The sequence below is a fragment of the Castanea sativa genome, chromosome 7 (assembly GCF_040712315.1).
Source record: "Castanea sativa cultivar Marrone di Chiusa Pesio chromosome 7, ASM4071231v1".
Taxonomy (NCBI): Eukaryota; Viridiplantae; Streptophyta; class Magnoliopsida; order Fagales; family Fagaceae; genus Castanea; species Castanea sativa.
The window spans coordinates 7,854,433-7,926,521 of NC_134019.1; the positions used below are offsets into that span (position 1 = coordinate 7,854,433).

The 72,089-nt window shown below is 31.8% G+C and overlaps 2 protein-coding genes across 2 annotated transcripts; one reads left to right on the plus strand and one right to left on the minus strand.

Annotated features, from left to right (window-relative positions):
- Positions 1–14,885: 14,885 nt before the first annotated feature.
- LOC142643471 (cycloartenol synthase-like) lies at positions 14,886–50,603 on the plus strand. The gene is made up of 19 exons (XM_075818117.1): positions 14,886–14,967; positions 15,412–15,627; positions 17,997–18,185; positions 22,678–22,767; positions 24,049–24,243; positions 24,893–24,977; positions 25,724–25,890; positions 30,104–30,292; positions 35,880–35,993; positions 36,161–36,283; positions 36,369–36,491; positions 45,347–45,445; positions 46,508–46,564; positions 46,649–46,695; positions 47,185–47,328; positions 48,914–49,091; positions 49,428–49,502; positions 49,892–49,975; positions 50,302–50,603. The coding sequence occupies exons 2-19, from the start codon at positions 15,430–15,432 to the stop codon at positions 50,422–50,424; spliced, it is 2,280 nt and encodes a 759-aa protein (XP_075674232.1). The 5' UTR covers positions 14,886–14,967; positions 15,412–15,429; the 3' UTR covers positions 50,425–50,603.
- Positions 50,604–64,276: 13,673 nt separating this feature from the next.
- Positions 64,277–64,903, minus strand: LOC142642456 (uncharacterized). Its single transcript, XM_075816812.1, has one exon. It carries the CDS (start codon positions 64,854–64,856, stop codon positions 64,365–64,367), a length of 492 nt encoding a protein of 163 aa, XP_075672927.1. The 5' UTR covers positions 64,857–64,903; the 3' UTR covers positions 64,277–64,364.
- Between the last annotated feature and the right edge of the window lie 7,186 nt (positions 64,904–72,089).

A 72,089-nucleotide genomic window follows, 5' to 3' on the forward strand; every position in this document is an offset into this window, starting at 1 on the left:
CAAGATGTATGGTCAATCATATGATCTTTTATGAATTGAATTGTGACAGGTTTTTATTTCAAGTGAATGTATTCTCAATTAGAAACTCTTATAGAAAAAATTGTGACATGTTTTATTTCAGGTGAATGTATTCTCCATTAGAAACTGTTATAGAAAAAATTGTGACAGGTTTTATCCGGGTGAATGTATTCTCGATTAGAAACTGTTATAGAAAAAATTGTGACAAGTTTTATTCAGTTGAATGTATTCTTAATTAGAAACTCTTATAGAAAAAATTGTAACAGGTTTTATTTCAGATAAATGTATTCTCCATTAGAAACTTTTATAGAAAAAATTGTGACAGGTTTTATTTTAGATGTATTTTAGTTTGTATGGTAGAGGAGCATTAGTTGACTTGAATTATTTGAAAATTCATGACTGTCTATAGAGCCTAAGATGTTATTTTTACTCTTTAAGTTTATAAGCCTTGCAGTAAAGATAAATGTATAACCCGCCCACAAAATAGCATTAGCTCTACTTGCACAGGACGTCGGTCATCACTCTATTTGAGCAAACAAAAATCAGCTTCCCTTTTTCCCGTATTAGAACTTGAAAAATTGAAATCTAAAATCTTGCATTTGTAACTCTATTTTAAAAACTAAAATAAACTTTATACATAAAATATTTCTCAAAGTATTCCATTCATTTCCAAATCCTAATTTGAAAATTATTCCAACAGTTCTCTATAACTTTTTAACAGCCCAGCCAAGGTAACAAAATTACCTCCAACATACATACATTAATCACACACATGACAAAAGATTAGAGTAGCTTTTTATTACTATTACTACATAATCAGATGTGAAATTGTCTCAAAGCTTAAGACAAGGCCACGACTGTTTTAGAAACCAATCCGAGACCTTGTTCCAAACCAGGCAGTAATCTTAGCCAAAATGATTATAAATTTCAAAAGAGAGAACTATTTAATAGCTGTAGCCACCAAGATCTCTAGTCCTTTGCCAAACATTTGCCAGCTGCCTTTGGTCTTCCACATCCTAAGAAATTGAAATGAGAACTTTTAGGAATAAGTCAAGCAGAATAACAAATAGAACTGGAAAAAAAATCATAAATAAACTCTAATAGGGACAATAGAATACATGCCACTTGTCAAGCATCATATGCTTAGGAAAATTGAAAAACTATAAGGAAAAACACTAGAAGAATAATAAGAATAATTATAATAGTACAAGGAAAAAAAAAACTTAATAAACTCTAATAGGACAAAGACATAGTAGTACAAGATTGACCAAACCAAATTTACAACGACCAGTTTTGTGGAAAGAAGAGGCTCAGGTACTCAACAATTAATTAAGACTTAAAAGAGTTCACTTTGCAGGTACCAAGTACCAACCACAACTCACATTTGTGAAGAAGAATTCTACTTCATTTTAGAGAGACTATGCCTTAAAGGCAAGCACGTCCAAGATAAATTAACACGCAGTATTCTCATATTTTGTGCCTAGCAATTGCTATGGTTAATTGGTTATAGTGGGCATGTTGAAATAGTTAAAAAATTTATAAATCCAATGGATATCTGCATCCCGGCATGAAACTACTTCGGATCTTAATAGTCACCTAAATATCAATAAGATATAGATATTGTTAAATATTACAAATCTAAATGTGTATACAGGGTCATATCATTTAAAATTTTCCATAGCGTGACATTCTATACATTAGATTCAACTAACAAAATTTGAAGTAGTAATTTTGAAACTGTGTAAACATACTATCAAATGTAGGTATATATGACACATATAAACCAAGATTAAATAGTGATTTTAATATAAGGTGTAAGATTTGATCCCCGCTTACGTACACCAAAAATTAATTAGCATTTTAGTCTACTGATAATAAACAATTATGACATATAATTTGGGTTAAAAACTATCTAAAAAAGAAAGATAAGATAGGTTGATATCCGAACCTAAGTTGGCCAGCAACAAGGGAAGCTTTTTGGAATGACACATACAAGGGAACAGTACATGTCATGTTTAGCCTACCGACGAAGATCCATGGAAAGAGGGTTCAATCATCAATGGTCTTCTTTGGGCGCCGGGTATTAAAGAGAGAACTATTTAATAGCTGTAGACACCAAGATCTCTAGTCCTTTGCCAAACATTTGCCAACTGCTTTTGGTCTTCCACATCCTAAGAAATTGAAATGAGAACTTTTAGCCAATTCATTAAATAATAATTTACGTGAAGTTCTTTTAAAGACACCATTATTTTAGCAAATATTGAGTTCATCATCTTTATCGGAATCTTTTATGGATCAAACATACAAATTTTTTAAAAAAATCTACCTCATGCAAAGAGCACAAAGAGCGCAAGAGACATACACAACAAACAGGACAGCATAAACAAACAGGACACCATATATATAATTAGCAAGAAACAGGATAGCATACACCTTATGCCATGGACTTGAGCATTAAGCTGCCATAGAAGAGCCACAGGACAGCATAAACAACCTAGTAGATACAATGCTTAAACAACTTCATTCTTTACATTACTTCCAATCCAGCATGCAGTAATTGATTTCCAATCTAATTTTAGGCCTATAGAATGGTACCCATTGTTTACATCTAATTCAGTTGACAAATTGTTCAAAGACTAAACAAATAAATAGACTGCAATTCTTATTCAATGCCTAAAGAAATGGTTATCTTAGACAATACTGAATATACAACCATATAAAGTAACACTAAAGCAAACGCATAACAAAACCACAAAATTAAAAATTAGAACCTATGTTACACCTATTCATTACAATGAATTGGAACAACAAATGAGTATTCCCAACACTAAAACAACAACGACAGCAGTATTATTATATTAGAATTAGGCAAAAATTTATAAACACATCCAAATTTCAGTGATGTTTTATCATTGAGCTTTGTAAAAAAATCACTAATTTTTACAATTTCAAAAGCAAACAAAAGTAACCCATACACTTAGGAATAACAAACAAAAATAACAAAAGCTAAGCAAAAAAATCTAATCAAAACCCATCAATATACAACCATCCAGAAAAAACCCATAAACCCAGAAAACAGAAAAACCCATCAAAAATTCGAAATCCAAATTGGGGAAAAGGGAAAACAGAAAAACAAACCTTTGTGTGGCTCCGGCATGTTCACAAGCTCTAGGAAAGAATCCGGTGACTTGTGTGGCGGTATGCTTCGGTGTGTGGTGTGGTGGAGATTTGGGCAAGAGGAAGTAGAAGATGGAAGAGGGAGGAAGCAGAGGAAACCAGAAATTTTTGCGTGAAGGAAGCAGAGGTGAAGGCGTGAGCTTTTGTCTGAGGGCGGCTCCGGCGATCAGGCTGTGGCGGTGGTGGAAGGAAGCAGAGGCGTGAGTGAGCTTTCTTCTGTTTTCTGTTTTGTCTGAGGTGAATGGCGTGGGTTTGGGTGACTGGAGAGGGTTTTGTTGCTCTTAATTAAATTGTCCACGTGTCCTAATGTTAGTGGGTGGCGTAAAACACTGGTTTTACGCCACCTCCGGACCTAATGTTTACTCTTTCGAAAGAGTTTACCTTAGTATTTTCCTTCTAACAACACCATTCCAATGCAAACAGTACACTTCCTTGGCAAATGGTAGACTTAAATGTGATGCAACTAAGTTTAGCAAATCGTGGTGCAAGATACTATCATGCATTTTTGGACAGTTGATCAACACCAAGTGCCTCCATTTTCTTGCCTCTAGAGTCTAGACTCTAGTGACTGATACCATAAGGCTATGTGAGGGATATCCATTGTTGTAAAGTCTGTAATCATCGGTGAGAGGCATATTTCAAACTATCAATCGTTGCATTATGATGCTTACTGTCAAAAACGTTTTTATTGGCTCAATCTTTTTGTCGAAGGAACGCCTTAAATACATGAATGTTCCTCTCCTTTGGTATAATAGTTATACTTTTGCTGGGTTGACTTAACTCTAATACCTTTTTAATTGGAGGTCTTATTTTATTTTAAATACGCAATAGCAAGTGGTAGTGGCCTTTAATTTCCACATTTTATTTAGGTAGTGGATAATGTGACAATTTCTTATTAAAACAAAATGAGCTTTTAGTTAAAAGAGTACTGGAGGTAGGCCGAACCTTACTTTTGCATTGCCTAAAATTTCATTTTAAATTTGGAATAAATGTATAAGATTTGCTGTATAAACATGATCACGTTGGCATTCTAGTATGTGAGAAGATTTGCTGTAACATTGTATGTAGCAAATACTGCATACAGAGTAAGGTGGCAGCCAAATAGAAGTGGTGTGTGTCTAAGAGTCATATACATTGCACGTGACTAGCTCTCTCAATTAAAAAAAAAAAAACAATATTCAAGTTTAAATATTACTATTTTTATATATTATTTTTCTAGGTAAAGAGGGCTCTTCAATCTACAAGTAGTGTAGTGGGTCCTAATTATCTCAATTGGTTAGATCTCTTGTTGTGGATGCCATATATTAAAGCTCTACCTCTTAAAAAGAAAAGAAAAAACCCTCACAAGTAGTGTAAATTTGTAAAAGTAAACAATTATGTGGCTGAGCTTGTTAGTCCTTAACTTTGGTATCCTTTATTGGTAGTTTTATTTTGTGCAAATTTGAAATTTCAAATACATTAAAGGTCCATTTGGGAAGAGAGGTATGTTTGGTTGGGGTGAAAAGGAGGGAAAAATTATTAGGTACTCTTGAAGTACCATAAATGTGTAATCTCTCTTCTCATATGAATGATGGATCTTACCATGAATTTAATTAGTGGGACCCATAATTCATGTGAGAGGAGGAAGTATACATTTATAGTATTTCAGGAGTACACAATAATTTCCCAAAAAGAGGAAAGAAAATAGTGGGCCTGAGATTGGAGAGAAAATACGAACAAAAATGGGAGTTGCAGTTTTGGACAAAATTGCCTTAGCACGTTCAAAATTATTTTATTTATGTGCTCATCCTTCCCTTTTTTGTCCTTTCTTTTTCATATCTTATCATTCCCTTTTTTGTGTGTGTTTTTTTAAATAAAAATTTTATTTATGTGCTTATTCTTTGCTTTTGGTCTTTTCTGATATTTTCTTTATTTTCTTTCTTTTTTCCTAGTGTTCGAACATCCTTTCTTTTCTCAACAGTTTTTATATTTATTTTTATTTTTTTTTTGATTTTTTGAGAATTTTTTTCGGTTCTTGAACTTCTTGTGCTTTATATTTTTGGTTGAATGAAGTGCTCATTCAGACACAATTTTCTAATAAAATTATAACGTGTTATTTTTTGTTTTATCTAGTAGGGACATAATAGTAAACTTATACAAACTCTGTTCCATCCATTAATTTGTCCATCTCCCTAGCCAAACACCACGAGAAAAAACTAAAATCTTTTCTATTATCCCACTTTAATTTCCATTTTCTATTATCTCACTTTTCTAATATTTCAACCAAATCAGACTCTAAGCCCTCGTTTGGGAGGAGGAAATTGAAAGAAATGAAAAGAATAATTTTAAAATATTATTTCCCTCCCTTGTTTGAGAGTTTTAATGGAAGGAATGTAAATTTCATTCTCTTATTTGAGAATTTAAGTGGGAAGGGATAAAATGGGTAGGAAGGAACACTCATTCCTCTCTATTTCTTTAAAACTTTAAATTTTCATTCCCCCAAAAATTGAGAGGAATTGGAGGGAATGAAATTAGATTTCATGATTCTTTTTTTACTAAAACTCTCAAGATATCCCTATATATTCAACACTTTATTTTAAATAGAGGGTTTAATAGTAATATTTTCATAAAATGATTCAATTTATTTTCCTCTATGTTACTTCCAAATAAGGTTACTTCTATTCCATTTATTTCTATTCCTTTATATGAAAACATCAAAACAAGGTTACTTAATTCCATTCCATTCATTTCCCTAACTTAAATACATTCCATTTTTATTATTCCTTTCCATTCCATACTATTCCCTTATGAACTCCCAAATGAAGCCTTAAGGTAAAACTATGATAAATGTCGATACCTTGTAGTGGTCGACCACTTATTGTGGCAACGCTCGCGCCTTTCTGAATGGGCTTGGAGCTCGGGTGCTGTGAAAGAGGAGTGGACCCTTGGTGTGTGACTGAATTGAGTCAATTTTAACCTATTATTACCAAAGGTAAGTGAAGTTGCCACCAATCATTGAGTTTTTTCTAAGGTGTGATTGGTCATTTGACTCTATTTGATTTTATTACTAGTCCTAGACTAAAAAAAATGGTTGTTTTTCCTAATCTAATATAGATGGTAAAAAAATCTTGATTTTTGAATTCGGAAGTATAGTTATGTGTGGGGAAGGTGTTAGGCACCCCGAAATGCCTGTCCAGAGACATTTCTTTATTTTGGTAAAATCTTAATTTTCGGACATTGGTAGTAAAAAACAAGCTATTGGCGTTAGTTTTCGAGGCTTTAAAGAATTGAGCTTTGAGGTTTGATTTTGGAAGGGGGTGCGGCCTTTATCGATGCTTTGCTAGCACGTTTGGAATTGTTGCCAAATTTCCATGACTAAAAACTGGTAGCATTTCGCCTTTATTTTCGTGGCGAAAATTTAGCAGCATTTTGCCTCAGGTGTGTCATAGCACACAAAACACTATCCTCACCAAGCTTTTGCGGTGAGAATACGGCAAAAAGATGCCCTATTTGCACAGCAAAAATCCAATAGAGTTTCGCGTTTGGTGTGCTATGGCGTACCAGCAGGGTTTCGTGCCTGTGTATATGGCGTGCTTTTGCGTGTTCATACTAAGGTGAGCCGAAGCTCACCAAAGCATCAAACACGTTGATGCGTGTCGTATACATGGGGAAACCAATGTTGCTAGCTGACATGGATCGAGACAATCACACCGCGATGATCATGTGTGGGGAAGTATAGTTATGTGTGGGGAAGGTGTTAGGCACCTCGAAATGCCTGTCCAGAGACATTCCTTTATTTTGGTAAAATCTTAATTTTCGGACATTGGTAGTAAAAAACAAGCTATTGGCATTAGCTTTCGAGGCTTTAAAGAATTGAGCTTTGAGGTTTGATTTTGGAAGGGGGTGTGGCCTTTATCAATGCTTTGCTAGCACGTTTGGAATTGTTGCCAAATTTTCACGACTAAAAACTGGTAGCATTTTGCCTTTATTTTCGTGGTGGAAATTTGGCATCATTTTGCCTCAGGTGCGTCATAGCACACAAAACACTATCCTCACCAAGCTTTTGCGGTGAGAATACTGCAAAAAGATGCCTTATTTTCACAGCAAAAATTCAATAGAGTTTCGTGTTTGGTGTGCTATGACGTACCAGCAGGGTTTCGTGCCTGTGTATATGGCGCGCTTTTGCGTGTTCATACTAAGGCGAGTCGAAGCTCACCAAAGCATCAAATACGTTGATACGTGTCGTATACATGGGGAAACCAATGTTGCTAGCTGACATGGATCGAGACAATCACACCGCGATGATCATGCACACAATGTAGCATGAATATGTAACTACAACAGTTGTCTTGAGTGCATACTCATACTTCAAGGTCAAGAGCACCCATGATCACGAGAGGGTTGCTCTCCTAAACCCGTGAGTCTATAATACAAAGTGCATGATCATCTTTAACAAACAAACATGCATATATAGCATGCACAATGCAAGCACATAAAACAGGAAAGTAAACCAGACATCGCCAATGTTCCAGGATTATGGCCTAGTAAGGTATAGGAAAAGTAAATCAGACATTTCTATACCCAAGGAATGTGGCCTAAGCAAGATACTGGAAAGATAAAACAGACATTGCTTACATCCAAAAGGTATGGCCCAATAAGGTACAGAAAATGTAAATTAGACATTGTCATACCCTAAGAAAACAACCTAAGCTAGATACAAGTAAAGAAAGTCCTAATCTAGATACATGGTTCTAAATAAATAAGGCTAAGAGAGAGAAAGAGATAACCAAACGGGGAGGCTAAACCTCCTAGTCTACTAAACATTGCCCTTTTGGGCTTGCATCTTCTTGCTTGCATTTTACTCTTTTTAGCTTGCATTTTGGAAGTTGCGCCCTCACTCAAAGCGTGTAGATGCAACAAAAAAGAAAATACAGAGCCAGCAGACAGGCAAAAGAGATAACAAAGAAACAAATGAAGCACACAAAGGGGAAAATAAGGAAAAAAAAGCACACAAAGGGGCAAACAAACATGTTATCAAATAAACAAGTAAGAAAAGGTGTCCTAGAAGGACAAATGTAGGTTTAGATTGGTATTTGTAGTTCTATTAGATTGGAGTACGGACGACACATGTGTCATCAAGTAAAGTTCCTAAAAAGGACTTGGGATCTCGTGTACAAAGATGGGTGCGAACCCGCACAAGATTGTAGGTAGGAACTAAGCTTGATAACACAAACATGCACACAAAGACACATGCATGAACATATAAACAAAGGTGCAAATATGCAAACAAAACAAAGAAAGCCAAACAAGATGGCACAAAGCAAGTATAGTGATCATAAAGGAAGCAAAGCAAGTTATCACACAAATGTGAAGGGTAAACATGTTAAAAAGGCATATACAAAGGCTAACATGAACAACTAAGCAAGGGAGAGAAGGGTAAGTGGCAAGCAAACCAACATCACTAGGATGTACTCTCACACAAGGTTGTTTCCAAACAAGCCACAAAAGGGGAATGGATAAAATCAAACAAACAAGAAGGACCCAAAGACCAACAAGCGTAAACCCACAGAAGGAGAACAAACAATAACATGGCAAAGGCCTAGATTTAAGTAAACAAGAATGGATCTAAGCATAAAACACCCAAACATGGCATCATATGAACAAATTTGATAAAAGGAACACAAAAAAGCATGTAAAAAGGGGCAAGCAAAGCATAAACATACAAATAGAAACACATCCAAACCCTTTATTGAACTTGGGTGCATGGATGTAGGCCTAGACCACTAGCTCTAGATCTACACTCTACCTAGAAACCAAAACACAAGAAAGAAGCATAAACAAGATGGAAAAAGTTATAAAAGCACAAGGCATAGCATCCAAACAAGTAGATCTAAACACATAAACGTGGAGAATAGCACATAAACATGACAAAGAACACAAACATAAAAGTAAGGCATATCAACAATATCAAAGCAATAAAACATGTGAGAAGTAAGTAGACATACTAGGAAAATTACAAAACATGTTAGAAAGCAAATAGACATGCTAAGAAAGTTATAAAACATGTGAAAAATCAATAAAAAGCAATAAACAAGTTAGAAATAAAATGGGTGTAGATTGTAGCTTAAAAGCAACATCTACACGTCTAAACCTCAATTATGATGAATGGAAAGTATTAACCTTTAGGAAAAAAAAATAGAAGACCCTTTGTATGAGGGTTTTTCTTCATTTAGGAGTTTTAAGCTATTACCTAAATGACTTAAGGGTTGAGCTACCCCAGTGAGGACCAAAATAAATCCACTAAAAAAAAAAGGATAAAAACATATTTCAACCAAATAAAAAAAATCATTTTATCTTTTATTGGGTTTCTAAAGACAAATTGTTGACTTTGCGACCAAGGATGGATGCATAGTTAGACCAAAGGGGGAAACGGTCCCCCTAATTTTTTTTTGGCGAAAATACACTTTTTGTCCCTACATTTTAGGTCAATTCTCATTTTGGTCCCAGAATTGATTTTGCTACTAATGTAGTCCTTAAAAAAAGAAAATCAATTCTATTTTAGTTCCTGCCGTCAACCTACTAACGGAAACCTACTACGTGGCAGACAGAGTGCATAGGTGACATGTTAGATGCTGACGTGGTTAATAAAATAATATTAAAAATACCATGTCAGCATCCATATCAGCATTTTAATAAATAAAAAAAAGCCACCTCAAAAAATTAAATAATAAAATAAACTTTTTTAAAAAACCTTAAATCAATTTTTTTTTTCTTTTCATTATTAAAATTAAAATTAAAAAAAAACCTACTTTGTATAAATTTTTTGTCTTTCTTTTTCTTCTTCCTTTTCAATTCCAGATGCTTTCTCTCTTTCTCTTTCTCACGGTGCATGTTTGTGCTTGTATCTTTCTTTTTCTTCTTCCTTTTTTCAAGCTCTCGATCCCCCACTCTCTCTTAATCTCTGACTTTTTTCTCTCTCTTAATCCGACTCTCTCTCCCTCTTTGTTGTTTGATCAGTGATGGTGGTGTGGGTTTGATCGGCAATGGTGGAGTGGGCTTGATCTGGTTTTTATGGGTTTTCGTGGGGTTAGGATTTTTTAGCTTGATCGGCGATGGTTGTGTGAGTTTGATCGGGTTGTTCTGGGTTCTGTGGGGCTGGGTATTTTTGGCTTGATCGGCTATGTGGTGTGGGTTTGATCGGGTTTTTCTGGGTTTTTGGGGCTGGGTTTGATCGACAATGGTAGTGTGAGTTTGATCGGCAATAGTAGTGTGGGTTTGATTAGTTATTTATGGGTTTCCATGGGGCTGGGCTTTTCCAGCAACGGTGGTGGTGTTTGTTGCTTTGGGAAATGGGTTTGATCGGCAGGGTGGTGTTGTTGATGGCTGATTGGGGTCAAGGATGGTGAGTTTGGTTTCATATTTACAGGTTGTGGGTCTTGGATTTATGAACCTTGTATGGATGAATGTGAAAGAGTATTTGGTTATGGGTTTATGGGTCTATTTCTTGGATTTATGGGTTTGATTTATAGAGGTTTCAATGTTAAATGTGTTAGAATTTTCTATGCTGAGATTGATTATGAATGTTGGCTGGTTGGGTTTGTCTTGATTTGGTGAAGAACATAAAGTTCATCTTTTTTTTTTTTGTTGATAAATTGAAGTTCATCTTCTGGGGAAGAAGAAGAAGAACAATGTTCTTCCGAAGAGATAATGAAAAGCAAAAAAAAAAAAAAAACAAGAAAAAGTTTTAAAAAATAATTTATTTCATTATTTGTTTTTTTATTTTATGAGGTGGCTTTTTTTATTCATTAAAATGCTGACATGGATGCTAATGTGGTATTTTTAATATTATTTTATTAGCCACGTCAATATTTAACATGCCACCTATGTCATTCGTCTGCCACATAGGATTTTTCTGTTAGCGGGTTGACGGCAAGGATCAAAATAAAATTGATTTTCTTTTTTTAGGGACTACATTAGTAGAAAAATCAATTTAGGGACCAAAATGAGAATCGGCCCAAAATGTAGGGACTAAAAGTGTATTTTCGCTTTTTTTTTTTAAAAAAATACTAGTATTATATAGGTACTAATTTTAGCAATTTTGTTCTATAAAATTACACTTTGCCCCCCTTAACAATATCATTAATTCTTTTACGAGTAATGCTATAGCCACAAAATTTTTACAAATTACTGAGGTAGTAAATTCTTATTGGTTCACATCTAGAGTCATCACTTACATCACTTTTTAACTTACCAATAATCACTCACCACATTAGCAATTTGTGATAGGTCAAGAAAGTATTGATCCATTTGGTAAAATTAATCAATTAATTAATTAAGTGAATTAATTAGATTCAATTACATGCAATAAGTGTGGTAGCACAAACAAATCACCAAGTTAAATGCCGCGGAAAGTAAATTTGACATGGGTGATTTGTTTACGAATGGGGAAAACCATCAAGGCAAAACCCTACTGGGTGAAAATCAAGAAACTCCTTAGTTACAAAACTCTTGGTGCACAAACGCAGTAGCTTCTCCAAAGAAAAGATGAAGTAGGGCAAATTGTCTCCGGTCACAATATGCATGAATAATCACTTTGCGTCACTTGAGATGGCCCTTAAAATAATCCTTATATATGTCTAGGGTTGTGAGAAAAGAAACTTACACAAATACATTTGGATATGTATGAAATCAGATTTGGAAATCTAAATTTCGTAATTCTTGATAGATATTGTTTCTATCGAGCATTAGAATTAAACCTCGATAGATATGAATCTGTCGAATTTTAATGAACAACACTTCTTCACTAGTTTCTTGAACAGATTTGTATGGCTTCAATACTAAACTTGAACTTTTGGTCATTGAAGTACTAAAGTCATCCTAGATCTACCCAATTACAAGTAAAGTGCGTTTTGTCAAAAGATTATCCAATTTACATAACATATGTTCTAACAAATTCCACATATGTCCTAACAATTTGTAAAAAAAGTTTGTAGCTCTAGCATTTTTCTCCTTTTAAAGGCCATAAAAAAAAACTTGATCTAAAATCTAAACATACTATACAAGCCCAAAAAAATTAGCTGAACAACAGAATTACCAATAGTAAAGCTAAAAACAATTAAGCTTAATCAACAATTTTACCAAAAACAAACAGCCCGATCTTTTAAAAAATTTTAAATGAAATAATTTGGTCCTTACTTAGAAGCAAGACACACATCAAGAACACACAAAAATAAATAAATAAAACCCATTAGCAGTTAAGCAGCAAGGCCAAAAGTTAGAGCTCTATATGAAGTCAGCAGCAAAGTCGCCCTCCATATTCCAAGTCCTAACTCCGTCCCTGTCTGCGGGTAATAAAGTTATATCATAACTACCAACGTGGCTATTACAAAACCACCACAATGTTCAGAGGGTCTCAAGTTGGAGTGATTCGGGGTGCAGCATATATATATATATATAATCACTACTAATAGTCTCTTATCACCATCAACATCCACTCTCAATTTTTGCCACTGCTACCTCCATAAAATTACACAGATATTAACACTGCTATCATATTTGTTTTGGGAGTTACAACTAAAAAAGTGTTCATGTTTTTCGACTCATGAACTTGAAAATTATTCAGGAACCCAAAATAAATGGAGTGGGGAGTTGTATGGATGAACATAACAACTGAACCCATAAACCCAAAACCTGTCGGTTTGGAATTGCTGATGTACTGGCATAAATTACTTTCACGTGGGCTGGACTGCTTAAACCACATTAGGCCACTGAGGATTGGACCTATTGGGCCGCTTGAAATCATGCATCACATTGCATGATTTTTTTTTTGAGTGAGAGATTGTCTACTTCCTTCGTAAAGAGAATCGAGATTCAAATCATACATTTTCATTGTTGTAATTATTTAATTATGAAATAAAAAAGTTTCAGGTACAAATTGAGTTGAAATTTTGAGTAAAATATAAAGGTTTCTATTACAAAATTTTTTTTTGGTAACCAAAAAATGGGTAGAGGGGGGCAATTAGTGTGGCTTTCCTACCTGAGCATGACTATAGTAGCACCCTACCCGCTCTCGGGCGAGATTCCATATTTTCGGTCTGTGAGAAACTTACTTATTATTTTTTGGACCGTTTGGAATGGAGATGAGATATAAAGAGCACAAACACATAGATAGTTGTTGAGGTTCGAACCTAAGTCCTAAGACTTGTTGGCCCAATATTTTACCAACCCACCCGAATGTTGGTAAAAACTTTCTTCCATGTCTTTTGTTCAATTGTCTTATGCACTACTAAGAGTAAGGCACAATGATCATATCTTAACTGCACACATATGAACAAATAAGGCCCATAAATTTTTTTCCCAAGAACACGAGCCTAGGAATTTCACATCATTTATACCAAAGAATCTCATATCCTTCATGATATCTAAACTTATTACTTATACATTAAATTTCTATTTCCCCCCTTAGTTAGGCACATACATGCAAACGTGTCCCCGTAAGTTTGTAACCAATAAGGCGGCATGTTTTGTACACATTGGGTGTATATTTAAGTTTATACTACTTGTGTGAATTTGACCAATACATAAAAACATTTTATGTTGAAAGTTTTTGTTTTTAATTATTGATTTTTAATACAATATAACGCGAGCTACGAGCAAATAGAACACCTTTCAGAAGTATCAATCCTGTCACATGAATCGTAAATGCATGAATGTGATGTATTAAAAAATCTGCGGTGCGTTTTGATACTTTAATAGTTAGAGTTAGGTGTGACTTGTGAGGGGATAGTTAAGGCTGGAACTTATACCAATGAATCATCCTTTGACTATTACTATTTTGCTTCCCTTTTAACAATAAAATAATATAATTAGTAAATAAACTAAGATAAAGCCTAAGGGATGATATAGAAAAGGAACTTGGTAATATAGGGAAAGAATAAAGATAGAACTTTTCCTTTATTGGGGTAGTTTGATCATAAAGCTTCCAACAACAACAATAAAAATAAAAAAATCAAAGAGTGCAACATGCTTAAATGGACATGTCCAATAATGTTAAATGAGCATGCTTAGCAAAGTAATGTAAAAAAAATTAGCAGAGCTATGTATTTCTCATAGTCAACTAATTAAAAAAAACTATTATATTTCTCATAATTAGAAAAAGATATAACTGATAACATTGATACTATTATATCACATAATGATTTCAAAATATAAAAAACTTGTGAAAAGAAATTTTAAAATTTTATGTATTGCGTATGTTTTTATTTTGTGATGTTAATACATTCAAGTTTTATTATTATTAATTTTTTTTTAATGACCACCCTTAAAAGAATTGCTAGAGCTGCCATTGATATTAATAACAATTATTATATGTTTGGAACTTGATTATAACTCAGCTTATTGCTTTTTTCCCTCCTACTATTTGCTGATCCCACGTAAGTCTTTTACTTATTTTATTTAGCGTTTACTTTTTATTCATAGTACTTTCAATAAAAAAACTTTCAACAAAAAGTAATATAAATTGTTTTCAAATGGATACTTCATTTAAACCATATTAAAATAATAATTATTAGGATAAACCTTATGTCATAACCATGATATTTTGCTATTAATCTAAACTTGAATTCCATTTGGAAAGGACATTCTGGTAATTCTGTCACACAAGGATGTCTATATAAGGACCCCAATGTGCAATTGATAATATCACTAGATTAAACAGAAAGTTTGCCAAATAGCTTCCAAGTACAGTAAAGGAAGGAAAATCCTCCTTTCTTCACAGCCTTTTAGTTGAGGAAGGTAAAATGCTTTGCAATCCTTTTCATTTGCATATATAGAGCCTAACTAGCTATTCCACTACTGAATTTTCAGTTGCTCGATGCATGAACGTGGGTGACAAATTATTATAGTTAATGGTCATTAGTCTCTTTAATCATTTTACTACTTTCAATGAAATAAAAAATCATTTTGCTTCTTTTTCATTGTAAAAGACCCCAGCTTATTAGTCTCTAACATTTAAAGACTATTTATAACTTGGGGATAAATATTCTAACCTATTCATGATCTATAAATAGACACAGACACATACCTAAGTTCCACACACTTTGCACCAAACCAAGCCCTATAATCATAGTTCATTAATTAGCATAGATATATTCTTTGTATCAAAGCGTAATAACATATGTTGTGGTTGAAGATAATTTGGACTAGTTTTGATCGTTCTATCATGAATTTTCTTTTCAGTTTTCGGAGTCTGAAACAATGTGGAAGTTGAAGCTTAGTGAGGGCAATGATGTGAGGCTTGAAAGCGCAAATAATCATATTGGAAGGCAATACTGGGAGTTTGACCCGAATCTCGGAACACCACAAGAGCAAGCTCAAGTGGAGAAAGCTCGTGATCAGTTTAAGAAGAATCGGTTTCAAGATAAACAAAGTTCTGATCTCCTAATGAGACTTCAGGTGAAACTAAGCTCTCCTTTAATCCATTGAGATTTAATTTTTTTTTTTTTTTCTTTTCTGAGAAGAAAGTAGTTTAGCTTTAGAAGTCCTTTCTCTATTTCTTTGACTAATTATACATCGTTTTTATACAATATTGTACAGCTTGTCACTCCTGTCAGGGGCGGCGCCAAGTACAAATGAGAGTGGTCATAGGACCACTCTAAATCTTTTTTTTTTCATATACCTTAAAAAGTTTGGAGTTTTAAATTAATATGGGTCTTTTCAATCTAGAAAAAAACTTGACCACTCTAAAAAAAATATTGAACACCCTTAATAACAATTGAGGCCATTAAAAATAAAATTCAACCTCTTCAAAATTTTGATTCATTGAATGTTGAACAAAAAATTGTAAGATGTGCAATGTTTACAATATTTTTATAACAAATCTTAACTAACAAGGGAAAAAAAAAAATTTAATAGTAATTTCAAATTAGAGTCAGTAAAATCTTATTACCTAGGTTTTGTTGTAAAAGTGTTATAAAAATGTTGTGGACGTAACACTTTTCAAAAGTTGCCCAAACAAAAAAAATTAGCCTAAAATCTCAAATCAAATGTTTAATTGTGATTTTTTAAATTATGTTTTCAAATGACATATATTAAAACCACTATTTTTTATATATAAAAAATGCACACTTTTTAAATAGCTAGTCTTGTTAGTGCTTGCCTTAGTCTTTAACCGAAAATTTGTTAGATTTATGTGATATATATTTTCAAAAAGATAATGCATTTTGTTTATATTAGTACTTATTTAAACAATATATTAGTAATTGAATGAGAAGTCAATAACTTAATAATTACTTGGTTATGGTCATTGAAAAAGATATAGCTGGTAGCATTGATACTATTATATTACACAATGATTTCAAAATATAAAAACTTGTGAAAGGAAATTTTAAAATTTTATGTATTTGCATATGTTTTTATTTTGTGATGTTAATATATTCAAGTTTTATTATTATTAATTTTTTTTAATGACCACCCTGAAAAGAATTTTTGGAGCCGCCATTACCTCCTATAATATTAACAAAATACAACGAAGTTAATTTTCCTGTTATCAGATCAATGTGGTTAAAACTTAAAATGCTCTTGATTTTGATTTTGATTTTGATTTTTCTTCTTCTTTTAAATATTTTCTTGGAGGTAAGTATCCTTGTAGTATTTCAATTTTTTCTTCTTATTCATGTGAATGCTAGAAAACATCAACTTTTACATTTCTTTTGGTAAATATATAAGTCAGTGTGTACATATGTGTGTGTATATATATATATATATATATATATATATATATATATATATATATATATATATATATATATATATATATATATATTTTTGGAGAAGAACATGGGTGTATATTTGTTTTTAAAGAAAAAGGAATGCAGTGGTTAATATTAAATAGTTTAAATCATTGAAGATGAAAAATTTTGTTTCCTTTTCTTTGTGTTTCCCTTGATATGGGTAGAAAAGGGAATGTAAAACTGGATGAAAATATAGAAATTAGGCATGGTCATCTTTTGATGTTAGGTCAAGACACCATTTATATATTTCACTAATATGTGATTATTTTTTCCCAGTCAGAAGTCAGAACCAACATGGTATGAATAATGAAGTACTCTGAAAGTTGATTTCCCAATTATCAAATTTATGCTTCGGCGATAAAAAAAAAAAAAGGTCAAATTTATGCAAAAGCTCTTCGGGTTGGAGGAGTACAGTAGAGTCTAGACTGTGAGGGAGTTATTTAATAATTAATAATTAGACCGACAGTACTGGTGAGTGCTACACATAAGCATCAGATTTGAGAAATTTGTGAGGATATATGTATCCATTTAAAAAGAAAATGATTGTGAGGATATATGTATCCATTTAAAAAGAAAATGAATCTTGAATTTGATATAGAATATTATGCGCATGTGTGAGTGTTCTATACAACCTGCCTTTTATTCTATATAAATTTGAAGTGGATGCTCAAAACTCAAGAGCATTGATTTGATGAAGAGAGAGACTTTTTACAAAACATGTCTTACATGAACATACGTTTTCATTTACGCTTATTATATTCAGGGATGTAGCCAGGAGTTTAGCTTAGGTGACCAAAGTATAATTGATTTTATAATATTAGTATTAATAAAATATTGACAAGAAAAATGATAAAGTTACGACTAATTATACTAAAAGCTTACAAACTAATGTGACAATTGTCCTTATATCAACATCATAATAAATAAATAAAATTACAAAACTACTATCAATTTTACTTTATAATATTTTCAAATTGATATGGCAATGAATGTGTTCCGTCCTTGATTATATTTCTCTCTATTAATTTATAGTTTGCAAGGGAGAATCCATGTGAGATGGAGCTACCTCAGGTGAAAGTGAAAACCGATGAGAAAGAAATAACTGAGGAGGCAGTGGCAACCACATTGAGAAGGGCCTTGAGGTTCTACTCAACTCTGCAGACTGAAGATGGGTTCTGGCCAGGTGACTATGGTGGCCCCTTATTTCTCTTACCTGGCTTGGTAAGCTCCTATTTTGCTTGCCCTCTTTCTTTAAAGTAAAACTAAGATCAGCTATCTTGTAATGTATGCCTTTCTCATTAGTCTAATACTCAGCAAAACACATATTGGTGAACTTCAGAAACTTGAAGGATATACTTCAAAATAGGTTTTTGTTTTTATTTTCTTTATTAATTTTATTTTATGAACCAGTAATGGTAATCTAGTTATAGTAGACTTCTCCCTTAAATCCTTATTTTTCCATACATATTGAAGTCAAAGCCCTTCCATTTTTAAAATGAAAGAGGTGTCTTTTTAACAAAAAAAGAAAAAAAAAAGGTCGGTTTTAAAGTAATCGATTAACTTTTTATTGAAATTTTTTTTTGGAGAGGTCAATTTTACAGTTTTTTTTTTTTTTTTCATCTGATGGTTCAAAAAGTGTCATGACATTTAAAAATTTTATTAAATGTCGTGACATTGTTGGTTATATTTGTATTTGTAGTATTTGATTGGAATTATAGATTGAATTTTAAATATATATATAGAGAATCCTATTCCACGATCTTAACTTCTTATATATTTTTTATTCCTAATTTTTAGATCACTATAATAATTTTATTGTAAAGTAAAAAAATCTCAAATTATTATTAATTTTTTTTGAGAATCAAAATCGTAAATTATTAGTGAAACTAGACTTTTTATTTTTATTTTTTATGGAAAGACTATAGTTTTTATTAAATCAGATTCATATCTTTCTATAAATAACAACAACAACAACAACAATATTATTATTATTAAAAGAAAGCTAGGATACTTTTTTACCCAAATATGGGAATTAATTACATCTCTCTTTTGTCAAACCATTAGCAATTAATATGACTAGATAAAGAACTAACATAATTGAAATAGATATCTTTTAGTGAAACAAGACTTGCTCAGTTCCAAAATGTACATATGCTGGAAAAATTCATTAGATAGTGAACTATTAGTTATAAGACATCTTTGGTGAGATATATTCTTCAGAGGGTTAATTTCAAATTCCCTAGGGTTGTATTCGGAAACTTGAATTTGAACTTGGATTTTAAATTAATACGTTTGAAATGTTTTAATTGTTCCCTATAATAACTTGGTGTGTGTGGGATGTGGAGAATATACATGCCTAAGGAAATAGTCAGATACTTGAAAAGTTATATATAAATACCTTTGTTTGCCCAAAAAAAAAAAAAATCCATTAAATTTTTATATTATTTCAAATTAAAGGTTTAAAATCCTTGATGGATTTTGTCAAATTCAAATCCTTGATCTTTTAAAACTATTTAAACAAGATATTTGGATTTTAATCACTTAAGTCCAAATTCCCACGTCCAAATCTTGCTATTCAAAGGCACTATAAAGGAAAATTATGTAACATCAATTTGTTTGGAAACGGGACTTAGAATCTTTTTTGCTCAACAGATAATAAGGGTTGTCGTGGTAATCCTTTTCAATTTATAATTGAATATGTAATAAGTTAATAACCCCTTAAATCACAAATCCTAAACCATGAAGTTATTCCCACACCACATTGAAAGGAAGAAACAGACCACAAGGCGATTTTGTTTTGTTTTGTTTTTGTTTTTTGTTTTATATTTTTGTTTTTTGTTTTTTTGAGAATCAGGCTATAAGGCGATTAGATGGTTACTTTGCCTACATAAAAATGATATGATCAGTATTTTCCTTTGAAGGGAACGACCAAAAAGAGTTTTACGTACTGCAATTGCCGAATGAATAATGATACAATATTCATATTAATTCACCGTAACAAAAGTACTGATTTCAATTATCTAAATAAAATTTTCATTGAATTAGCATTCTATTGCCAAAGCACCCAATTGGCTCTCTTATAGTCGTTTATGCATAGAGGGGAAAAAAAATCAAAGACAGGCCAAGAAGACGCTTGAACTAACTCTTTATGCTTCTTCTCACCCAAAAAAAAAAAAAAAAAAAACTCTTTATGCTTTGTGTTATTTTTTGGATATAGCTAAATACATTTTAATTTTATTATTTGACCCCACACTTCAATATCTCATACTATATATAATTGCATAACAGCTTACATTTCATGACATCTCACAACTTTTTCTTCTATTTCAAATTAACCTTCCTCTCACATGAATGATAAATTGCATTATAAATTTAATTAGTCGAATTCACTATTATATAAAAGAAGAGAATGTTTTTTCTCAGAATTCTGACTAATTATTTTTCTTTCTCTTAATTTTGAGGGGCAACGCATATAGAAAAAAAAAAAAAAAAAAAAACTGTGTATCTTCCCCAAATTTCAGATGAGGCAATTTTTGTCCCACTCAACTATACCTAAGATTTCCCCTGCCTGATGCATCTTGAAATATTAAGAGAAGATAAAACATCATATATGCATAAATAAAACTTGTAAACAAGTTAGAAATTACTTATAAGCATTGCTTCACAGCTTATTTTAAAAAAAGGGTAAAAATTACTTATGATTATTAGATGTTCTTCTCTTGTACGGAAAAGAGAAAGATCTATATCTTTTAAATCTTTTATAAAAATATATAGATGGAGATGATGCTTTGACAAAGATTGAACGTAGAGATTATAAACTTAATTTTTTTTCATTTGATTGTAAACTTTTCATTAATTACAAACAAGTCAGCTTCTCGTGAGTAAAACTTGTAAATACTAAGCAATCAAGCACTGGTCCCAACTCCCAAGCCCATCTTAAAAAACAGGGTATAAATCACTCACGTTACGTGTATGTATTGATGTTCTTCTCTCATGAACAGAAAGGAGAAAAATATTTCGTTTTATATTTATTATTATAAAGAAATATATTTTGATGGATATATGCTCTGATAAAGATTGATTGTCGAGAGCAAATATTTTTCATTATATATAAAAATCAACCTCTCATTTCAAAGGAAATCATGCAAAAATTTTACGAGATGTTGATCTAACACATAATGCATATAGTCATATCATATTTGCAATCATTTTATTAGATCAACAACATCTGCTACATGCATGCATTTCCTCAAAAAAAAAAGAAAAAAAAAAAGGTGTTACGTGCAATAATACACTAATCAAATAAACTAATAATACGATATTTTTAGCTCCTTTTATGAAAAGAATTATTGTACAAACTCTAAATTGTCATTATAAATTAAGAACCAGACCGGGCTTTCATTTTTTTTTTGTTGAGAAACAAGCTTTCGTTTTAGAGGAACATCAATTGTACCTTTTCATTATGGTCCCCTCACTACTAGTCGGCCTCCCCCGCCAACTTACAGTTGTTTTTTCAAATAAATAATCCTCAGTATAGGTCAATTTAATGTCATAATCATATTTAGTCATTGTAAACAACAATTATTTGTACTATAATATAAATTATTACCATAAAAAAGAATTAAATATGTACAATAATAAATTTCTGAAGAAAACAACTTCTGTTAGGGTTGCCTGAACATTATCAGTCCATGTTGATCAATCTTGCCTCAAAATTAAATACATATATATATATATATATATATATATATATATACACACACACACATATATATATATATATATACATACATATATATATATATGTATTATTGTTTTATATATGTGTGTGTAAATCTTATCAAAATAAAAAAAAAAAGAAAAGAAAAGGAAGAGAAAGAATAAAATGGTACCTATATTATTATTATTATTATTATTATTATTATTATTATTATTATTATTATTATGTGAATTATTATGTGAATTATTAGTATTTTCTATTTCATAAAGCCTAAGATTTGGATTCAACCCACCCTAGGTGGGGAGTATGTAGTATTAACTATTATTATTATGTGAATGGTACCTATACTATCATAACTTATTAGTATTTTCTATTTCATAAAGCTTAAGATTTGAGATTCTGGAAAAGAAAAGCCTAAGATTTGGATTCAACCCACCCTAGGTGGGGAGTATGTAGTATTAACTATTAAAGGTTCTTCTATCTTTTGTAAATTAAAAAAATAAAAACATAAAAAGGAAACCTAGTAATTTTTTAATTATTTTTTTGCTTGAGCATAAACGTATTAAAAAGGTTGACTGTTTTTAATTATAATATTTTCAAACATTCTTAACAATTTGCCATAGTTAATAATTTGATAAAGTGGTTAGTTATAAGTAGTGGACAATCACTTTTATATATACTTACCATTTTTTCATCATTAATCATATATATATATATATTTATATATATATAGTCGATTATGTTAGAATAACGAAAACAATTTGTGACATAAAAGTATGTACATGAACTAACTCTATTTTCAACACAAATGAGAGTCAAACTTTGGTGGGTAAATCCCAACATGCACGATATATGAATCTTGGAATCCAATGCTTAATGACAAAGATTTCAAATCTATGTTATTTGTAAGAGGCTGGCTGTGGATATATAAATTAGATTATTAAAAAGTTGGTGTCTTACACACAATAATAAACACAATCATATTTGTCATAGGTAATTGGCTTATCTATAACGGGGGCCCTTAATGCAATCTTGCCTCTTGAGCATCGACATGAGATACATCGCTATCTCTACAACCATCAGGTATATTGTCTCTTTTCAAATATAGTCTTTATTTTGGTTGATGTTGATTTTTTAAAATTTTATTGACCAATGGAATCTTGAATAGGCACAATAAACACAAATATAAGGAAGAAAACAGAAAAAAAGAAAAAAGAAAAAAAGAAGAGAGAATGAGCAGTCACTATAGTAATATATAGGACAAGAAGTAGTTCACAACAAAAAATGATCAAATAAAAATATTAATTAATTTGTTCTTTTATTGGGCAATTGACATTTGACAATGACATACAGCCTATAAAAACTAACAACCCCACTTCTTTTGGGGTATGGAAAGAAAATTCCAAAGGCACCAGATCGTAGTGAATATACTCGATCTTTCCCAGGCCAATTAGTTTATATAGATTTATAAGCAAGATTTGAATAGATTGGTTAATTTTATACTAGTTTTATAAACAAGGTTTCCATATCGGAGAAAGAAGAAAAACACATAATTATTGGAATTAAACAATAAGTGGCTGACATAATAGCCCAATTTTAAGATAGCCATTTTTTAAATAAATTTTTTGAGAAAAAGACTGTAAATTTTATTAAGTAATTCAGCTATATCTGCTAAGATTACAGTATTGAAATGTAAAAAGAAACATTATTTAGTCACTTTGACCTTAAGTTCCTAAGCCTAGGTTTAAACTCATTTATATATTCTGGTCGGATTCATTACTTTATTGTCTCGTTCATCGGGCTGAAAGCTTATAGGTTAGAGTGTAATTACTTCATAAAAATTACTTTATTAGGTTACAGTAATCTTAGTAAGTACATAGTAAATGAACTCTAAAATTTAAATCAAATGGTGTCTCATACCTTCATAAAAATATATGGTGAACATGTGATTATGCATTTAAGACACTCATCACCCTGTACATGTGTTAACCATTTAATAAAAAAAGAAAAAAAAAAAAAAAGAGGTAGTAAATTCAAATTTGATAATTTTGATCTCAGAATTAAGGTGCTGATCTATTTGCCTTCTATAAGAAGTTAGAAATTGAATCTTGCCTTTACAAAAGCTAGTGTTCATCGTGCAAACTATAAGTTTAATGGGTTTTCAATTTATGTTTTTTCCCTATGAAAAACAAGCATGAGATGTTAGGAGTGTTCTCTCACTCGGTTAGTTACACAAGTAAACCTTGCATGACCTTTTGCTAAGCTCACCCTTATTCTTCTCTTTTTTTATGTGATTTTTTTTGGGGGGGGGGGGGGGGGGGGGGGAGGAGATTGAGAATAACTTTATAGCTAAATGGCTTTCAGAATATTGATGGAGGTTGGGGATTACATATAGAAGGGACTAGCACAATGTTCTGTACAGCTCTCTGCTATGTCACCCTAAGATTGCTAGGTGAAGCAATGGATGGTGGGGATGGTTCCATGGAAAAAGCAAGAAAATGGGTTCTTGATCATGGTGGCGTCACCTACATTCCATCATGGGGCAAGATGTGGCTTTCAGTTAAGTATATACTTCTTTATTATGTCCAAAAATCAAATATAAAGAATAAATAAAGGATTGTACCTTTTTATGTTTAATTATATCAGATAAGCAAGTGGTCCTAAGTTTGGCCGAATACTTAATGATAAACCTTATAATCAATGTAGTTATCGAGTACATGAAATATATATAGATAAAAATTAAATTATTATTATCGTACGTTGATATCATCTTGATTATAATTATCTTTTCTGTTTATTTTTAATATTAGATTGTTTTTTATTCCAAAATTTTGTATGGGTCAAAAGGTGGTCCTTTGTTTCCAAAAGAAATAAGATTATTTTTTATTCCAAAATTTAGTATTAGGTTAAAAGGTGGCCCTTTCTTTGAAAAAAGAAAAAAGAAAAAAAGAAGAAGGTGGTCTTCGATGTATGTAGTTTTTTTTTTTTAAGAAACAATGTATGCAGGTCTTGTTAGAAAATATTTTGATAATTTCCATCACAATTATGATTACACAAGTGATGTTAGAAAATATTTTGATAATTTCCATCACAATTATGATTACACAAGTGATGACGTCACTTAACTTTTCATTATTATGGCTGGAATTATATTATAGAAAAATAATATCAATTATATAATTATAGTCATTATTGAAAAAATTTGTAGGTACTTGGGGTATACGAGTGGAGTGGCAACAATCCATTACCCCCAGAAATATGGCTTCTTCCTTACTTTCTTCCTGTACATCCAGGTTCTTCATTTTTCTCCTTTTTTTTTTCCTTTTTTTTTTAAATGGTTTTTTTTTTTTATTCTTCGTATTTTTATATTTATTTTTGGACAAATTTTAGTTATAAAATTGGTTGTAACTTTAAGCTACAAAATTGGTTGTGACCTTAAGCTATAAATCTTATTCAATATTTTTTTTTATTGAAAGTGAATTTTGATAAATCTACCATTGGATTACATTTTCTTCTTATATCCTTCATACTTGCGAAATTTCTAGTAAATTAAAAATCAATAATTATGTCATTAATAAATTTTTTGAATTGAAATTTTTGTAATTTAAAATTATGTATAAAATATAAGCTTATAGATCATATAGTAAATATTATTTAATTCACACAAAATTTGACATGTATATTAAGAGCATAAAAAACATGCAATTCAACAATTAAATTTTCAAAATATGTATTAATATTTATTTATTTAGTAAGATTGTAGCCTTAGACTAATTAATTTTATAGCTAAATTTTATCTTTTTTTATTTTTAATTTTTTTATGGGCCTCCTACTTTCTTTCTAAATTATTATTATTTTTTATGGGTCTTTGACTCTTTGTAAATTATATAATTGCACATGCTATGAACCATGCACCCTTAAAAATATTTTCAAAATAGGGACAACAATTTTCTTGCCTCATCCAAAAACAGAAAAAAAAAGAAAAAGAAAAAGAAAAGAAAAGACAAGAAAAAGATAACCTGGAGTGCAATGCATGCAGGACGAATGTGGTGTCATTGTCGGATGGTGTATCTGCCAATGTCGTATTTGTATGGGAGGAGATATGTGGGTCCCATCAACGACATTATTCTCTCTCTCAGAAGAGAGCTCTATACTCAACCCTACCATCAAATTAGTTGGGATCAAGCTAGAAATTTGTGTGCTAAGGTATGATTTTTTTTTTTAAGAATGAAAATATATAGAGCTAGAATATGGTATTTATCAGAAATCTTAAGAGTAGTTCAAATTATTCCACAAATTTTTTGCTATAACTCTGATGTAACAAGTTGTGAGTGGTTGTTTATCACTTATACATATACTTACCATTTTTTCTCACCATTCACAGTTTACCACATCACAATTGTGACAAAAGTTGTATAATACTTTGTGATACTAAATTTTTTCGAAATCTAAATAGCGTGCATTTGATTGATAGCAATTTGATTATTGATGATGCCATTTTTTGTTCTTTTGGGGGGTGGGGGATTCTAACCAAATGCAAGACCCATCTAGCGTGCGTTCGATTACTGGATTAATAACAGAATGACTATTGAGGATAGCAATATGATTATTGATGATGCCATTTTTTGTTCTTTTGGGTGATGGGGCTATTCTAACCAAAATGCAAGACCCATCTAGTAGCGTGCGTTCAATTATTTGATTGATAGCAATCTGACTATTAATGATAGCAATGTGATTATTGATGATGCCATTTGTTGTTCTTTTGGAGGATGGCGGTGGGGGGATTCTAACCAAAAGGAAAGGGGGGGGGGGGGGGGAATAAGAGATTCCAACTGAAATGCTTCATTTCATTAGGAAATGTTGATTTCTTTTTCGTTTTTGAGAAGAAGGAAATGATAAATTTTAAACTCCCCCCTTCACATGTAGGCTGCCCTTATGAAATGGGCCCGATGTGTGATTTTTTTTTTTTTTTTTTTAAATGGAAGATAACATGGAGACATGGGATTGAAGGGATTAGAATAGGAGATTCTAACTAAAATGCATCATTTTACTAGGAAATGATGATATATATATATATATATATATATATTTAGAAGAAGAAAATGATGAATTTTATCATTTAATTATAAACACCCCCTTGGCCTCCCTTATTAAGTGGGCCCAATGTGTGATTTAAAAAAAAAAAAATTAATGGAAGATAACGTGGAGACATAGGATTGAAGGTAAGACCTCTTACTCTGATACCATGATAAATCATCGATTGTTCCTAAAGTTTAAGTTATTAAGAAATGATAAATTTAATTATTTAATCTAAAAAATAAAAGAAAATGTTAGTTGGATTTTATTCCAAAAAATAATTTTTTAAAAAGTCTAAACTGAAATATTTATTTGACATAAAAAATTATTAGATGAAGTTTTGTTGTTGTTTTTTTTAAAAATTATTTTTATAACTTGATATTTAGAAGATGAGAAATTTGAATCTTGAATTTATTACATAAAAATAACATAAGATGCCTGTTAAGGTACAAAATTTTTGTTTAGATAAAATGTTGTACGATTTTCTCAAAACATGAAAAAGAAAAAGAAAAAAGAAAATGAAGTGTTGTACGGTAAAATGATAGATTGCCACCTAACCTTTGTCCATATAGAAAGGCCAAAGAGGACAAAAATGAGAGTGTGAGGATCGCAGGATATTCATATTCCATCCTAAGTCAAAAACGTCAAATAATTGATTTATTTATTTATTTATTTTTTTAAGATGTCCTTATAACCAATAAATGTTTGACGTTTAATTAGATGCACACTTAAGGGGGTCAAAATGCTCATATATGCAACCAAGAAAAGAATGAGACTTTGCTCAAAAATTTACTAAAAGAAATGAGTGAGGCAAGCTCATCTCCCACGGTTAGAGCATGCGCATTCATTTTTTCTAATTCTATCCTATTTTACCATCTTAAAAATCACTTTATCAATTATACAATACCAATTTTCAATTCACCATCATCCAAACTTCTATTTTACCATACTACACATTAAAATAATATAAAAATAACAGTATAAAAATATTTCTCAATTCTCTCTCTGTTCTCTGTTTCTCTTCCTCTGTCAACCTTCTCAGTCACACCACCTCGACCGTTCACCTTCTCAGTCACACTACCACCACCGTCCACCTTCTCAGTCCAAAATCAAAACAAGAAAAACCCAAATCACTCGCCGATCAAACACAAGAAACCCAAAATCAAAACAAGAAACCCATTCCACTCGCCGATCAAAACAAGAAACCCAAAACACAAAGAACCATCGAACTTGAAACCAACCCACACCACATACCCAGCAACCACCGTGAACACAAACCTTAACCATAACCCATTGCACCACCACCATCACTGATGAGCATCACTGTGAACAAAACCCACCACCAAAAAAAAAAAAAAAAAAAAAAGACAGACCCACGGTGAGCAAGTGCAGACCTACGGCAAGCAAATCCCAAACCCATGGCGGTAAACCCACGGTGAGCAAATCCCAGATTTACGCCGGCAAACTCGGACCCACGGCGAGCACACCCAATCGCCACTCAGACCCACGACAAACTCAGACCCATCAAGATACTGAAATTATTGAAGAAACGGCGGTGGAAGAGAACAAAGACGAAGAAGCCCAAATTTCCATGGACGGCTCGACAAAGAGAAAGCTGGAGATTCCGGCGATACCGTAATTGTTGATTTTGAATTGGAAGAAGACGATTGGGAAGAAGGTGAAGAGAAGAATCAGGAGAAGTTGCGCGAAAAGGCGAATGGTAGCAAGAGGCCGATCTGCTGTGGTGTGGTGGCTCGCCGTGGTGTGGTGGCCGTGGCTATGGGTTTTGGGTCTGTAGAAAGAAGGAAGAGAGCAGAGAGAGAAGGAAGAGAGCAGAGAGAGAACGAGAGAGAGAGAGAGGAGAGAGAAAGTGATGGAATTTTTTAATAAAAAAGAAGAGAGAGAGAATTAAATAATATTATTTGTATTTACCATTAAGCTACAGTGAATTCTACATTTAGAATGACACTGTAGCCGGATTGTAAAAATATTTACAATTCTTGGCTTTTACAATATTCAATGGAGTGATGGTTTTGGGGCTAAATGGGAAATTGGCTTTGCATTTGTCATTTGGCCTATACGTTGTGGATGCTCTTACAGTAAGATATCTTTTTATATTCTTAAATTTTTAAACGGAGAAAAGAAAAACACAAAGTTGAAAGCCATTCCCCAAAAGAGGAACAAGTAGGTAATCAGATTTAAATATGACTATTATTCAAATGAACATGATGACTTGGCACAATAATAATGTATATAAAATAAAATATTCTAACTATTTTCCAAATTATAAAATTATTAACATATAAAAGATGAGGTGCATGTGGTGTGGTTAGGGTAGGCCAGAGACTCAAATATTTTTATTTATTTATTTATATTTATGAAAGAGACTCAAAGATTCTTGATAAACTATCAATACCAAAAAGAATTATTGTTAACTACCCAGGGAGAAAAAAGAGAGAGGAATTGCTAAGATCTATATCTCTCAAAATAATTTAGTAGTTAGTGTTTTAAATTATGGTTGAGGATTCTTAACCTATGACAAGTAACAACAAAATTTCCCTCCAAAGAAAGAAAAAAGACGGAAGATGAAAAGAGCAATCATATATCTAATATCTCTCCCTCTTAATAAAGATAGGTGAAATTACATTTTATCACCCTAAACTTTACCTCATATTATACTTTGTACCATAAACTTTTCAAATGCATTTTTTGCACTCTAAACTACGACTATTGTTAAACTTTGCACCTCAATATTAAGTTTGTTGTTAACTTAGATGGAAAAATATGACACCCATGAAAAGACTAATTGCATCTCTTCTCAATGCTTTTAAAAACAAAAGATAAATTACAATTTATCATCCTAAACTGTACTCCTTATTACAGTTTGCACCCTAAACTTTGAATTTTCATCTAGGTTAAGAACAAATTTAATAGCATGGTGCAAAGTATAATAGGAGTCATAGTTTAGGGTGCAAAACGTGCATTAAAAAAGTTTAGGACGCAAAGTGTAACGTGAGGTATAGTTTAGGGTGGTAAAGTGTAATTTCCCTAAAAAAGATTTTTTAAAAAAAATTGTAATTTACATTTGCTAACTTTGCCTAAAAATAATTTGTCTTTTAAGCCTAAAATTGGTCATTTTAGTCTAATCCAAATAGTTATGGTTTAGGGTTTATAACTTATGACCATCATAAAAGTCCATTTTACAATGATTGAACTGCTAGTCCCTCTTGTATGGGCCTTTTCCTCAACCTCAAATGCAAGGAAATTGGAAAGCCCAATTTCCATAATTTGTTAAAAGAAATGTAAGGAAAAACCTTGTTTGAATAAGAAAATGGTTTTACAGGAGGACCTGTATTGCCCACATTCCAAGGTACAAGACATGCTGTGGGATTGTCTTGACAAGGTTGCGGAACCTCTTCTAATGCAATGGCCTTTCTCAAAACTACGACAGAAGGCTCTTGACACTGTGATGCAACACATCCACTATGAAGATGAAAGCACTCGGTATATCTGCATTGGCCCTGTTAATAAGGTATATACTCTTTTTTTCCTTGTTTATAAAGAAAAAATACTGGGGAAACATTGGTTTTGGACTGTGCCTAGGGTTGTGGTCTTGTAGATATTTAACCCTCCATATGGCTATGCATGCTTATGCACAAAAGTTAGAGCCGCTAATTTTTAGGAGTGTAAATGAGCAGAGTTAAAACAAGTATTAAAAGTTTAAGGTTTATTTATTTAGGTTTATTTCGAAAATGAAACAGGCTCAATCTCATTACTAAATTAGATTACATATTTAAGTTTGATCAATTTTGTTGTCAAACAAACTTGAGCTTGGTTTAGTTTAAATTAATTAGAGAAGTTAGTCTAAATTAATTAATTCTCTAAATCTTATTTATTAGAGAAGTTTAGTCTAAATTAATTAATTCTTTGAATCTTATTTTGAGAGAGGGGGAAGAGAGGGGAGGGGGGTGGGGGCTACAAACGCAAGTAAAAAATAAAATCGAAGTAACTAAATAATGTTGGGCCTCTTAAGCAGGCTATGCATACTCACGCACAAAAGTTGAGTTGCTGATCTTTAGAATGTAAATAAGCTTAGATGAGTATTAAAAGTTCACGATTTGTTATTTTATTTTATTTCGAACATGAGTTGAACTCGAGCTTGAGCTAATCACTAAGTTTGATTATACATTCAAGTTTAATTCATTTTCTTGTGAAATAGTTTAAGTTTCTTTATGAGCTACTTCATTGACTTATTCTTTCTCCATATAAAATAAACACTACGATTAATTTTTTTTAAAATTTTTTTACAAATCCATGCTAATAATTATTAGCAAAATTATAATTATAATTATATTAATAGAATTAATTAGATAGAATGACTTTCATTTGTGAACTTATAAAAGTTGGTTTCATTAGCTTTTATTATTTTAAAATATATATAATTCTTACTTTGGAATTGAGTATCTTACACAATCTAGTCTCAAGTTTATATATGTATACATTTATAAACATATATACATATAACCACATTATACTATGTATATTATATACTCAAATCGATTATCATAGTTATGTTTGAACTTGGGTTATTTATTTCCGAGCCAACCTAGAGTTCTTCATCATAGTTTGATTCATTTATAGTTTATTGAGCTCTATCGAGAGAGGAGAGGGAAGATTTTTTTTTGGTCATAGGAAAGTTTCTCCAACCAACATGGCTTACTTAGAAATCATATGACTTGTTTAAATAATTTAATAAATAATGTGATTTTATACACATGGAATATTGTCTATGAACACCATGTAATCTCTTCCAGCTTAATTTGGAGGAAAACTACATGTGACATGTTCCAAGAATATAACCTACATGTGACACGTTCCATAAATTGTCTTTGTGTTAATTTTAATATTAATTTCATGGAACTACCTCTTAACAAAGAATACTTTTGGACTCTCCTTGGGGTCACAGCTCACAGGCTTCCTCGTCACCACGATTTTAATTAATTTTTTTTTTTTTTTGATAAATGACTTGGTTAGTCTTCTAGCTAGACAAAGTTTTTTTTTTTTTTTTTGTGGTTAATTGTTCCTCTTAAAAAAATAAAAGTCTTTTGCTAATATTATTCTAATTAGCGTGAAAGTTCACTGTTATGATCCTTCATTTTGATTTGAGCCCTCTCTTTCTTTATTCAGTTTGGTCATTCCAAACTCCAAAGCCAACAGCTGCTACAATATAGAATCCAGCATGGTTCACACAAAACCACATATATAATTATATGTCATATGTAATTATATGCCAACATTTTCATGACATCCACATGAGCAGTATATTTATCGAGATTGGAAGCTATGCTATATTAGTGCATTCTATTGGATATTTTTTGCTAGTTTATTAGTTCATGTAATACTTATAATATTCATTAAAAAAAAATTGTACCTTAATAAAAATTTTTTATTAAGGTTATGTAAAAGATAACCTTTTTGTTATGGGTATATAAATTATAACCTTTATAAACAAATAAACAAATTTAATTTTTTGGGGGAAAAAACCTAATCCTAACGCATACTTTGTGTTACATGTATTTTGCAAAAAAAGTTTCCAACCATTTTTTTTTTATGGGAAATTTATAGGATTCTTTTATGGTGCGCTCATCATGTGGTAGACTTGAGATAGAAATGGTGTAATTTTTGAAAATTAATAAAAAATTGGTTGTTTGTTTAACAAAATTTTCGAGAATTACTATTTCCATGAACATCTCAATTTTTAAGACACGCGAGAATTCTAACTTTCACATTTTAGATAAGAACAATTCTTGCATATCTTATACACAATTAGTAATGTAGTACTTAAATCTAATTATTTTTCTTGTTCTTTCTTAATACTAACTACATTAGAATTGATTTTAGAAGAAAAATATCAATTTGTCATCAAATAGTATGTTTATCAATGTTCAATGGATTTTTTATATTAAAAAAATATCCATAAGGTCAATATGAATTATGTAATTATTATAATAAAATTTTATATGTATTCACTGATTTTATATAATGGAAATTTTTATATTTTAATATATTATGTGTGCTTTTGTGTTAGAACTCCTTTCTCTCTCCTTAATGTGTATGTATTTAAAAAAAAAAAAAAAAATACTATGTTTCAATAATATGATATAGACTTGAATTCTAAAGGTTATTTTTATTCTTACAATTAGTGGGGCATTTTGTTAGGACATATGTGAATCATGTTAAGAACATATGTTATTTAAAATTGGCTTATCCTTTGACAAAACACACTTTACTTATAATTGGGTAGATTTAGGATAGTTTAAGGTTTCAAGAAACATGTTATTCAAGTTAGGAGCTAGAGCCACGCAAATTTGTTCAAGAAACAAGTGAAGAAGTGCTATATTTTAAAGTTCGATAGCTAGCTCGACTGATGATATCTATCGAGATTTTGAAAAATAGTTTTAGCCCAATACTCGATAACTACTCGATAGATAACTTATCTATCAAGATTTACGAAAATTAGTTTTTCAGATCTGATTTCACTCATATCCATGTATATGTGTTTAGACTTTCTTTTCTCATAACCCTAAACACATATAAGGATTATTTTAAGGGTTGTCTCAGATGATGCAAGTGAATGCAAAAGTTTTATTCAAGCATATTGTGACCAGAGACATATGTCCTAGTTCATCTTTCTCTTGAATAAGCTGCTGCGTTTGTACGCCGTAGGATTTTGTAACCAAGGAGCTTCTTTATCTTCATCGTGTGGATGAACTGAAGAACTTTGCAGCCAACATCCTTCTCACGTTGGTGTGTTAGTCACGTACTTGGATCCATGTATTGAAAATGGGAGATTGTCACTACAGAATAAGTCTAATTGGGTATTGGGGTAAGAGTTCAACTATAGGTTGGTATAAGGTACTGAGATTTTTTTACTTGTAACCGCTTGTTGTGATAATAGTGGATTCTCGAGAGTGGTGATCGTAAAATCACTCGGTGGGGTTTTGCCTTAGAGGTTTTCTCCATTTGTAAACAAATCATCGTGTTAACATTATTTTCCGTTGCATTTAACTTGGGTGGTGATTTGTTTGTGCTACCACACATATTGCATGTTAATTAACTTAACTAATTTACGTGACTAATTAATTGGTTAATTTATCATAAGGGGTCAATACATTCTTGACCTATCACATTTGAACCCAGTTTCTTCATTAGGAGACACGCAACACCATTGAACAATAAGTCTTTTGTGGGTTTAAATTCTCAATGATTAATAGCTTTCTTTAGTTGAAATTCTCAACAATGAAAAAGCTCTATTAAAACATTCATTTCCATAACCGTTATAAGTTTTAATATCCTTATTAACCTTTTGGTAAATTACATGTAAGGTTTTGACTTTTTAGAGAGAGAGAGAGAGAGAAAGAGAGAGAGAGAGTAAATATAAGACATTCTAAATTTAATGTTTTGATTATAATAAGGCCACAAAAACACTTGATGTATGAAGGATATGTGATTATTTTGAAAGAAGCAAAGAATACCCAAGAGTGATTCGTGTGTGTGTGTATATATAAAAGGGCAATGGTTCATGACTTGTTGCAATCGACTTTAGACTTCCTATATTAATGTATTTATATAATTCTCTGTTGTTGGAGAGAAGTTTTCATAAATTTAATTACTTCTACAACTAATTAGCTCCACTTATTTGTTGTTCTTTTCTTCTGGTTTTATTTTTTCTGATATTTTTAAATACACTAATGTAAGGGCTACTAAGGCCGAAAATTCTTTTTTAATCAGGCAATTCTCTATAACTAAAATCATATGTTCAACTGGCCAATTTCACGTAAAGAAATTTAGAGATATTGGAATGTCTAGATACAAGTTAAATTTCAGCTTAGTTTTTGTTACATTTTTATGAAAAATATAGAGAAAAGAGAGCATAGAGGAAAGAGAGAGGATGTAAGTATTACAGGGTTCAGCCTAACTGTTTATGTCTACAGAGGAAGCCTTTGACAACTATATCTTCATTATAATTTCAATTATCGTGTTACAATGAGCCCAATATGGAGAATTTATAGGAGACTAAATATTAAACTAACCATACAATAAACCATGATTAATTGACTAATAGTACAAGTAAAATACTTTACATGTACACCAAGTAGGATCGGGCTTGGACATTATCTATTGTACTTGATATCTCTAACAGTTTTGATGCAAAACTGTTTGTTTGTTTAGACCCCTTAAAACAGATTGTTTAACCTAATGAATTAGCCAAGTGTTTACTTAGGTTAATTATGAGATCTAGGTTAATTAAACAGCAAAATATCATATAATGCACAACGGAAAAGAAAATAACACAGAGATATGATCACTCAGGAAAACTAATGAAACAAACCGTTTCAAGGTAAAAAGTCTGGGGAGAATTTGACCTAACTATCCTTAAAATAAACAAATCCACTAGAAAGAATTGAAGTTTACAAAAGATTTAACCATAAATCTATTACTATCTCTAGTAGAAATTACTGACACGACTACGTGTAAGCTCCGACTCCACGGACTATTCTGTCATGGATTTGCAACACACAAGCTTCCACGCTTATGACTTTGAGATCCCACTCAAAGGTTTAGCAACACAAACTCTCCAGTTTGTGATTTCAAGACCACCCTTGAAAGTTTAAATCATTAGTTATGTATGATCTTGTTCAGATCTAATGGTTCTAAAAATCTATAAGTGGGATTCCGATAGTGACTTTGAAAGGAAAAGGCATAGCACCTTTTAGATCTCAAAAGACTACCTCCAAAGTCTACACAAAACGTGCATTAGGCTTTCCTTTAAATACTATGTGAAATAGATTTAAAACCCTAATCACTTAATGGGCTTAATGAGTAGTGGGCCGAAATTAAAATTTGCAGAATCCATGGCTCGATTGGTCGAAACTCAGTCTCGATCGGTCAAACCTAGCATGTTTCAAATTTCCTGAACTTGCAACTTTCTTTTTCTTGTATTTTGACTTGTAACACCTTGAATATTGTCTAATTATCTAGACAAGTTTGTGCTCATGATTTGCCAATTGTTCTAAATTTTTAGAACCTAACAAAAACATATTCATCCATAAATACAGGTACTAAACATGGTTTGTCGTTGGGTGGAAGATCCAAATTCAGAGGCGTATCAGTGTCACCTTGAAAGAATCAAAGATTATTTATGGGTGGCTGAAGATGGAATGAAAATGCAGGTTCTAATTCGATAGCTTGTTCCCATGTGAACTTAACTTTCTTATATTTCTCTATCTTGGCACCAAAAAGTTCAACTAAGTTGAAGAATGAGAAAATAATTTTTATGAGGTGTGTTTGAGTTTGACTGAGATATGACATTGATGTAAATTAAATGTTTCAATGATAGGGATATAATGGTTCTCAACTATGGGATGTGGCACTTGCGGCTCAAGCAATCCTGGCTACCGACCTTGTAGACGAATATGGTTCAATGCTTAAAAAGGCGCACAGTTTTATAAAAAATACACAAGTAATGCTACATTAAAGTTTAAACGTAAATAAGATTAATCACCAAAAAAGTATATTCATTTTGTAATTTTTGTAATGATATGAAGGTTAGAACAAACAGCCCAGGTGATCTTAATTACTGGTATCGCCATATTTCAAAGGGTGGATGGCCCTTCTCAACTCCAGACAATGGTTGGATTGTGTCAGATTGTACAGCAGATGGTTTGAAGGTAACCTTTTGTCTTACATAATCTTAGATTTTTCTGAGTTGCCCTGTCAGCTGAACATAATGGGTAATTTGCGGTATAGTGATGCATGATTTAAGCTCTAGTCCAGTGCATTAAACTCATTGCGATGCAGACATGTAGTTGGCTTAATATATTGGGTCCAGTCCGTGATACATTGTTTATGTAGGGAAACATAGGTACAGTTTCATATGTACTATACTTTAAGTTACACAATTTAATACCAATACATCTAAAATATCTAAAAGCTGAAATATAAAATTTATTAGGTCTAATTCGGTTCATTTCTGTCTACTTTGGTCTATTCGAGTCCAATTTGATTCACTTTGATCCATTTGAGTCCACTTAGGTCTAATTTGGTATGTACAGTCCACTTTGGTCCATCCAGTCCATTTTGGACTAATTGACCCTTAGATTGATATATATATATATATATATATATATATATATATATATATATATATATATATATATATATATGTGTGTGTGTGTGTGTGTGTGTGTATTTGCAATTTGCCTATTAAATTTTGGGCTTAAAATATTATTGCTATTTCTTAACTTTTGGGTTAAAAGTATAAATGTTTATTCTATTTGAGTAAAGCTCTTTAGTTTTGGGCTAAAAAATATAAATAAAATAAGTATTAGAAATTAAAGATATAAGAGACCCTGGTTAATAGAATTTAGACCCCAGTTGATAGAATTAACAAGTTTTAAATCCAAGTTGTTAATTAGATTTATTGTAGGAAATTACCACAAAATTCCCAACCTATAAGAAACAGAAAATAGAGAAAGCACACCTCAAAGAAAAATAATCACACGCATAAGATAGTATTTACGTGGTTCGGTAATTTGCCTATGTTTACGGAGTTGCAGGGATTTCACTATTATCAGAGAAAAAAATACAAAGTGCGGCTACAGTTTTTTCACTCTCTCAAAAACAACAACAACCAAAACCCTAATCACCAAAACAACCTTTTTCTATATCATACACACAGGATTCACAATGGGCTACAAAACGGGACAACATTATTCAGGTCGGGTCAGGTCGGGTTATCAATCGGATCAAACACAACTAGGCTCCACAAAACCCAACATTTATTATGTATAAAACTGGTTAAAACAAACAAACATCAATATCATGCACATTGGAAAATTAAATAAGACAAGATATGATGACCCAAGAAAACCAATGAAATAAACTAGTTTCATATTAAAAAACCTAGGTGGAAACCTTTCTGAAAAGCAATTCACTATAGTAAAAAGAAGCTTCAGATCTAGTACAGAACTTCTGTTCCTAAACTCTTCAACCCCTGTAGATGAACTTACAACAGACACCTTCTACCGCTTCAGAACCTCTGAATCCTTCAATATATGAATGTCACCATTTTTCATGGATATCAGTACGTGACTAACCAATGATGCACGGCTCTTAGTACGTGACTAACTCACCAACTTGAAGAAGATTGTTGGCTACAAAATTTTTTACTTCATTAACAATGAAGATCAAGAAACACTTGGTTACAAAATCCTAAAGTGCAAAGACGTAGTAGCTTCTTTCAGAGAGAATAAGGTATTGATCACCTTTTGCATGTGTTCTCCTTGTATTCTCATATGTGACTGCCTTTAAAAAAAGTTTTATATATGTCTAGGGTTGTGAGAAAAGAAACCCTATACATACATGTTAGCATGAGCCAAAAATCAGATCTAGAAATTCTGATTTCATAGATCTCGATAGATATAGCTGTCGAGATATCTGTTGTGACCTCGATAGACATATCTATCGAGCTATCTATTGAGATTTATTAATCCTCAATAGATGTTATCTATCTGGAGCTGTCGAGAATCTGTTCAGTTTTAATTAACATCTTTTCTTCACTTGTTTCTTGGTCCAATCTCCATGGCTTTGATACTTAGCTTGAACAATATGTTTCTTGAAGTACTAAACCCATCCTAGATCTATCCAATTACAAGTAAAGAGCATTTTTGTTAAAGGATTGGCCAATTTCATAAGATATGTCCTTAACAATCTCCCCCTTTGGCAATCCGTGAAAAGACCACAAAAAATAAATGAACATATAAGAGAAGTCATAAATCACTCAACTCATACTCACTTGTTGAATACAATAAAATCTATCCAACACAAACTCTTGAAAAACTTTGCAAGAAGAGAGTTCATGGTATGGAAGACTTTCTAAAACACTTTAAACAAAACTCATCAAGGCATCTTAGTGTGAAACAAAAATAAAAGATTGCATGCATAAAGAAATATGTGTATAAAGAGAGAAAAGAAACAACATATGTAGAGGAAGGTGAGAAAAACATACTTCATATATATATGGCGTAAATGCACTTTTTGTTCCTACATTTTGACTTTTTTTCCATTTTGGTCCCTACATTTTCATTTTATCACTTTTAGTCTTTAAACCAATTAACACGTGACATTTAAGTCCTTACCGTCACCCAACTAACAGAAAATGCTGACGTGGCTGATGGCACAGTAAAATAATAATTAAAAAAAAAAATCTATTTTGGCATTAAAAAATTTCCACATCAGAAAATAAATTAAAAAAAAATTAATTTATTAATTTTAACTAAATTAAAAAAAATTAAAAACAAAAAATCAAGCCCACCCGATACAGATCAAAACACCATAATCCCAGATCATAACTCTCTGAAACTATCCTATCTCAACTCTCTACTTATTCGGTGCTTGTGGGTTTTGTGGGTTTTGTGGATTTTCCTTTGATTTTTTTTGTGGGTTTTTGTGCATATGGTGTTGTCGACTTGCCGTGGTGAGGTGGAGGGCGTGGGTTTGTGGGGATCGGCATGGTGGAGGTCTGAGTTTTTGGATCGACATGGTGGAGGGTGTGAATTTGTGGTGATCGGCATCTGTGGTGGAGTTTTGGTGATGACACAGATCAGAGTTTGGGTTGGTTAGTGATGGGTTGCATGATTATTCGGTGGTTGGATCGGTAATGGTTGGTGGCTGGATTGAAGTTTGGTGGTGGGTTTCAGTGGCTGGATTGAAGTTTAGTGGTGGGTTTCAGTGATGGCACAAATCAGAGTTTGGTGGTGGGATTTGTTCACAGATTGGAGTTTGGTGATGGGTTTCGTTCTCAGATCGAAGAGGAATGGTGCCTGGCCTAGCTGAGTTTTTTTTTTTTTTTTAATCAAAATTGGGTGGGGTAGTTTTCTCCGATGGGTTTGTGTGGGTAGTGGATGGGTTTATTGTTTTGGATTTGTGGTGGATAGTTGATGGTTTTGTGGCAGATTCCGGTGGATTTGTGGTTGTGATTTGAGGGCAGTCACGGGTCAGCCATGGGTTTTTATTTATTTAGTTTGTTTAAAATAGTTTGTTATTGTGTTCTTTGTGTTTTTAAATTTGAGTTTGTGTTTGGCTCTGGGTTTGTGTTCTTATGTTCATGTTCTTATATATAAATTTATGTATTTTATTATTTTTAATTCTGTTTTTTTCTTTTTTTATTTAGTTAAAATTGATAAAATTATTTTTAAAAAAATTAGATGCTGATGTGGCATTTTATATTATTTTTTTATTCGCTCCGTCAGCCACGTCAGCCACGTCAACCTTTTTCGCTAGTTGTCTGACATAAAGGACTAAAATGAGACGTGCTAGTTGGTTTAGGGACTAAAAGTGATAAAAATAAAATGTAGGAACCAAATTGAAAAAAAGCCAAAATGTAGGCACTAAAAGTGCATTTACGCCTATATATATCAAAGATAATCACAATACATGTAAACATGATCACAAGACCGATGTACAAGAAGAAGAAGCTAAAAGAAGCTCCTACAACAAGGAGGTAACCACTCCCCCTAATAAGATGAAAACACATCCCCCCCTTACAAGGGTATGTTTTTCTCTCCCTAACATGTAGAATCTTAAAAAAAACCACATATTCTTCCCCATTTTGTCATGATTGACAAATGATACAAGAAGTTATAAAGTCTTACTCGAGAAATATAAAGATGATTAAAGATAATCAAAGGGGTAAAAGAAATCCATATAAATGCATGAATGTAATGAAGCAAGATGCTATGGATGACAAGATAATAGAAAGATGCAAAACATGTGAAAAATAATGCATGCAAGAGGATCTCGATAGATTGAGAAGCTGTCGAGGAACTATCGAGCAAAAGCCAACTTCGATGGATCAAATAGCTATCAAGCAGACAGAAATTTTCTCGATGGATCGAGAATTTGTCAAGAAGTTATCGAGACAAATTTTCAAAAATTTTGATGGATCGAGATTGAGTTAACTTCTGTGGAGAAAGAAAGATCAAGGAGCTCGATAGATAGCTTAACTATCGAGAGGTATCGAGAAACTATCGAGACGTGCAAAAACAGTTTTTCAAAGAAGAGAAAAACATAGAAATGAATGCAATCAAGCAAGCTATTCAACCAATTATCCAATCAACATTTTAAGCTCTAAAAAACATCTCTCAACAAGAAAAATGTCAAGCATTAAGATCCAAAACACACACACACACACACACACACACACACACACACACACACACACACACACTAAACAAGTCCAACTAATTTTATATTTCAAAAACAAGTCAAGTCAGTTTAGTGAGTATACATTAACACATGTATTCCTTGTGATGGCCAAGTCACATTGTACCTACACATGTATCAAAAGTAGCAAAGAATTTTGCTTGTTGTGTGTGAAAACATCGCAAGATTGCATAAGTGTCTACATATTATGACAATTTGAGATATGAGAAAATCACTTTAACTCACACACGATCATAACTGCTAGATGGGGACTATCACATTTGAAATACATCCTATAACTCCTACATCTTCTAGAAGACAAGCTTGCAATCATATATAAAGCATTTTAATTCATTTTGATTATATTTATCTTTTCATGTTTTCTTTTGTAAAGCATATCATGCATGGGTATATAAGAGAGAGAAAAGAAATATCCAATGATGTTAAGTTTTTGACATTGCACTTTTGCTATGTCAAAGCATACAAATGTCATTGACATTGCACTTTTGCTGTGCCGAAGTATAGAGATGTCATTTCATGATTGGCGGGTAACAGTGGTGAGATGCTTATTTATGCTTTTCTCTTAGGACTTTTTAGTCATTCTTGTCAAAAAGAGTAATACGAATGTTAAGTACAAGAGATTAATTAATCTTACTCATCATAAACATAAGTCATAAAGCTCACTTGCTTAGTTGTGCATAGAGATATTCATCTAAGTTACAAAAGATACAAAGTTTAGAAAATTTTATTTCAATGGCCATCCAAGGTACACAAGTACCAATGTACACAAAACACACACTGTTTTTGTATTTTTTTTTTATCTTTTTATTTTGAAAAATAAACAAAGTAAAGACTAAACAACCAAACAAAAACAGATAAACAACATGAAAGCATGAAAGAAAGATGCAGATGCATGAAAGCATGATTCCAAAAGCAGATAAGAAATCAAGCAAAGAGAGTCTTACTTTAGATAGAATGAATTAAAGCAGAGGACAACAGAAAAGACAATTAAGTCTTAAAATTATTTTTCACCCACACAACACGAGTCTTTGGCTGTGAAGATGAAAAGACGTGTCCTAGTATATCTACTAAAGGACATAGAAGAATTAAGATTCTCCTGAAATTGAGTTAAAAAACTAAAGGCTTTTAATAACTCCCCAAACAAAGGTATAGGCCTTGAAAGGAAACCTGTGACAGTTTGGACACTTGTTTTTGAGGATACAGCTTAAAGCAATTAGGATGAATGTGTCGATAAATACCACAATGATGACAAACATGAGGTCTAATAAAGGATTTAGAATTAGTCAAATCTGTTTTGGATTTCATACATTTATCACCTTTATTACAAAGACGATCCTTGATTCAGAAACCTTGGAAGAGGAGGGGTCGGAGGAAACATCATATCCTAAGCTAGTCTTATTAGAACTAAGCTTTTGAGCACTCAATACCTTATCAAGCTTTGCACTAGACATCCTCTCTATTTGAGTTCTAGCTTGACTAAGCTCAACCTCGAGATTTTTGACCGTTTCTTTTAATAAGGTGTTCTCCACAACAAGAGTCTCAACTAACCTTGTAGTCTCATCTAGTTTGACTAACAGATTAGCTTTTTTAGTTTTTACCTCATTAAGCTCTTTTCTACAACGATGAGAATTTTCAAATTTTATAAATTCAGTGCATAATTTATCATAAGCTTCTTGAAGGGTCATCTTCTTGGGTACTTCATCATCAGAAGAATCCTCATTGTCACTAGTACTCTCCACAATCACCTTATCGGTTGTGGCAACAAAAGTGATAAAGTGACCACATTCATTCATATGCTCATTGGAGGAGTCATCCTCAGTATCACTCTAGGTAGCAACCATTCCTTTATCCTTTGAATTCTTGGTCTTTTCCTTCATAAGATAGTTTGGACACTCTATCCTCATATGACCAAAACCTTTGCACTCATGGCACTAGATAAGGGGTTTTCATTCTTACCATTCCTAGAGGATTTAAATTTCCTAGGAGGTTTGTCCTTATCATTTTTCCTAAATTGAAGAAGCTTGATAATTTCATTAGCTATTAAGGTTAAGTCCTCATCCTCATCCTCATCTTCATCTTCAAAGTCATCACTCTCTTCCTCTATACCCTGAAGAGCTAAGTTTCTACTCTTTCCACATTTTCCCATTAAACCTAATCTTATCTCATAGGTTTGAAGGTTCACTACAAGCTCAGTCAAAAGAATTTGATCAATGTCCTTCACTTTTCAATGGCAGTGGTCTTGGCATGGAATCTTTCAGGTAAAGACCGAAGGATTTTTCTAACAATTTTGGATTTTGCTATAAATTCTCCAAGGTTGAAGGCAGAATTCAAAATATCCTTAAGTTTAGCATAGAACTCATCAAAGGTCTCATCCCCCTCCATCCTTATTTCTTTAGAAATACTAGTGAGTTTTCGAAACTTCACAGTCTTTACTGCCTTGATACCTTCATAGGTGGTCTCAAGAATGGTCAATGCTTCCTTGACAACTTCCGTGGATGATATTTTATTGAATTCCTCATTGGTCACCTCACAAAACAAAGCATTTAAGGCCCTACTATTGAAATTTGCCACTATGATTGTTGCTTCATCCCAATCCACTGACGCTTCCTTTGGCTTAATTCAGCCAATTTCAACAGCTTGTCATATTTTTTCACCTAGAGCTTGCAAAAAAACTTTCATACGAACTTTTCAGTATGCATAATTAGTGCCATCAAATAGAGGAGGAATCAAAAGAGATTGTCCACGATCCATGACAACGGGTGTCAAGGATCACACTCAGGAAATTAGTCCAATCAAAGTGTATCATTTCTGATACCACTTGTTGGGAAATTTAGACCCCAATTGATAGAATTAACAAATTTTAAATCCAAGTTGTTAATTAGATTTATTATGTATAAAACTTGTTAAAACAAACAAACATCAATGCAATGTCAATATCATGCACATTGGAAAATTAAATAAGATCATATACGATGACCTAGGAAAACCTATAAAACAAACTAGTTTCACAGTAAAAAACTTAGGGAAAAACCTTCCCGAAAAGCAATTCGCTATAGTAAAGAGAAGTTTCAGATCTAGTACAAAACATTTGTTCCTAGACTCTACAATCCCCGTAGATGAATTTATAGCAGAAACTTTCTACCGCTTCAGAACCTCTAAACTCTTCAATATATGAACACCACCCTTTTGCACGGATCCTAGTACATGACTAACCAATGATGCACGGCTCCCAAAACGTAACTAACTCACCAACTTGAAGAAGATTATTGGCTGCAAAGTTCTTCATTTCATTAACAATGAAAATCAAGAACCACTTGGTTACAAAACCCTAAGGTGCAAAGATGCAGTAGCTTCTTTCAGAGAGAATAACGGGGTGTTTGGTTTGTGTTTTCAAACAACAATTTTCAGTTTTTAAACAATATTGCACGTATTTCTACACACTTTTTCACCTACACGTATTTCTACAAATGTTTTCAAACAACAATCTTCAATTTTTAAACACATGTACCAAACAGGCCCTAAGGCATCGATCGCCTTTTGCATGTGGTCTCTTTGTATTCTCATATGTGACGGCCTTTAAAATAAGCCTTATATATGTCTTGGGTTGTGAGAAAAGAAACCCTACATATACATGTTAGCATAGGTGGAAAATCAGATTTAGAAATTCTGATTTTGTAGATCTTGATAGATACAACTGTCGAGATATCTGTCGAGACCTCGATAGAGATATCTATTGAGATTCATTAATCCTCGAAAGTGATTTTTTGTTGGCAGCTGTCGAGAATTTGTCCAGCTTTAATGAATAACTTTTCTTCACTTGTTTCTTGGCCCAATCTTCATGGCTTTAATGCTTGGCTTGAATGACATGTTTCTTTAAGTACTAAACTCATCCTAGATCTACCCAATTACAAGTAAAGTATGTTTTGTCAAAGGATTAGCCAATTACATAAAGTATGTCCTTAACAATATTCTTATAAAATAATTATGTTATATTGACCAATGCTACTAGTGGGTTTGCGACTAGTGGTCATTATTATATTTCTAAAATAAAATTAAATTCAATGAAGTAATGTGTTTAAATTTAATTGAATAATTTTAGGTATAACACCTAAGGTATAATTTTTATCCTTTTTTTTTTTTTATAAATAAAATAACATTAACATTATCATTAAACATAATCAAACTTATAAACGTACATATATGCAAAGCTAACCCTTTGTTAACTCATTATCATCTAATATGTTAATGGTATGATTCATTATGTAATTTAACAGTTTTGACATATTGAAAACATTTGCAGTCAGCACTTTTGTTATCACAAATGCCGTCTGCCATTGTGGGAGAGGCAATAGCAGCAGATAAACTATATGACGCTGTTAATGTGATTTTATCACTACAGGTATAATTTAAATAATAGTCTTTTGCATATTAATTATTGTGCAAAATAAAATCAAGTCAAAATACAATTTCAATTCCTGCATTAGGAGTCAGATTTCAATTTTATCTATAAGTTAGATTGATTGTTACAATTTTATTTATTTATTTAAGAACTATACTTTACTGTCATTATGTGAACGACAATTCTTAATGTGCAGTCGTTTTTTTATGTACTTATAATGCTGAGACCAACAGGTGGCTTAATCTGTCACGTCAATATTATAATAGCATGTAAAAAAACATATTCCTGCAACAATAACAAAATACACACTCAGATATATATATATATGTCAACACGCATGCTATTCCCATATTCTATTTACAATTTTAACTATTAAAAAATTGATAGATGAAGGACCGAAATTGATACCTCGAATTATAATTCATGAATCAAAATCATAATCATAATTTTTTTTGATTAATGAATTTAATTTGACCAAGAAAAAAGGGAAAAAGGGGATTCAAACTAAAGATCTTTGCTTCAAGAAACATGGTTTTCAGCCTATTGTATTATCCATGTGATTTTGTCGGAATAAATTGATCTTACAATTGTTCATTTGAAAAAATTGAAGCCATTCTTATTGGCTAATTATGGTACTTCTCAAAACTCTTGATTAACGAGGAATGATGTCACAATTTTTATTTGATAGGATACCAAAAAATTATGGACGGCCGACTTGTTTCATATTAAAAACAATCGTAAGAAATCTTTTAATAACACGGATTCGTGTTCAAGACAATTGGCCAAATCCTATGAAACCATTTCATAAATGTTTATTGATATCTTCTTTAGATAATGTAAATTGATTTAAATTTTTGAATGATTTATTACAAAAGATTTCATTTTAATGTGAATATGGTCTATGCTAATAATGATAAATTTATATTTGAAGAATTCTTAAATATCATTTTCATTTTTTAACAAAATATTTTCTGTGTTTTATAAAAAAAAAAAATGTTTTCTTTTTGGAGAGTATTTTTACACTAATTGACCATGGATATTTGTTTCTTCTTGACAATATAGAATAATAGTGGTGGGTTAGCTTCATATGAACTCACAAGATCTTATGCGTGGTTAGAGGTAAGACATTCTTTTCTTTCCAATTTGGTTTGTAATATTGAATCTTGCCCATGGTTTAACACATCATGTTAATTTCTTTCATAGATGATCAACCCATCGGAAACGTTTGGAGATATTATCATTGATTATCAGTAAGATCGACCATGCATACAATTTTACTCACGAACTATCATGACTTTCACAATTATTATGATTTATTATGCTAGTTATTAACAAGGCGGTTTTTCTTATGAATAAACTTAGTAGTCTTTAAAAATTAATGCAGACATTATGTACAATACACAGCTCTAGTTTTTGTATAGCACAGTTAATGGTTTTAGAATGAACAAAATTTGACTACAAACTTAGTTATAGATTAAAGTTACAACTTTCACTAAATATACATGTATGGTTTATTATACTAGTTACTAACAAGGTGGTTTTTCTCTTAGCTCCAGTTTTAATATTTAAATAAACACGTATGATTTTTTCTTATGTATGAACTTAGTAGTCTTTAAATATCAATGTAGACATTATGTGCACAGCACACAACTCTAGTTTTTGTATAAAATAACTAATGGTTTTGGAATTATCTTATATTTCAACATTTTGATTTATAATTTTCATGGCTCATAATGTAGGTATGTGGAATGCACTTCAGCAGCTATACAGGGTCTGAAATCATTCGTGAAACTGTACCCTGGACATCGGAGGAAAGAAATAGAAGCATGTATAGCAAAGGCAGCTAATTTCATTGAGAGCATACAACTTCCCGATGGCTCTTGGTTTGTTTTCTCCTTTGAGATCATACCACTTACATTATTATACATTAGTTCTGGTTTTGTCTAGATGAGCAGAGGGCGAGCAAATAATGGGATTTCAAAAATATTCTTTTGGAATGATATTTTTAAGTCCAAAAATACAGAAAAGAATTATAGCAAATTGTAATGACTCACAATCTTGAAATACTAAAACAAACTTGCTCTATAATATTACGGTGAACTATAACTTATCCCAAAAGCTTAAATTATTAATAAATGATAATTTAACCATTTGATCGTTATTTTAATTAACACTTTCCTATGCGTGGATCACGTTTCTTTCCTTAATAAGTGAAACCCAACATATAAGGTTTTTAAGATGTATATATATAAAAAAATAATGCTAGAGACACAAATTATTTTACAAAATGCTAATATGATGAGTGATTATTGGTAAATGAAAAAGTGGTATTAATAGTGGGCCTAACTGAAAACCAATAGGGGGTTGGCTACATCAAAATTTTGTAAAAATGTTAAAAAATAGTTTATGCCTATTGCATAACTCTATATAAAATATTTTAATAGTTACAACTGAAGATCCGAGAATTTATAAACCTTAATTTTCCTAATAAAAGAGAGCAAAGTTCTATCATTAAGCTACAAAACTTTTCCCAGATTTATAATAATTTGAAATGAGAGATAAATGGAAACATGATTCAAACTCAAGAAACTTACTATGATAGACTGATATACAATGATAGACTACCGTTTATTCCAAAATCTTACATGTGTAGGTGTTAATTTTTGATGATTTAATCATTTTTTCTTAACAACCCCTGCTTTAAAATACTGCAAAAAATAAAATTAGTCCACATTGATAGAGCTAAAAATTTTAGCATTTAACATTTAAAAAAACTATTTTATCTATTTTAACACACAATTTTGCAACACACCCTACATCAATGGTCTTATTTTTACCATTAGCCAAATACTATATATTTTTTAATTAATTTCTTTTTCACTTCTTCTCTCTTCCTCTCTGCCTCCAAGCCCAACTAAGTGATAAAGTAATAATTTTTTTTTTATAACTTCTTGTTATACTGAACTACTAGTCTTGGCAATTCACTCTAGTAAGAAAGCCAAAAAATTTGTCTTTGGCTCCAACAATGTTAGGCACTTAATTGGAGTTTGAGGTGGTAAAGCTATTTTTACACCACCAATGGTGATGCTCTTATATTTAATGTAAATATGCATAACTTGAATAACCTTTCCAAAAGAACAAGCGAAATCGACTAGTCATCAATAATGTCAGGTGGCCTAGAATAGTTCATAATATATAGCCATTAAGTTGGGCATTCACGAACATAGTTTGTTAGCCAAAACCTAGTAAGAATCAAAGCTAGTTACAAATAATTGGTTACTCATTAGGTAAACATAAGGATTTAGCTAATTAGGTTCTTTGCAACCTTCCTATCCTTCTTGGCCTCTTCTTGAACATGAACTAGCTTGGTTACTCTTCAAGCTAGGTTTTTTAGTGCTGCTGTAGTTAATAAATGTTTAAGGTGATTTCTTTGCCATTGAGCATGACAATATATAGTTTCTAAAATAGGATTGGATCTTGGGGAGTTTGCTTCACCTATGCAACATGGTTTGGGATAAAGGGTCTGGTGGCTAGTGGTAAGACCTACCAAGATAGCTACAGCATTAGAAGAGCATGTGATTTCTTACTTTCCAAACAGCTTGATTCAGGTGGTTGGGGAGAAAGCTACCTCTCATGCCAAGATAAGGTAAAAACCATTTCAAGCATTATACCTGTTAAGCTCGTGCTTTTAAGTTTTTCAATTGTATTTTAAAGAAAAGAGTCACAATGAGGTCCTGTATGATCCAATTTTGCAGCGTAATTTAAAGTTTGAACCATTAGTTAATTCGTTATGCTTCTAAGTCTTTCATAATTTACTAGATTATGAGACTTTCCAAAGGTTAGATCATTGTAAAACCGAAGATTAAATTTTGGGTACAAAGTTTAGCAAAATTTAAGGTTTCAGTTACAAAAAGTAGCCTATCTCAATTTTTATTTTTATTTTTATTTTTTTTTACGTATACATCTTATTATATGTGAACAGGTATACAGCAGTCTGGACAGAGCACACATAGTAAATACTGGATGGGCTATGTTAGCTCTTATTGAAGCTGGCCAGGTACGATACAATGTTTTATCTTATTTTCCATTCACAAAGAAAATTCATCTGTCAACATGCCTAGAATTTTTAAGGTTCAAAAGACTAGTACAGTAGTTCCATCAAGGCAAACGAATAATATAATATAATATAATAATAAAGAGTACATAAAATGTACTTGGGAAGGCAAGGAAGTCCAAGAATGTGGGTGATTAAAACTGGGAAGTGATGAATGAGCAAGCACCTAGTGCAACTCGTCTCAACCTGGGCAACTAGGTCATGCACAATGTGGTATCATAGTTTCTACTATTGCACAAATTAATGATGCATTTAGGACCTAACTCTCTAATTAGTAAGTAAGACAACACTAATTTGATATGTTGTCTATTTGTTACCAATTTGATGGTTAGGCCCAGCGAGATGCGACTCCCTTACATCGTGCAGCCAAGGTTTTGATTAATGCACAAATGGAAAATGGAGACTTCCCTCAACAGGTAAATTTCCACAAAACAAAAAGAAAAGAATGTGTGACTATTTAAAAAAATGGCCTTTAGTTAGGAAATTTAGTTATCAAAGGAATACAAATCTTCTATCCAACTTTTTTTATTCCGCTTTATGCATTAGAAAAGCATTTCCCTTATTAATTACCTTTTAACAATGCATATCTCAAAGCAATATCATTTATAATTAGGAATCGCTTTTTAGTGTCTAACATATGCTATCATATACTCAGTGAGGAAAAAATTGTTTCTTAACCTTCAATAAGTGATACAAATTCTACTTCTTGTAAATTATTAGCTTTGTTTTCTCCAATCTATAGGAAATCATGGGAGTTTTTAACAAGAACTGTATGATCAGTTATTCAGCGTACAAAAATATCTTTTCTATATGGGCCCTTGGAGAGTACCGCCACAATGTGCTTCTGATTTCTAAAAAGTGGTAAAAGCATTAATCAAGGTGAAGAAGTGCTTGTGTGTGTGTGTGTGAATAATTATGTAAAAATGGATGATGAATTTCACTATGTGGTTTTTATGTTGGTTTTTCTTTTTTCTACCTTTTTTGGTAGGATGTGTTAATTCTTCCTGTGTACACTTAAACTTACAATTAAAGTTTATAAGTTCATTCGTGATAATTTTTTCTTTATCTTTCAAAATATGTAAAAATTCCTATTCGCATAAATCACATATTTACAATTAGTTGAAATCAAAACATTCTCCTTGGAAACCAAGGGAAATATTAATAGTTTACAAAGTTGTTGTTTTTGGAAAGAGGGGGTGGGAGGAAGCTAAAATAATGGAAGTAGGGAGTCAATTAACAACGAGGCTGTAGTTTACTAATAAGGACTAGTGAACTGTCTGTTATATATTACTAATTTCATAAGATGCAGAATAAAAATGGAACTCTTAAATATATTGCACAAAAAGAGAAAGAGAGGGCGAGGTTAATTACAAAGAATTTTCATTGAACTAAGGGAGTCAATTTTGTATCGCACTAACTGATATTTGCTATATTAGATTATTAGTACCTAAGCCAGTGCAGAAATGCTACTATTTAATGCTGCTCCAAATACCGGGCATATCAGGATGTATCGGCTATACCGACTAAAAAAAAAAAAAGAAGCCAGATTTCAGCTGGGAAATACGAGAGAAAAAAAAGAAGTAACCGGTAAAAAGAAATAATAGGTAGCCTACATTTATGTCATTGCTGCACTGTTCTGGAGTGATCCTGTTTTGTTGATCGACCATCTATCGAAAGTTGTGGAATTCTTAATTCTTGCACAGTGAGTTTTGGCACTTAGGCAACAATCTTGACAACACATAGAGACTTAAATTTACAAGACATTTTTGCTCACAAGTTGCCAAACCTAAGGGTTCGTTATGGTTGGTGGATGAAAAAATAGGAGGATTGAAGAAATTTTGGGATATGTTTGTTAACTTGTTTTTCTCCTGCTTTCTATCTTTAAGAATAGTTTTCTATTTTCTTACCCAAAAATCAAGTCCAAACCCACAATTAATGAATTAGTGCCTCAGTTCAAATCCCACTGAAAGCAAAACAAGGGAATTCAGCATTTGTTTACTCTCTCTCATCACGGGGACCGTTTATTTTCACGCCACTCTGTGTAAGTTGTAATTAACTAGGCAATCCTAAAGAAGAGGACCACCTTTGTTCATTCGTGGCTTCAGTAGGCTGCAAGGGCCTCAGTTTGCTTTTTGGTGGCATAAATTAGCCAAGGTGAGGTGCGATTTGTTTGCTTTTTGGCAGCAAGAATTTGACATTGATATGTGTTTGCCTTGCTAGAAGATCACGTTGTTGCTTATGTTTTATCTAATGTGTGGGTCTACCAATGCTATGTGCTAATGGGAGAACTATTTCTTTTGACATTATGGATATTTATTTAGACAAGAAACTAAAATGTATTAAAAAAAAAAAAAAAAGGACCAGTTGTTCAAATACCAAAACTTAAATGAACTTAAATGAACCCATACAATAATCTCGTTGGAAGGGACTTAAAACCCATCAATACCAAAACTTCGGATTTTCCCTCATCTTCCATTTATTTATTTATTTTCTTCTGTGCTTATGTTATAATGGATGCTAAAAATATTGGAATTAAGGAGAACTCCTTTTGTGCGGTGTTTTTCCTTTTCAACTAACCAAGCGGGTTTTTAACTTTGAAAACATAAGAAATTTATTTTTTGATTTTATTCTTAAAAATAAGTCAACAAAAAACAAAAATGATAACCAAATATAACCTTAGTTTCCTTGATTTGTGTTTGGTTGGGGTGGAAAAATGGAGGAATGGAAAAAAAAAAAAAAGTTTGTATAAGTTTACTCATATGTCCTTATTTAAAAAAATGATGCCCAATTAAAAAAAAAAAAAAGTGGCCAACAACCAACTGAAAAAAAAAAAAAAAAAAAAAAGCAATCACCCAAAAGTGAAGGAACAATGGCACAAAAGTGAAGGAACAATGGCACTTGTTGTATCATGCCCAAGAAGGAGAAAAAAAAGAGAAGCAATTAACCAAGAAATGTAAGAGGAGAAGGAGGTTAGTTTAATCATTGGCTGCAACTATTCCTCTTCCCTCTATTTTCTCCCTAAATAGAGGAGAAAATTTTTGGTGGGTTAGGAGAGAAAATACTTGGGCTCTACCAATTTCAACTTCCTTTTCTTTTTAATCAAACACCCATAAAATCAATTTTCTCTCAACTTTTCTCTTATCTATTTTCTATCTTCCCTGTTTCACCATAAGTGAATGAACCCTAAAACTTAAATCTAAAATCTCTGTTTTTAGAAATTCATGAAAAAACCAAAATTGATACATAAAGCCCGATTAAATAATATTCCCAACCTAAAACATCTAACCTAGAAGTTGAAAAAAGAGGTTGAGGGTTTGTTTGGTAAGATAATTAAAACAACAGTTTTTAGTATTTTAACTCTGAAAACTGTGGGCAAAAAAAAAAAAAAAAAAAAAGGGTTTGGTAAGAGATTTCATTTAAGAGTATTTGAGTTACGTTTCTCATTTTAGAGTGTTTAAACACTAAATTTAGAAAGCTCCTCCTACAAATTTTTAGTTTTCAAATAACATTACTCAAAGAAACTTTTGTAAATATTTAGAAAAGTGTGGGACCCACTCAATGAGACTTAACATAACTACGACTCTCTCTTTCTCTCTCTCTCTCATGCACACCTCATCTTTTTCTTTTTAATATTCTTTCTCTCTTTTCCTCCCTTCTCTCTCACGTGTACTCCTCTAATAAATATTAATAAAATAATTGTACTTGTTAAAAAGTTACCACTTAAAAAAAAAAATACATATACATACCAAACACACAATTATATTTTTTTTTACATTTTAAAATGTATATGTTGTTTGAAACATGGTACCAAACACATTTTTTTGCATTATGAGTACTTTAAATATGTATTTTCACAACATTTTTAAACTACAATTTTCACATCATTTTGAACAACAATACTTGAAAGCTCCTACCAAACAGGCTTTGAGTTTCTTGATTGGAATGTACTTGTCTTTATTGAAACACTCAAAAGAAACCATCAAAGTCATGTGTGGAATAAAGATGGATGAAGAATATATCACAATGCTATACTAAAGATAAGCAACAAATATGGAGCATGTGAAGCATCTATACTATTAATAAGAGGATCTCCCTATTTCGTCTTCAATTTTTTGCTTACCAAAATATCCTTATACAAATTCTAAAATAACATACCCTTTAGTTTAATTTTTTTTTTGCTATAAAAAAAAAAAAAGCAAAAATGGTTAAAACAGTAATACTATCTCACGTACAAAAGGAAAAAAAAAAAAAAACGTTATTCTTACCACCCATTTGTATTTAAATGTCTTATTTCTATCTATATTTGTTAGCTATTTGAATTCAAATACTTTAATTATCTTTATAAAAAAATACAAAATTACTTCTTCCAAAAATTGTTAAAACAATAATACTATCTCACATACAAAAGGGAAAAACAAAAACCCGTTATTTTCACCATCCATTTGTATTCAAATGTTTGATTCCTATTTGTATTTCTTTTCTCTATTTGAATTCAAATACTTCAATTATCTTTATAAAAAAAAAAAATTACTTCTTCCAAAAAATGTTAAAAGAGTAATACTATCTCATGTACAAAAGGAAAAAAGAAAAAAAAAAGTTATCCTCACGACCCATTTGTATTCAAATGTCTAATTCCTATTTGTATTTGTTATCTATTTGTATTTAAATGCTTCAATTATCTTTATAAAAAAAAACAAAATTACTTAAAAAAAAAACCTATTACCTCACGTAAAAACTACACATTCTTATCTCGAAATTTCTATAGTTTGTTTAAAAAATTCTTTAAAACATTTCAAAATTTTGTTATCCAAATTCTATATAATTATCACAAATCTCCATCCATCGACACTAACATATATCATCTTTCTTTTGTTTAAATCTTAAATTTGTTTACTTATCACAATTTTTATCTCAATCAATAAATTCCAATGTCTCATTGGGTTTCAATTTCTTACAGCTATCTATCTCAATTGTAAACATTATTTTATGTTACCTTACCTCTTTCTTTTAAAAAAAATACACACGATTATTTATATATCACTTTTTTTTAAGAAACTTTATATATCACTTTTAAACATTATAATATTATACCAAAAAAACAAATAAATAAAAAATAGCATTATTGCATGCGCAAAGTGTGTGTGATGAATCTAATATTAAATAGTGTGATACCACATGTTAGCAAAAACCACAAAAGCATAGAGTTTCAAAAAAGTTTTACCATCGCACACCCTTGTACTTGGTTACTCCTCGGGTTCGGGGGGCAAGGGTCGGGGTTCAAGTTTCTAGGAGGGAGCTTCACACACATATACACTTAGATTATGCTAGAGTAGAAATTCTATCTTGTATTAAAAAAAAAAAGTTAAAAAAAAAAGTGGGTATAGAAACCCCAAAGTACATACCGAAAAGCAATAAAAAGGGAAAGGAAAATATAAAAAACCAGAGTAAAGGAAATGAAAGATTTTGATAGAATGAAATTCTGAATTCTTGACCTTATTGATTCTAATAATAGACTTCAATATATACATAACTAACTCTGTAGAGTGTGGAACACTGTTTTCAGAACCGGACTGGACCGGAAGGTCGGATCGTGAAAACTAGGAACCGAGATGAAAACTGGTTTTTTAAGCATAAAGAACCAGTTTTTAGTTAATTCTGTGAACCCCTAAAATCAGGGTTGGACTGCATGTGGACCGCATGAACCGGTAAAGAACCGCGAGGTCCAACCCCTTAGCAATTTTTTTTTTTTTTAATAAAAACAACTTAACACAATTTTCTTCTACTTAATTAAATCATCCATCTCTTACAAGGAATAAAAAATAATTATAATTAAAATCCTTCAAAGATATTCGACTTTACTTCAAAAATTAATCATAAATTTTAATGTTTTCATGGTTATTATTTTATTTGATTAACTTTCTTATTTAATTATTAAATATATGCTTGAAAATCATTAAATTTCCCTCACATATATAGATATATTAGTCAATTTTTCTAGTTTTATAAATTTAATATCTATATTTAGACTTTAATTAATTATTAAATTAATTATGACATCATCACGGTTCGACCACAATTCAACCTCGGTTTGACCTCAAAAACCTTAAATCTCTCCCTTTTACGGTTCAATGAACGATCTAGGTTTCAAAACCTTGGTGTGAAAACAACCTAACAAGTCATAGCATAATCTAATCAGGTGCTGATGCGTGCATAGATGAATGAGGTGTTGACATGTGGACTTGGATAAGTAACTAATTCCACTGATAACACCTAACTTAAGCTACCTGCAGTTTAGTGTTATCACAGCTCTACTACAGTCGTTTGGACTCAGCTTTATCATGTTGCTTTACACATACCACTGCCGAAAAAAAAGAACAACACTCCCCCTAATCCATCAACTCTTATCACAAGGAACTTCTCAACTGATGTAGTTGAATAATACGCAAGTCCGGCATGTCACCTGATCGGGGATAAAACCAACATGACGGTACCACCACGAAATGGCTACGATAGTGTGGCGGGTTATACGACCAAGGAGGTTGGATGCGTAGTAGACGGACAGGTAGAATGCATGCACATAATTTCTCCCGTCGTTCTCCGGGCTACCTCAAATCACACTATATGATTGGGGCTGACATGGCCTTGATTGTAATTCACGCCAACGTGTATATGAAGAATTCTTGCACTACACGTTAGCCTTGATTGAAGATTCATATAAGGAAAAGAACTCTAAGAGATACAAAATTCCACGAGTCACTCTCCTAGAAGGAAATGATTTCTTGACCAAGGCGAGAATCTCGGCCCTATGCTACTATATATACTCCAAAACCCTCACAAAGCAAGGTACGCACATTTAACTCAACTTTGGCACTCTAGGGTTGAAAGAAAATTCTAACTTGACCTTCAGAGGGTTTTTGGCCGGCACCACACCGGTGCTCTCTTTTAGGTCTCTCTCTTTTCTCTTTGCAGGTGTTGATTCGAGTTAGAGAGTGTTTGCAACTTACTGGTGATTTTTTCGGCATCATCATCACCCATCAAGGTATCCAAAAGCCGACCTTGTGCAGCTTGAGTAGCTATGAGGGACTGCAACATGTCACGTAATAAGGTGAAGCTGTAAGACATTAGTTCAGAGAGGAAAGGTGTAGAATATTAAACAAATAAATTATAAAGTGGTGTATATTAATTGTGGAGGTAGTCACGTAATTAAATTTTAAAACATTAATGAGATGGCAAGTAGTTTCTTTCTCACCTTAAGATCATATAAACATCAAATACAAAAATATAAGTGTCACTTTCTTACGAAGTTATAAACTTTAATCCATTTATATTTATATATAGAATTTTTATCAGATTATTGTACACGAGTTAACAACTAATTTTACTTAAAAATAAATTAAGAGATAAATTGTCTTTTGTCCTAATATGTTTCGTTTCACGCACTCAACAACAACAACGTAAGGAAAAGGACACCGCGCAGGAAAACGGACGAATAAGATAAGCGCTGCACTTTCAAATGAGAGAAGGGCAAAAAGCTTGAAACTATATGAACAATATTTGACGATCTATCATTATCAAGTCATTGTTTTTATCAGGTCCAGTCATATACCGTAGCAATCCCAGAAAATAGTAGACTAGAGTCATCCTATCAAGTCAATGTTATCTATACATATTTCTTACGTTGTTGTTGTTGAATGTGTGAAACAAAACATATTAGGACAAAAGACAAATTATCTCTTAATTTATTTTTAAGTGAAGTTAGTCGTTAACTCGTGACTGTTGTCCTAATATGTATAATTAATACGTGACTGCCTCCACACTACCTGCCACTTGTTTTCATTAAGTTTTCTATTCTGTATTAATGATTGATATCTTACTTGTTTTCTAAGTAAGATCCCTGATTTGTCTTGGATGATTAATATGATTATCTTGCTGTCATTTTGTATAGGTTCTAAATTGAATTCACTTGCAGACTTGCAGTTTGATTCATATGAATGTCATGCTTTTTGATGTCGTAGAGGCTTGAAGAAAGTATACACGATACTCTCTTTAATAGACAAAAACTAAACTGTTAGCTTTTCGGTAGTAAACCTCGAATCCATGAGGGATTCCCTAAATCTATAAGGAGATAAAATGGAATCCTCTAAAGAAAAGTTTGAGAAAAACTCTGCAATTTTATTAATAGTAATGTGATTAGCTTTTGACAGTTACAAAACATATAAATACTGAGAAAGTTAAACCCTGAGATGATTAGGAAACATTTGAAACCTAATTCACACTAATTACACGATTAGTGACAAAATACTGAAATTTATCAAAAGTGGCAAAATTGTGTTAAATGTAGAATCATAAAATACTGATCTTAAGAGTCGTTCTAAAATAAGTAAGACTTTATTCTGACTTTTGAGTAAAAAGTTATATAGGAAACAAAAATTACTTCAAATGGCAAAATCACAATTTTCGGAGCTTAAACAGAGGAATTTGCCATTTTCAAGGGGTACCTCATGACAAGGCGACAACTATTTCTCAAAAGATCATTTTGCTTTAGCCTGCCAAATTTCATGTGATTCCAACTTTGAGGCCAATGATTTCTATTAGTGCCTTGAGTGATGATTTCAAGCACACGTGAGAGTCTGCAAATGCTATGGTGATTTGTTCTACTTTTTATTTTATTTTATGGAAAGTTGATTGTCAATCTAAATAGAAATGAGAGACAGAGAGAGAACCTCCCCCTCCCCCCCCCAAAAAAAAAGAAAAAAGCCGTATACTAGGCTTTGGAGGTCAAGATAAATTTTGTCACACACTTCATGCACATCATATCCAAAATTGCGTGCAAGATGTCCACAATTTTTACACAAATATCCATAATAAACGAAAACAATGACAATGAATCCGGACAGATTTGTGATAATCACTGCCCTAGAGACAATGTGAAGCATAGTAAGTTAAGAAAAGTATATTGTTACACACTCAAAATAGTATCGAAGAGGAAATCGAAGAACTCGGCGAAAAACCTCTCCGCCGCCCTCCAAGCGGTAATCGATCCATTAGAGAATATAGTTGGAGAACACAAATAACAAAAGACCCTCCAAGCCTAGTCTACCCAATGTACTTGATCCCTTCAAGCTCCTGCTACCAACAGACTTCATGGACCCATGTCTTCTCTAGCTTTCCGGATCCCGCAATACGCTCGATTGCATCCGCCAAGCCTCACCGGCTTCTTTTGGCAAATCTCCAAAGCTTCCCAAGCTCTAAAATACTCTTTACACTCTGAAAAGGTGTGGGTTGTGTTTGGGTACAAGTCTCCTCTCAAGGTATGACAATGGGAAAGGGATGAAGAAGAGGCTACAATGATTTCTCACTAAGGATGGATAGCTCTTTCTCTAAAAGATAGGAGTTTGTGTTGTCGAAAACCTATCTAGGGTTTTTCTCTCTAAATGACCTCTCATACTTTTATGGGTAATGAGAGTATATATAGTATGGGTAAAGGATAAGAAAGTCACACTTAAAAATCTTCCAGGCAGAAAGTTTTGCGGGTATCACGTGAGAAGGCCTTACTTGCGGACACTCGCGAAATTAACAGCCTAGCACGACTCTTCAGCTTCCAATCATGTGCTTCTCACACGCCCTTTGCACGGGAACCCTTTTCGCGAACTTCTCGCAAGTTAGTCCCGAAATGCACTGATCTTCAATTAAGCTTGAGTCTTCACCAACTTAATACTAAACCCAATACAATAAAATCCCACAAAAATACAAGGAAACAAATTTATACAATTACAACACTTTTTGTCGTGGAATAAAGCCAAAATAAAACTTAGTTATAAATCACAACTTTACAATCTCCCCCTTTGGCTATTCCGTGACAAAACACCCTACAACAGACTCTAGACTTAAATGTGAGTTTGGGAACAATGGAATAATTCACTCACACCTAAATCTAGAAGCTGTGAAGCACTTGGAACATATATATCTGTAACCTAAAACACTTGCACAAAACACATTAAACCCTCAAGGTAAATCAAGTGGTAAAAGGACAAGTACAATGTAACAAGTAAAATGCGATCAAGTAAACATGACGTGGAACATATGAGCAACCTAATCAAACACATGACAGTCATATGGAAATGACTCCAATGATTATATAGTAAAGAAAATGATCATCCGAACATACAGTCATTAAAGCACAAAGACATAAGAATATATACATGTCCAACACACAACCAATGCAAAACACAAAAGGTCTTGGTATATGCATCTCCCCTATGGCTTTCTCCCCCTATGAGTATGCATGAGGTAGAATTTCTCCCCTTAAGAATGTGCACATGAGTCATATAGAAATGACGAAACACACCGGTATACTCTCCCCCTTTTTGTCACGAATAGACAAATGAAGCAAGAGGAAGGAGGAAAAGAAAAGAAGAAATGAACAAGGGTATGATGCATGAGAAGTGCAAGATGTATGAGAAAAAGAAGCTCAAACCAAAAATAAAACATCTGAAGAAAACAATGCTACAAAGCATAAAGTAAACATGACATGTTAAGGATGATGGAATAAAATATAAACCTAGGCATGATATAGACACAAGACATGTTACATGTGCTAAAATGGTCTAAAAAGACTTAAATAGCATGAGTGAATGCACTCAAGCAAAACATGTCAAGTGTTAGAGTGTGTGTAGCAAATGTGCATCTAGTGTGCATGTGAGATGCATGGCCGATACATGAATAAGCACTCATGGGGAAAAGTGTATAAAACACACCACCAATGATCAAAACATGATAAACATGAATAATTATGGTGATCCCCAAAGTTTGGTACTCATCGGAGTTCAAAACAACGAGAAAATGTCATTTGGGTATTTTATCAAATACTTAGAGTGCAAACACTTAGAGTGCACACACTACACATGTATGTTAAACAATATAAGAACATATGAAAATCTTACCTAAATACATGTTATTTTTGCCACAATGGGCCAAAATCCAAAACAAATCATCATTTAAAAAAAAAAAAGCCCAATGAAAAAGATTGACAAAAATTAAGTTTTCCAACTTCCATTTGAGAAAATCCCAACTATGAACATAAAACCCCCAAAATCATAATCTAATAATCAAAATCAATGAAAAGAGTTAAAAATTACCTTAGAGATGTTAATGGAATGAAAAACACGTAAATTTAGTTGGGTTTTGATGTAGAAACATTAAAACAAGGGTTTGGGAGAAGATGAGGGACGTTTAAAACAAATGACCCACGAAATGCCCTTTAAAAGTTGGTTTGGAAATTTTCGTGGGAAGTTTCGCTGGTTACATACTTGCGAAATTTCGCTGGTATCTCGCTGGTATTTCGCTAGTAAGCTTTACTCACGAAACAGTCGCGAAACTTTCTTTCCAAAGTTGAAAAACTTGAGAATTGGACCTTTTAACTCGTGACTGAGCTTACATCACGAAAACACTCAGAAAACATGTTTTTCACACAAAAACAACTTGAAAAACTTTGAAAAACATGAGTGATACAAATCACTTCCAAAAGCAAACAAAAAGAATAAAAATCTTTTTGGTTTGATCCACATATGGTTGAGCACACACACATCACATTTGAACATGTACGAACACACAAATGAAATAGGCATTCATTGAATATTAAACTTGTGTGTTGTGTGTAAGTATCAAATGTGGAATAGTCCTTAGTCTAGAGTGAAGTTTCAATGATCAATTCAATCAAGTCATGCACAACTAGTATTAAGCCAAGTGGACTATCTCAATCATAGAAATGTGCATAGATGATCTCCCACAAGAAATTGATTACATTTCTTTGAAACTTTTCATTTGGCTTCTTTACAAATCATAATATGTGATCATGTTTTGAACAAAACATCTCATTTTAAGATCAATATTTGAAATTTTTGATATTTCAACTTTGTGAAAGAGTCTTTGTCTTATTGAGGCGCTATACATTTTAATACAAGTCGCTTTCCCTTTTTCCTAGTCAAATACTAGTATGTGCGACGGCTTTTGCAGCTCAATATCTCTTTTCATTTTGAGATTTACATTTTTTGAGATCTGTAGCAAAAACATAAAAGCGTGGGAAAAAATATAGGCACGAGTCTATGCATGAATCAAGACCAACAAGACTATTGACTAATCATTCATAACAAGCTTGAAGATCGATTTACAACAATCACACATAGCTTTCAAGATTTTTCCCACAAAAATAGATGTGCATACAAATCAAGCTAAGCTCGTAAATGCACTACGTCATTAGTACGAAAGTACTAGGCCAAACTCACATGTGATATGTGCTCAAATATATACGATCAAACTTTTTGAATTTTTTACTTTTTGAATTTTTTACTTTTTGAATTTTTTACTTTTTATGTGTTTTTGGATTTTTACACACACAAAAACAAAAGCATAAAAGCAAGATCAAATGAAAAAACAACAAAAACAATGCATATAAAGAGATGCATGATGCACAAATGCATGACAATGAAGCATTTAATGCATGAAGGGTCCTACAAAGATTGAAAGAATTAGATTAAGGACCAAAAGAGCATAAGCTCAACCATAGGAACCCTTCATCATCCAAACGAAACGATTGTTTGGAATGAGTGTCTAATGAGAAGTGAGGCGAGGGTTGGAAGAATGAGAACCGGAGATTCACATAGACATGGAGGTAAGAACATTAAAAACTTTCTTCAAGAACATGCTATTTTCACTCAAATCCGGTTTACCCATTTTAGCACAACTTCCATGAAACTCAAGTTTCTCTTTCTTTTGATTCTTTTAAGAGCATGAAACTTAAAGCAATGAGGTCTAAGGCGACCAAAGGCACCACAATGGTGACAAACAATGTGTTTAGGTCTATTAGGCATTTTCGGAAGGGAATTAACAACATGGTTTTGTTCTCTCTTCAACTTGGGACATTGTGGTCTTATGTGACCAATCACACCACAATGGTGGCAAGTTAGAACAAACTTAGATCCATCCAAATCCTTAGACTGAGACCTAAACAGAGGCTTTGGCTTAAGGGCATTTCTCTCCATCTTTTGATTTCTTTTGTGTGGAGGAATGTACACCGATTTGTCCTTTAAGGTTGAACACATAATAGACACAAAATTAGGTACCACAACATGATTGCAACAAATAATTTCATCCTTTTTACAATAGGTTCAGCAATCAAACATTTGACATGCATCTTAAGAGATTCATTTTTACATTTAAGATCACCAACTAGTTTGTTAGACAAAACAAGTTTAGAATCCAAGTCCATATTCAAACATTCAAACTCTTCCAACTTTTCTAAAGAATTTTCAGCAAGTTTTTTATACTTTTCAACCAATTTATTAGATTCATTGAGCTTAGCAATCAAATTATCATTTTCACAATGAAACTTGCTCAAATTCTTATGAAACTTCTTAGCTTTTTTCTTCAAGAGTTTGATGTTTGGAATATCAACAACAACCATAGGTTCATGTAACATATCATCACAATATTGAAGATTAATACTCATAAAGGCATTTTCACAAACACATAACATGTTACAATCAACAACATCCATAGAAGTATACAAAGTACTATCTATGACAAAACACACAAAGGGGTCAAGGATCACACTTAGGTAATGAAACCATCACAAGTGTACCCACTTTGATACCAATTGAATGCTCTGATACCAATTGAAAGTTTGGATTTGTGTTAAAAACACAAGAGATGATTAGACCCCCAATAAATAAATTACGGCTAGATTGATTTTACTCTAACTTAAACTAAGTGCGGAAATAAGAGTAAATGAAACGCAATCAGTCGATACTACTCTAGTGTATAAACATGAACAACAAACAATAAAAATAAAGCACGAGAGTAAAGGAAGAGAGATGCAAACACAAGATAACACGCCGATGTGTTATCGAAGAGGAAACTGAAGAATTTGGCGAAAAACCTCTCCGCCGCCCTCCAAGCGGTAATCGATCCACTAGAGAATAAAGTTGGAGTACACGAATAACAAAAGACCCTCTAAGCCTAATCTACCCAATGTACTTGAGCCCTCCAGACTCCTGCTACCAACGGACTTCACAGAGTCATGTCTTCTTTAGCTTTTCGGATCCAACAATACGCCTAATTGCATCTGCCAAGTCTTACCGGCTTCTTTTGGCAAATCTCCAAAACTTTCCAAGTTCCAAAACACTCTTTATACTCTGAAAATATGTGAGTTGTATTTAGGTACAAATATCCTCTCAAGGTATGACAATAGCAGAGGCATGGAGAAGATGCTATAATGATTTCTCACTAAGGATGGGTAGCTCTTTCTCTCTAAAAGATGGGTGTATGTGTTGTTGAAAATCTATCTAGGGTTTTTCTCTCTTAATGGCATTTCATACTTTTGTGGGTAATGAGGGTGTATATAGTATGGGTAAAGGGTAAAAAAATCACACTTAAAAATCCTCCAGGCGAGAGTTTCACGGGTATCTCGCGAGAAGGCCTTACCCGCGAGGCACTTGCGAAATTGATAGCCTGACACGACTCTTCAGCTTCCAATCATGTGCTTCTCACATGCCCTTTTCACGGGAACCCTTCTCGCGAACTTCTCACGAGCTAATTGCGAAATGCTGTAATCTTCAATTAAGATTAAGTCTTCACCAACTTAATACTAAACCCAATACAAAAAAAATCCACAAAAATACAATGAAACAAATTTATACAATTACAACACTTTTTGTCATGGAATAAAGCCAACATAAAACTTAGTTGTAAATTACAACTTTACGCTTCTAATTAACAAATATACTACCTTGATATCTCTTATACCATCTAAATTATCCTTCCTGTCGTTACTGGAAACAGTAGAGTTCTGCACAAAGGGCAGGTCACCTGACCCTCATCCACCCATCTATCCAGGCACTCCTTGTGAAACACATGGTAGCAATTACACAGCTCTCTGATCTGATGGCTTCTCTCCACGCAATTCAAGCAGACAGAACATTCTTTTTCCATATCCACGTCTTCATCATCATTCAGTGCTCTGTGTCTTTCAACAAAACCACTATATTCTATCACAGGAACCCTCTTCTTGATCAACACCATTAGACTGTCGACTGGGATTAGTGATGGAATTGAACCATCCATTACAAGAACATAACCAGTGGAAAGTTCTTCAGTCTCAGCTGCTTGTTCTGGCGGATTGAGCAGACCTAGACGTGTGAGTGCCACCATAACAATGAACTTTATATGGTCCAGCATGCTTAGTAAAAATCTAATGTTTATGGATTTCGGTATCTTTATTGCAATACAGACTAAACCCATAATTATTGTGAGAGGGAAATAGATGTTGAAGAGGTTGAAAGAAAATAAACCATAAGATAGCTTGCACTTCTTTCCAAAATAGTTATTAAGAGAGCCGTTTCTTTTCTTCGTGGTTGACACATGATAGTTATATAAAATATTATCCCAACTGATCTGGGCCTTGTTGTACGAAATCAACAAAAAAGCAACTGTTGAAAGTTAATACTTAATACCCCGCTATATAGAGCGGATGCGCGTATACTTAATTTTTATAAATACTAATTGCTGACCTGTCCGTTGTGTTCCTCTAGAAAAAGAATTTTGGGGGGTGAATAGTGGTGGAATTAGGAATTTGTAGCGGGTGGGGTGAGTAAATTTTTTTTTTTTTGTCAACTTACCTGCCTGTGATTTGACCAAAATTTAAGTTGCCTATGTGTGATTTGAAATTTGATACTTTACCCATTAAAGATTTAACTGAAATTTAAATTGTTTACCTAGAGCAAGGTTGTCAAAATTGGGATCCTACGTAGGAACGTGGAAGGCAGGTGAGATCGTAAATCGTAGGATCGGATCGTGGATCATAAGATCCTACATTATTTGAGAAAAAAACAAAAGATATACATTAGTATGTTAAATAATCACATAAATTATACATTCATTGATATAATTGTCATATATCACTACATCCATTTGTAAGCACCATTTAAATAGGTCAAAAATATCAAAATGTAACACTCTATGGGGATATTTTTTATTTGGGTCAACCTGACACATCTTTACATTAGAGTGGAAAAACTTGGTTTTTTGAGATTTTATTTTTTATTTAGGTTCAAATGAGCCTTCTATAAAGAAGAGTACAAGAAATCAAGGTCATTTGGGATCGTTAAAATCGTACGATCCTATCGATCCTGAATGATCGAAAAATCCTTGAAAAATTCGAATCATTTTGGGCAGGTGGGATCGTAAAATCGTAGGATTGTAGGATGCAAATCGGGATTTTGACAACCATGACCTAAAGTTTGAAATCTCATGATGCAAGTATTCCGCTGGATTCCTTCTGATCTTATTTGATCTTGTGTTTTTGAAGAAAGAGACATAAAAGTAGAGCAAAATTATATATTTAATCTCGTTTTTAACAGATGTGAGTTATGGAATTCTAACTGAGTTAACTTCAGGTGAGTAAAGTGTCAAATTTCAAATCAGAGGTAAACAACTTAAATTTCGGTCAAACTACACATAGGTAAGTTGTTATTTTCCCTTTTTTGTGTGTATAAAACTTCCATATTAAAGAACAATAGTTATATACTACTGTGCGCTCTTGGTGCAATGGTCACTCTTAATGTATTAAGTGATTGTGGGACGTGGGGGGAAATAGCTGGAGTTCAAGTCTCTAAGAGGGAGTTTCACATACATATATACTTAGATTAGGATAGAGTAAAATTTATGCCTTGTGTAAAAAAAAAAAAAAAATCATATTATCAATAAAATGTTTAAATTGCAAGTTTTTATAATTTAAAATTACACATAAAATATAAACTTATATGTCACATATTAAATAATATTCAATTGACAAAAAATTTGACAAGTGTATTGACAGCATTAAGAACATCTAATTCAACATTTAGATCTTCAAAATATGTAGTAATATTTATTTTATTAAGTAAAGTCGTATCCTTAGGTTACAATAAATTTTGTAGTTAAATTTTATCCTTATATAAACAATAATCTAAAATAGTATTCTAAATACAATAAATTGTTTAAATTGTAAGTTTTTGTAATTTAAAATTATGTATAAAATATAAACTTATAGATTATATTGTAAATAATATCCAATTGACAAAAATTTGACATGTGTATTGAGAGTGTAAATAACATGTAGTTCAACAATTAGATTTTCAAAATATATAGTCATGTTTATTTTATTGAGTAAAATTATAGTTTTAAGTTACAACCAATTTTGTAGTTAAACTTTATCCTTATATATACAATAATCTAAAATAATATTCTAAATACAATTTTGTATATAATACAACTATATTGTACAATATCCTAAAAAAAATTATTAATAGTTTAAAGATCGTTAAGACATCAATCATTAAATACATGAATAAATAGAATTAAATAACTAATCATACAGTTTTGTCAAACTAATAATAATTTATTATATTTATATGTATTATCAATTAAATAAAATTTTATGATAAAGAATAATAGTAACACACCTGGGAATTGGATTGTAAAAAAACTTGAAATTAAGAAAAAAAAAATTGTAACTTATATAAGTTTTTGCTTTTGAAAGTGTATGGCTTTTTAACCATACATGTGGTCACTCTCTTGGAATTAGAGCAAATGGTAAAATACTTTTTGGCCTTGGAAATTTGTAGATAACTTATCAAACTATTTGATAAGATAGAGAGAAAAACCAAGAAAATATAGAAGGGAGAAAAAAAGATAGAGATAATGATGAAAGAATCACACATATAGATAAATATATATGTTGGTGGTATAGACGGTGTGATTTTTTGTTGATGAAAAAGGAAAGTGTAGGGAAAAACAACTTCATTCCACTGTCAATGCTAAAGTGAGCTAGAATTTGGAGATAAGGTTTTTTTTTCTTCTTCTTTTTTTAATAACAAAGGAGAAAAAACATGAAACATTTTTTTTTCTTATAAAATTAAATATTTTAATAGTAGTGCTACCGACACAACACTTTCACAAAAATTTCACAACACAATCTAAGTGACAAGTTGTTAATAGTAAATAAAAATTTTATGTCAGTTGTGGGTCCAAATAAAAACTAGTTAGAACTTACCACTAAACTTTTACTATGAAAATATTGTGAAAGTAGCATTAAGATAATCATATTCAAACTTATTTTAGCAAAGATTAAAAACAAAAAGGATCAGGGTGTTCAAAATTTTATTTAGGTATATATATAATTAACCAGTTGGTTGATATGTTCATTTGACTCCCCTAAGTTACATGTATAGCCGCCCCTAGTGCGTGACAATTTTTTTAGGGTGGTTTTACTAAATTTAGTTTTGCAATTTGAACTAATTCAATAAAGAGTAATATATTTTATAATCATATTTTCATTTATTATAGAAACAATTATAAATGTAATATATAGATATTTTGTCGTAGCAAAATGAAAACAATACAATTTTTATTAGAAATTCAAAAGGTAAATTAGCGAAAATATTCATTTTTTTTTAATAAAAGTTATTTATAATATTTTTTGTATCATTAAAAATTATATAGAATTTGGAAATTATTCTTTTAATTTTAAAAAAACATTCACAAACCCAAATTTTTCTACCCTACATTCCAAAACACTAAAAACCATATTTAAAAAATTAATAAAACTACAATCAAAATAAAAAGAATGTGTAAAATAAAACTCACACTAAAGTCAAATTCATTCTCCCAAATATGTAAAACATATCAAATGTGATGTGATCAAGTCAAATATCCAATGCATAATCAAATTCAAAATTTTTAATAAGGTTTTGAAGTCATGCAAAAGAAATAGGTGGTTGATCCCAAGCAAAAATGCTGGTTGCAGCTTTATACATGATGATTGTAACTATTTTTCCTTAATAACTAAAAAAAAAAAAAAAACCAAGAGTACAATTCCAAATAGGAAAAAAGTAAAGGAAAATTTTTTTAAAAAGAAGAAAACGTAGTGTGTAGATAGTATCATAATCTAATCCAATATGTGAAGAGTGAGTAGATAAATAAATAATTTTAAACACAAAATTGACTTTGTTTTCTTAAAAATCTCAAAGAATATACTAATGAGAAAAGGAAGATGAAGAGCACTATAAAAAAGTTGTAAACACTTAAAAAATTAGTCAAGTATTTAGGAACATTGTATAACAAATCTATAACAATTTGCTATTAATTTGTTAAACGAAATATTGAAAAATAGTAAAATGAAACAATACAAATATCATCTCTTCAACTGCAATGGATTTTGGGTGGATTTTGTGGTGTGTTATTGTATTAGAATCCAATACACAATTTGTAAAGGTTTTATATTAAAATTTGTACTAATTTTAGCATTTTCTTCAACAACATATTAAATGAAGATTACAATTTTTTTTTATGATCATTAATATATCAATTTGCAAGGTTTATATAGTAAATTTTGTAATATCCCTAAGAGTGTGTTTGGTTGGGGTAAAAATAGGGAGGATGGAAAACAGGGTGGAAAAGTTGTTTTCCACTGTTTGGTTAAGGAAAGAAAATAGAAGAGATAGAAAATAGAGAAGAAAGTTTTCTCTCCTAGGCCCACTTTTTTTATCCTCCCAATTTGGGAGGAAAATGAAGAGGTAAAAGTGACGATAAATGCATTTTACATAAATACCCCCACTTTATTACACTCACCTACCCCTCTCACTTTCCCACTATTATATAACAAGGACATAATAGTTAATTTATATAAACTATATTTTTCATCCTCCCATTTTTCTCTCTAACCAAACAAAAAAAGGTTTCCACCCTTCCACTTTTCCACCCCTCCTACCAAACACACATGAGGGAAAACCAAATCTTTTCTTTCCTCCCACTTTTCCACTCCTATAACCTAATGGACCCTAACACTAGTCTTTTCTTTTCTTTTCTTTTCAAAACTTTACTATTTTTATTTTCACAACAATTTGTAAACATTTTATAGTAAATTTTGAATTAGTTTTAGCATTCCATTTCTTGCTTATTTGTTAAAAATTGACAAAAATAAACTTTTAAATAATTATTAAAAAACTATACCTAAATAAAGAAGTTAACAAACTAAAAGAATAAAGCTAATCAAAATCACACATGTCATATAATAAACTTTACCTGAGTGTTCGGTTGTTAAGAGGGAACATATTCAAAAAATGAGTGTAACTTAAATGAGAATATTAAGATATATGGTTAAGTGAACATACAATAAAATATAGGATTTGAATTGTGAAAATTGACTTAAAGATAGGAATGGTCCCCTATGACGAAGAGCGAGGGAAAGTCGCTCAAGAAAATTTAGTCATGAGTAGATGAGAACGATTAATATATCGATAAAACATTAAATTTATTCAAGTTGGAGGAATGATAAAGGTAAAAATAAAAAAATAAAAAAATAATATTAGTAAAAGTAGTTAAAACAAACATTTCAATGAAGAGAGTAACAAAGGCTATGATTTTTGGATAAAATAAAATGGATGAAAAGAATACATATTGTAACTAATTTTGTTGAGGATATATTTATAAAAAGAATGTCATATTTAATGCATAAAACTCTGAATTTTGCGAGGCCTAAGAGAGGTCATATTAGGCTTATGGCTTTATTTATTGAGGATGATCCCAAAAATTTAAGATTAAGACTAGCGCTTATCATAAACATGAAATATCAAACTGCGAAGGACATCAAACTTGTAATAAAAAAAATGAAAAAGAAAGAAAAAATAGAGTCTAACAAGTAGGTCAGTCCACGGGTCTATAGGAATTCGGTTTGTGCCCAACCCGCAACCATTCCGATTAGATCAAGTGGAAAGTTCCCAAACCTGAAACGAACCCATAAGAGTGTTGGGTTTCAAGGGTCGAGTTTCTGTCGGGTGGTGATTGGTTTCTGGTGAAGCTGAAAACCACAAAAAAAAAAAAAAAAAAAAAAAACGTTGAAAAGCATTTGCCAAATCCGACCAAGATCCAGTGAGATCTAGCCAGATCTGGCGAAGATCTCATTAGATCCAATGAGATTTCCACCAAATTGTGTAGAGAACTCATTGGATATGGTATATCTCTGCTAGTATAGTTGTGTTGCTTGCCGAAATCCACCCAATCAAGTTGAAAAAGTTGCTAAAAAGATTGAGATATTGCTGGAATTGATGTATTTTGAGCGGGTCGAGTTTCGTGGGTTTTGAAAGAGGAGACTTGCATTCAATCCACCGGGATTAGGACAAAGGGTTGGGTTTAGGTTGGACAAGTGGGTTGGATACCACTGCTGACAAGTGACAACAAAATTGCTTGTAAGATCAATTTAAGAACAATTTACATTGATGTCTAACTTGCAAAAAACAATTTATATACTAAACTAACTTATTTTAATTACCCTTAAAAAAATGTTGAACGCCCTGGCTTGAGAATTATAATAATTTTGGTTCAACAAACATAAAAGTAATGCTACATTTACAAAATTTTTATAATAAATCTTATGTGGTAAGATATTTCTAATTCTAAGTTAGGTTCAAAACTAACATCACTTTTTTACAAACAAATAATAACTTGTAGCGTAAGATTTGTTATGAAAATGTTGTAAACATATCATTTCTCCAAAATAATTCTAAACTCCCAAATATAATTCTTAACCCCTTAAAAAAAAGGCTTAAATATTAAAAATAAAAAATTAGTCCAAATAACAACAAAAATAACTCAAACAAAAACAAGACTAGATCAAACAACAACAACTGAAAAATTCTTCCAAAAAAGGCCTTTTCATAAACAAAAATAAATAAAAATCCCTAATTATTCAAATTTGTAACTCATTCAAAAAATTACTTAAAAATAATCTTAAATTTAATTTTTCCATAAATAAAAAAAACAATATAAAGAGAAACACTATAGTCGTGGGTTCTCCTTGGCAGTGCCAGCAAAAATTTCGCTCTCCTTTGCGACTTTGCTCACAATTTTAGTAAATATCATTCGTCTCTCTCTCTCTCTCTCTCTCTCTCTCTCTCTCTCTCTCTCTCTCTCTCTCTCTCTCTCTCTCTCTCTCTCTCTCTCTCTCTCTCTCTTGTAATACTTCATTTATTTGCATGTTTTTTGTGACATTGATATATTTAAGTTATTTATTTATTAGATTTTGTATATTTTAACTTTTTTAATGACCACCCTAAAAAGAATTCGTAGAACCACTACTAGCTTGCTAAATATATGAAAGTCTTTTATTAATTAATTTATTTTTTGGTAATGATGGTAAAGAGTAAACCAAAAGGAAGCCTTGGATTAAAAAAAGAAACAAAAACAAAAATTTTGTTTGGTCTTGATATTTTGTGGTCACTATTAATTTGGTCTCTACATTTTGGTAATAGCCAATATAGTCTTTGTTTTTTTAACTTATAGTCAATTGCAGTCAATCTTCGTTAGTGAGTTGACAATAAAGACCAAATTGCTGCAAGTTAAAAATATCAAAAATCAAATTAACTCTTACCAATATGTAAAAACCAAGTTGACAATAATTGTTATTTTATTTTTTTATTGCATAGATACTCAGGTCTT

What these genes read in the sequence shown, in the direction of transcription:
- LOC142643471 (XM_075818117.1), top strand. Translation starts at nt 15,430, where the DNA reads ATGTGGAAGTTGAAGCTTAGTGAGGGCAATGATGTGAGGCTTGAAAGC. An exon ending in GTACAGCAGATGGTTTGAAG is followed by an intron (nt 36,492 to 45,346) that starts GTAACCTTTTGT and finishes AAACATTTGCAG; the next exon opens with TCAGCACTTTTGTTATCACA. An exon ending in CTCTTATTGAAGCTGGCCAG is followed by an intron (nt 49,503 to 49,891) that starts GTACGATACAAT and finishes TTTGATGGTTAG; the next exon opens with GCCCAGCGAGATGCGACTCC.
- LOC142642456 (XM_075816812.1), bottom strand. Translation starts at nt 64,856, where the DNA reads ATGGGTTTAGTCTGTATTGCAATAAAGATACCGAAATCCATAAACATT.